A 52,969-nucleotide genomic window follows, 5' to 3' on the forward strand; every position below is an offset into this window, starting at 1 on the left:
ATTTTGGTACAGTAATTCGTGGTAAGTACATGGAGAGCCAATTTTTGTTGTTTGTTGACGGTGCTTGTTGACGGTGATGGTCTTTTGACTCACTGTTTTATGAATCGAATACAGCGTGCATCTTTTGTGACACGTATCCCATTCGGTTTGCCATTTTGAGGCGATTTGTTTTGGGATATCATGCTGTGTAATTCTGTGAAGCTGTAATCGATTTGGACCGGTTTTGGTATGTTGAGTTGGTTCTTTGCTGCTAAGTCGGTCCTGTCATTGCTTGGGATGTTGATATGGGACAGTACCCACATGAATTTTACAATTTGGTCTTGTTTTTTCCTATTGTTAAACAACAAGATTGTTTCTTTTAGGAGGTTTTCGCGCTCCTTTGTATTGCCAGTTTCCAAGGTTTGTAGTACACTAAGTAAATCACTGATTATTAATGTTTACCGGAATTTTTGTTGGTATGCTATCTTCAAAGCTTCAAATATGGCCCAAAATTATACTGTATATATTGAACAATTATCCGGGAGTATGCTTCCTATTTCCTTTTTCGATTCCGGGATAGCATGGGCTTCAACAGTTCTGTCTGGGTTGTTTGATTTTTATCCGTCTGTGTATATTTTGACGAATTCCTTATAAGAATAGTCTAGTATAGTCAGGTTCTTTGATCTTATTTCTAATGGTTGTTCTTCTTTGGAGCCGAAAGTTGTTGCTAAGGTGCTGATGCTAGGTTTTTTGCTTGTCCATGGTATGGGGTCTGGGTATCGTGCGGGTTCTGCATGAAGACAGTCGATTTACAATTCTTTACATAGTGTATGGATCTTTTTTCCGGATGGTGAATAGAGGACGAGTCACTGGCTAAATGGGATGTTGCATTTGTTAATGATGTCCCTTGTGGGATGGCTGGGGTTGTGTATGTAGATTTTGGCTGCATATCTTAGTTTTAATTCTTCTCTTCTCATTGCTAAAGATGTTTTGCCTGTAAGGATCTGAAGTTCTTCTTTGGAGGTGTTTTTAAGCGTGCCTGTAGATATACGCAACGCTTTAGCTTGGATTATGTCGAGGCGTATGAGGAGGGATGGTTTGGCTGAGGCGTAGATCTGGCATCCATAATCCAGGCTTGGACCTAATTAAGGCCTTGTAGAGCGTTACGAGCGTGTCTTGGTCTGCACCCCACTTCAGACCTTTGAATGTTTTTCAGGAGGTTTAGGTTTCCATTACATTTGCGTATTAGTTCAGTGATGTGATGTTTCCATGACAGGTGCTGGTCGTACTACATACCTAAAATTTGTACTACTTTTGCGTGGGTTGCCTGCTGTCCATATGCCACTATCGTCAGAAAATTGCGATAGATCGATTTTACTGAGGTCGACAGATCGTTCTAGGTCATTGATCTTGATATTAAATAGGGTCGGGCTTAATACACTTCCTGGGGGAAGGCATTTTCTAATACGTATTCTCCTGAATACTGATCACCTAATTTAGATCTATTATGTCTATCTTTTAAGAAGTTTTTGATCCATTTAAGCATGTGGCCGTTGATTCCATTGTGGTTCATTTTGGCGATGAGACCATCAGTCCAAGCTGGATCAAAGGCTCTCTCAAGATCAAGAAAGATCGCCATGAGATGTCGATCGCATTTTCGTTTAGCGTTGAAAGCTAGTTTAATGCGTGACTCAGTTACTTCTATTGACACCTCTCCAGTTAGTTCTGCTATCTTCTTTACATATTAGCAAGAGCGTAGTATGCGTTGCTTGAGCGCGAAGGCTCCATCGTGGCGATTTGGAGGTTTAACCCCCTTTATCGCATTTAACGCTTGTTGTGGAAAAAATCCTTCCATCTCTGACTGTCTTAATACTGTACATGCTTCTCGCTGCTGTGTTAGTCGACGACTATAGTCAGACTAACTCAATCAGTCAATAAGAATTAAAGTCACTTACTAAGTGTTTTTAATTGGTCGGGGCTGTAGGAATTGTGCCAACACCATTCCGATTTTATATGCGAATGTCGCATTTTTAATTGCTATTGAGTCTGGTCAAGGGGAGGGAGGAAAGATACTCTCGGGGTGCGACAATCGCCACCTGAAAGCTTGAAACGCCAAGACCACATTGATCAAATCTAGTCCAGCTATTCGATTGGACAGTAAAAGATATTCCAATAACGTTTGGGCCACTTGCCTAATTAACCAGATCCTACGAGTCTTAACATTTTCTTTATTATCATTTGTATTAGTTTGAATTTTGTGTACGCATTGTACTTGGATTTTTCAAATTGTTACCAATCAGCTAGTTGTTAGTCACCCGTGGGGTTTGGTGGGGGCACGCAGTGTTTTTCAGGTTTCTAGTTGTTAATTTTGAAGGCGGTATGGTATCTGGTCAATGTGGACAGAACTATTTCCGAAAGAGGTCTTTAATACCCAGAGGAAGAACCTCTTATATTATTCAGGCAATTATGAAAGTCGTTGTTCTTTCTTTATCCTCGATTGGTCATCTGTCTGGGGTTGTGGCATCATCCGAAGATAGGTAGATTGTTCTCGTTCGACTTCCTTGTCTCTTCAGGCCTGATGATTTACAACTTTTTGCTGACTGCTGTTGTGTTCTCGATGATGGTTGTGTGATGCCACTATGATTTTATTTCACTTGCATTGACTGCATGATGTTTATTTGAATACCATTGTGCTTTTTTCGTGCGCAATTGATTTGAGATAATTGCTGGGTGATCATTACTTAATTTTTACATGTGGTGTGTTAATAGATTATTGTCTGCTTGTAGGTAATTTATTTTAGTTCCACCTAGTGCGGGGGGGGGGGGGGGGCTGATGACTGGGCTTTGATCACCTTATAATGCTTAAACTTGGAGGGGAAGATAAAGGTGTTAAGTAGTAGTCATCCTGATGTCTTGCTCAGACCGATCTTAGTGTGAGAGTGGTTAGGGTTTGTTAGATACATCCGTGGATCTCAGGTCGGAGGGAGAAGAGAGGTGGGGAGAAGAAAAGAGAGAGATAGAGAGAAAAATTCCGTTTGTTCCCTCTCCCTCTTCCCCTCCCCTCCTCCCTGGAGACTGCTTCGCTTTATATGGCTCAAGCACAAACGCGATACGAAAGACACAATTTTTTTTTCTAACCAATATTGTATTCAAACAACTAATAATCAACAATTAACAATAAAACAAACAAATCATTTTTCAAATAATCTGTTTTTACAAGAGTGACAACGTTGTGAAGTCAAGCTAGACTTCCATTGAGGTAGGTTATCATACCATTGATGTACACTACGTTTCCTAGCTAAAGACAAAAAATAGCCATAATGGTCACAGAAGCATCGATCAACTTTGTCATCGTTACTAGAAGAATGACGATCAAAATAAGTCACTAAATGTTCTAATGGATATCCAAGACTGCGTTGATGATGAAAATACACAAAATATTGTCCACACACCATGAATCTGTGCCTTGTCAATGATGTCGTCTTTCAAAGGCGGCAATCCATACTAATTAAAAATACTCCACACAACCATCACGGGGAAAGTAGACGGTTACCCAGATGGTTCCTGGGAGATGACTTTCGTCCGTGTTGATGATAAAAGCTTGATGGTCTTGAGGTTTGCGATGAGGCAGTTCATCTTTAGCACACACGACCGGATTCCATGAAGTGGTATACGAACTGTTGTTCAAAAGGTTCCAGGGTATCCATTTTTTGTGTTGTTGTTTTGTGGGTTTTTTTCCTCTTTTTTACACAGGTAGTGATAAGTAATCAATTCAATCCTGACATTTTGTTTGAATATCTAGGCCAAGAGAGCCACAGTGCGATCGATCTCTAGAGCAATCAATGGAGGAGAGGAATGATCACGCAAGTCTTTATACCACTGATGCAACACTGCTTCTTCTGAGACGAGACCCCAAGCGTCCTCCAGATATTAGTCCAGTTTTTCTTGTTGACTCAGCATCAGACATTTATCATGTTGAATTTGACTGGAATGATCGTTTTGACATCCACAGCAATCTTTCTTGATCAATTCCGTAATTTTATCCGCCAGGTGTTTGGCAAAACAGGAGACTACATTTTGTTCTTGTTCTGGCCATCTGGACTCTATCACTATGTCCTCTTCGTCTTTGTCTTGGGTTTCTGCTTCCACGATATCCTCCCATTCCATTTCTATAGATTCTTCACCATTCGAAGACGGAATAGTGACTTCCATAGTTTCTAATAATCTAGAATGAGTTTTCTCAAATTGTTGATTTCTATCATACTGTTGAATTCGGTATGCAAGATGACGTTCACCGTGTTGTTCACGGGTACTGTATTGGCTTTGCAAACCGAAGTTCCATACGAATTTGGCCGGATTTTATAAGGTGGAAATGTCCCTCGTCGCTGCTTTGGTCTGGAGTGAAAGCAAAGACCCACAAAGTGTAACCTTTTGCATAATCCTCGTACGTAATGCCGTGACTGGAGTTGGTTCCTAACTGTCCGGTGGCTTCGTACAGGGACAAGTACGATCTTAAGTAATTCTTCTTCTCGTCACTAAAGTCAGGTTCGAAAGACCTAGTACACACGATGTTGCCATCTTGACTGACTTGGATCTTGGACGCGTTGTAGTGCTGACTCTCAAAATGATTTTCCTCGAAGGTTCCATTGAAGGCTGTAATTTTTGACGATACCAGTGATCAAACCTTTGGGTAACTGTCCTTGGAACAGATGATCTTCGATCATCTATTGATGTCCAGCGTGAATGGTAATAGTTTTCACTTCCACATTTCGTATCGGATACTTTGCGGTCGTTCTGCTCCAAGTGTAACTGATGTCGTTTCCCACTTTAGGTAACAGTTCCACACGTCGTATGTAGAGTCTGGCTTCTTGTATGACTGTTTTGTAATAGGCAGACTCAGCTATCAAATAGAAAGCGGCACTGCTACGATTCAGTTTCATGCGGACATCCACTCCGTTCAGCAAATACTTCTCTTGCGACCACATATCTAAATGCAAACGATACATCAGTTCTAAATTTTTGTTGGATCATTGATTTTGTTTCATCGGCCGTTGAATCCCACATTGTGGTTTGGTTCTTTATCTGTAATCAAATCGGTATCGTTGAATTTTTCTGCGGTGTCAGGTTTCCATACCACACAAGCATTAAGATGGGTGTTCTTTGCATCTTTTCTATACGTCAAGAGATTTTCCAGGTACGCTTGTTAAGGGTAGGTGTCCTTGCTGCTACTGACCAGTTTCTTATTCATGTACAAAATCACTCCAATGAACAAGAAATGCATAAAATATTTGACGGGGGCCTATTGTATCTTCGTCCTTTATATCAGGACCGTCCGTAGATGTGTCGATCACTTTCACTTTCAAGTACAAGTAACTACTATTCAGACCATTGTAATCTTCGGGCTGTCCTTTGATTTCAAACTCGATGGGAGCTGACCCTGAGTACTTCACAGAGGAGACGGGATGAAATTCGACCCAATGGTTTTGTTGCATCGTCATCATGGTGGGTGGCATGGCAAACAGATCCAGTTCCGTCTTGGAACAGGCACAAGACTCTCGGTGCATCATTTTCTTTCTTTCTTTTTTCTCTATGTTTCTTAATAATCAAAAACGTCTAAGTCTAAGACGGTTCTTCTTTTCTTGGTCTTTATAGCTCTAAGGGTGTGAAGGCCTCTTGAAGGGTGACTTCGTCATCTCTTTCTGCATTGGCCTTGCTGTGGCATCATGGAAGCAGGAATACCTGACTCAGCAGCGTCAAGGGCATTTATAGGAGTTTTTCTCGTCGGCCCAAAGTGTCTTTGCCCGCCTTGAAGCAAGACAATTTTGTCTGCTCTCAAGAATGCTTCTTTGGGGTTTTGTTTGTCGATGATGACATTTTTGAGAAATTCTTTGCCGTGCGTCAATGCGGCATCTTTTAAAGCGTGCAATCCTCGTGTCACCTCGGTTTCAAAACCGGGGCCATCGAACGAAAGGCCAATTTCAGCACATCTACTAAACCATGTCCTCGCTGTCGAGCGACGCCTCGGTACACTAGATACATGACTTAAAACTCGTTAGAGAATCGTTTTCGAAAATGGAGTTTCTTTGGAGAATAGAATAGTTTGTCCCAGATCTCCTTTTTAGCAAAGTTGACAGTGTAAACATATGATTTACTGACGGATAAATAGTGAGGATGTACGAATTCGCGGTGAACGTGATAGGTGTTTCTACCATCCTGGTCACTGGTCGTGGTAGAATCCACTTTGAAAGGAATGACGCGTAGTAACGATATTGAGGTGTATACGTTGTATTCTACCACATCGCAACACACAAAGATCAAATTGAATCCTTTGTTCAGTTCTACAGGGGATCCCAAAACCCTGTAAAAATCCATTTTAATGTTGATCTTCGGGCTCAGATTCTGTGCTACCATCTCTGGATGTCCACCCAAATTTCAAACAAACTACCATTAAACCTGATGGACAGTGTTTTGTATCCTGAAATTTCATCAGTAGGCAACGACCCACTTTATCGTACACAATCTCAACACTTTTTTGGCTCTGTTCAGGGCTTTGCCAACCGCTGCCTCGAACCTATCAATTGTGTACACCAAATGTTCACCGCTAAAATAATAACATGCCGCAATTTTGAACGTGTAGATGCTGAATGACGAATTGCTTTCTAACTTTGTGTCACCTGAAAACCCGATTTTATTCATGTCTTCTTGCAATTAGACGTTCAGGATTTCGACCTAGAAAGTGTTTTGAGTTTCAGTGCTTTTTTGATTTGTGTAGGGTAAATCATTTCCACCAAAGCCACTTCCCAATGGGCTTCGTGATCTAATTGGATGGCCTGAGGTAATTTGGCCATGTAACAACACAAGGTATTAGTGGAAAACACCTCCATCGAACTGTCACTGGGTAACGTTAAGTAAAATTGGTTGTTGTTGGTCATAATTCCAGAGTTCTGCACCTGTCCGAGGGGTCACTCGAAGTCAGAGGAGTGTCTAAAAGAGGACTGATGTTATGGTTATTGTTGGAGTGGTGACTGACATTGGACACAAGACTCCCGTTGTTCCCGTTTGAGGAGTATTTCAGGGAAAGATTGGGAAGAAGGTAACCGATGCAGCTGCTCAGTAAAATGGTCCACAATTGTTTGCTCCTTGTTGCAAACTCAACTTGCAATGGAAGCACCGACAACACCACAAAGATTTGGCAGAAAAAGACGATTTGACCTTTAGTCACACGTTTTCCACACCACACACACAAAGTTTGCTTTTGTAGATCTTGCAGAAAAGAACTGGGTCAAGGAGTAGTCACTGCGGTGGTAGCGGTTGAGGCTGTATTGGACGACATGATGGTCACTTCTTTTTATAGCCACAGATCGCTCTCTTCGGCTTGGAAGACAGACTCCGCACTGTAACTGAATTTTGTAATGCGTGTTAGGATTGGTTAGAGAATAAAAAAACTCAATCCGTTTCGATCCGCTCTTCCACTATACATAACAGCGGTTCATTTCATTCCCTTCACAAGTTCTCACGAAAACTAACGACAGGATGTGGACTAACATAGAATCATCTACCCTCGTATCGTCGATGCTATTCCACACAGACTTACCCATGTATGTCAGATCATCATGGACAATCATCCTGGTCACCGATACGAGCTTTTAGAAAAGAAGAATTTATGTGGAGAGACAAGGCTGTCTGAAGCGAGTCCTCATCTACGGTCCAGAAGTCAGAAAAAGTTTGAGGAAGAGAAGACGACCTATGCAATACCCTCTGTGTTAACGAAACGATGTTAATATAAAAACCAACGGCCCTTATCAGGGTCACTCCATTGCCTCAAAAATATTTGCTTTCTTGCCCAAAAACAGTACCGTGACGTCACCCACCTTTTCCATTCCTATTGTCCCTATACAGTCCCAATAATTTTTGTCCCTCTATAGTCCCACCAATGTTAAAATTCCCCATGTTAAATTCTCATTGTCCCTACGGTAGCATGTTAAAATTCTCCATGTTAAATCCCCATTGTCTCTACGGTACAACCCTTCTAGTTTAACATTAAAGGCTCATTGTCTCTATACTATCCCCTTTAACTACTTACGTTTTTTGTATGAAAAATCGGTTATACTATTTGGGTTTAATTCTTAGGAATGACATTTACCTACCCACAAACTTGCTGTTATTTGTAACACACATTTCATGACACAGCAGTAAGCTGAAAATGAGTTTATGTCTTTTGAAAAATTCCTCCTAGACCCTTCTAGTCACATACCAGCAGTCGTACTGTCGAACCGAACATTGCTGAAAAACTGAAAATAATAACTTTATAATCTCCTTTTTATATTATTCAATAATTAAAAAAACATATGTATATGTTTTGTTGTGCGTTTACATGCTGAAAATTTCATACCGTGCAATTTCTACACGTGTAAAAAAATTGCGCTACCCCGGGAGATGTTTCAAATTTGCACACCATGCAGTTCATATATTTGCAAATCTGTTCTCATGGCAACATTTAAATACGTATGTCAATATGAACATGCATGTAAGTTGAAACATTTAGGTAAACTGGTGTGTGTTTCTTTCTAGCAGTTTTTCTCGAGCACTTTTGTATCAAATATTTAAACTATTAGGACTTCGGAACCCCGAAATGCAGAAAACCAAATTGCTAAGTGATGTGGAATTCTCACGGGATACTTTGTTAAATAATGAAACTATGGAATTCTGTGAAATGAAAATTTTCAAGGATTTCACTGACTCGGACTATCGCAATAGTTCGCCAAAAGTGTTACCTATTGTATCAAATTTACTGGGATGAAATAAAACAATACATATTACTAACAGTTTTAACGAAGGCGAAAATTCGAAATGAAGCCATACTGTCTCCATTTAATTGCATTTACTGCTGGTGATTGAAAAAGTGCCAGTTTCATTCAATTAAAGTTAAAGATTTAGATCATTTTGAATACTAATGCTTGACGACGTGCAGTTTCTGAGCCTTTTTATTAAAACAGGCAAGATTCAAACGTTAAAAGCAAATCGAACTCCTAAAATAGAATTTCATGACTAGAAATTATGGTAAACTAGTGGATAATTTAAAAATTGTAAAAATTTTGCTCGTGTGACTAAAATAGTAAAGACAGTATTTATAACTTTAAAATTGGACACACATTTTTCGCAAGTAGAATATTCCAATGCAGTATGCAGTGATGTTAAATTCGATATCAGAAGCTACTTAGTGCTCTTGAGAACACGTGATATCCGTGCAATCATTAAAGTGTTTCTGCTTAACAGAGGTAAAGTGTCACTTGATGTGTTAGACAGGAAACCACTTTTCCCTTCAAGATTCGGTTACCATCTGCAGGAAACTCCAATGATTTGTAAAACATCCGAATGTGATATATTGCCAACTCTAATAATGAATTTATTCATAGTGATTTGTGCGAAACAGGGAGTTCTTATTATTCCATAAGATTCCGGCCGAGGTGTACTTGATTTTTAAGTGTGTACTTAGGTGTACGGACACAAATTTCACATGAAAACAAGACGCTCAGGAATATGTACATGGTCCAATATTTGATGTTTTGAACACTACATTAAATTGAATTGATTTGAATCATCATACTAGAAAACCAGAAGGCTTTAATCGAAATCTAAGATACGTAAAGGGTTAGAACACTGTAAATAAATATTTTTTGCTGAACTGTTATTGATTCCAGTTTTAGAATACATTTTAGGCAGCGTACCCCTTTTCGAAATCTTCACAGTCTATTGAAATGCAACTAGATATTTTCTGTTAAGCATCCAACACACAACCTCAGTATAAATAAAAAGAGCGTATCATCGGAACTTTTTTGTTTTTAGTTGGATGGCTTCATCAGGGACAAAGTGTTCGTAAAATGAATTGGCTGTCATGAACCTTTATATTCGCAGTATTTCCAAATGTATAAGGGCGACTATCGCCATCAGTCTGCCAGGTTTCAGTGACCCTTGATTTCAAAAAGATAGAAAACGGCAATCTTTTCTTACAGTTTACAGTAGACAAGGAGTCCGAATATTATGAGAATTCAGTTGACAAAAAAAAAAAATTTTAAAAGATGGTTTTAAATAGTGTGATAGCTAGTCCTCGACATAATCTATATAAACAACTCATACTAATTCCAGAAGATTATCATATTTCTTTAGTTATCATTTCAGTAGATTTCACAGCAGATGATGTTTATTGTTTACTTTATGCTGTTTTGCTTTTCCATGAATGGGCATGTCATGTGCTGAAACACTTGATCATTTGTACTGGTTGTAACATTTTTTCAGAAATAAGATTGAAACTGTCATTTTTATAACCTGCATTTTCTGAGAGGAAAAGTAAAATACAGTCTATATTACATGAGAGTAGATCCCATTTGTCTGGGTTGGATTCGAATAATTCTGATGAAGGTTAAATGGAAATAAACTCGTGATGACAAGCTATTAAGCTAGACAGACCGATATTTCAGATTTTCACAGTTCATAATTTTACATTAGACAGAGTGAAAATCGGATTTTCGGAGTTTGGATTATTAATTCTATATTATCACAAATAGCTTCAATTTAATCCATCACAAATATTTTGACTAAGTTTTACTGGATTCTTTTTTTATGTCCCGCCACACAACCCCACCCACACCACCCCAACCCCGACACAAACGCACACATGCACAACACCCTTCTAGCTTAGAAAAACCTCCACTTTACTTGATTATTTGATTCCAGTTGTGTTATTTTTATATCGAAAACAATGTTTACCATGTGGATGAAAGTCCATTTACACACACAGGTTAAAGAGGAGATAATGTTATAGATGGATGAACGTAGTGAAGAAATGGAGAGTATCATTACTGATGTTACATATACACATAAACCTGTAATACTTACAACTAAGTTGTATGATGTTTGAGTGCTAACTGAAAATCTTTCCAAGGGTACATATTGTTGTACACACTTTTATATCAAAGAGATACAGGAGTCTGTCTGGGTCTCCCTGTGGACCTGACCCTTACGGTAGCTGACTTGTGTTGGTGCTTTGCCTTCATCACTAACCCCATACTGTGACTGCAATAACACTTTTGTAAAGGTCTGATCCACACTCTCCATATGGGTGACATCAGCTGTAATCTCAGCCAAGATCTGATTAGGAAAAAAATAAAAATAAAAATTGTTAATTTTTTTCCACTACTCTTCATATTTGGTTGACACAAAACAATTTCAATGGACAGAGGAACATTGAATAAATTAAGTCCCTTTAATTATAAATTCAATCTTAAAATAAATGGAATCATTCCTGCCATTGATATGACGTTAACCTTGAAACTAAAGTACATTAGCTGCCGTCAATGACTTTATTTTGAACTCTGTCGACTACCACAGACCCTACTGTTTTCATTGCAAGACACATTGTTTTAATATTGATATTTTTCAATATTGATATTTATTGCCATATTGCCGTTTGGTCATTGCTAACATCAGCATAGATGTGGGCAGACCGTTTTTTTTTTATCTGCCAGATAAGCAATTAAAAAAAAAAGCTTATTACCTCAAGCTTTCTCCTCTTCTGTATAGCTCTACTCCCTGACCTATGTCGACTACGACTCGCCGGCTTGCTTCCCATCTTCTGTCTTGTTGTCGGAGTAGAAAAAATCAAAAAGAGTCAGCACTGCATCAGGTTTCAAGCGCAAACTTTTTGGTTCAAACCCAATACTTAGCGCGAGTCTCGGATCTTTTGAGAAACAATCGAGCTCGAAATATCTCTGGCACAACCTGGTGTGTTGAGTTGACATAAAGCCTTCTCTGTTTAATTTGATCGCCCATACAGATCTCATTTTAGGGTCTTTGGAAATGTTAAAAAAAAACTAATCTTCTGTCCGGAACTCCTATTATTCACACAATTTAGAGCTGCGCATTGAACCATCTTGTTTCTACTTGACACTTCGCTGCACAAACTGAATATGACTTTTGTACGTTAATCGTCTCAACTGACGTCACATCCTGTTTGTATGGAAGGGAGTTAACAAATTCGACGCAGATTCTTTCCTTTCGATCTCGGAATACAGGACAGTATTTTTTTAATGAAATCTTTGTGCAAATACAGCAGATGCAAAGAATAAAATAGTCGGGATAGATTATATACACAAACTACTAAATATCCTTCTATTTACAATAAAATATTTCAAGTCGGGGTTTTTGGCCCCTTTAAGTTGACTCTATTAGTTTCATGACATGTACATGTTTTCTTGTTGTAAGATTTCGCTCATCCTCTGGTTTGAAGCTGAATCCAGACAAACCTAATAGAAAAAGTGCATAGCAATAACTTTTCTTTCAGCTTGGGCGTGCCGCAGATACCTCTAAGAATTTGTTTCTGTTTGGTAGAGCTAAACATATATAGCTGCCATTATAGACAGCACTGATATTGATAAATAGCAATATTAAATAGTTTGGGATACAATGTCCATCCTTTACACGAGTAAAAACAAAATTGTTACCCATTTCGATTACATAATCTTTTTGCTTTATATTGCTCATTGTATGCATGGATATGTTAAGCGACACAAAAAGGTGGACATCACCAGAAGCGATGTGTAATCTCATAGGAGTTATTAGGTTCGTTGTCAGACTTAATCCATACAAAATCGTTCTACATTTAAGTAGTCTGCACTTCAGTGCACAAATACATCATTTCAGAAAACTAATATTTTTTCTACACGAAAGCCATTAATTTTTCCTGTACATTATTCATAGCTTCGGGACCAGGACCTGTTTGGGCAACTTTAGCGCATTGACTATAATCTGTTATTGTAAAATCGCGCATTTGGCTGTGAACAGGTCGACGTTACAATGCTGATGGAGATGCTGTTTAACTATTGTTTAACTATTACACCACACATTGTTGTGTTGCTCATAATCTGAGGTGTAGTTTATCTAAGATAAGTCAAGTCTGTTAATGCAGTTAAATTCTTTTCTTGTAGCAATATATGTTGGACGTTACATTCCTTCCCTTTGAAAGATATATTATCTCTGTTATTCAAAAAGCTGAAATGAAAATCGGGGGGAAAATCTAATTAGTTGAAAACTACTGATTTCAATTATGAACTTAATGATATTTAGTACCTTGAAGGTGCAAAGTGATTCTTAATAACTGTTCACATAACTCATCGTTCGAATAACTACCCATGAAAACGCTGTTCTTTGCATCTGATTATGGAATCGTCTACTTGTAAAAAATTAATGAGTTTAAATAGAAAATGAGTCATTAGTTACAGTAATTATCAGACCCAATCACAATTAGTCCTACTAATTAAATATCTAACTTCGCTAAGATGATTTAGAGGGTTTAATCAAGGTTATCTCTCGGATAATGTGATCTGAAATGGTCTTGCTGTGGTTTCTTAGTGGTTTTCTTCACGACAGTTGTTTTTTCTTTCTTTGTTTTTGTCTCTTCATGGGTATGTGGTCAACGTCGTCTAAAACAGTCTCCCTTCTATCTAGAATCGTTGTTAGCTGTTGAAAGCAATTTTTTTTCTACGATCCTTTTATTCTAGCTCTGAATTTTCATTTAGTACTGCTCTTTTTCTTGATTTTGCACAACTGTACCATCAAGTTTGAACTGACTTAATGTCAGGGCGCACATCTCTTGCATCTGCAGTTCTTCTGGCTGCGATTGTCGATTCATTAATTTTTTCACGAAATGCAGAATGCTGATTCATGTACGGTTGTATATTTATTTTCTGGCCTAGTGTAGTAGTTCATAGCTTCCATGTAAAATAATATCTGTCTTTTTGTATACCTCTTTCCGGTACTCGATTTTATTTCTTGGTCCTTTCGTTGATTTGGTTGGGGTTATATTTCCGGTAGCCGCCTTAGTATTCTGAATCTAATTTAGTTCTGAATGGCTCATTCATCATTTATGTGCACTGCGCAATGCAACTTGCATGATGTAGTGTCTGTAGCATGTGAGCATTTCCTGCCAGGTTATTGAGCTGTTCTTACTGCCCTATCATCTTACTTATCATGATCTATTGTTCTGTCATTTCTTTTCCATGTGGTAATTTGAGTGATGCTATAATGTATGAACCTTTCCTCCATGTCATATTCTGCTAAGTATTTCAGGCTGAATGGTGGTCCATTATCTTCTTTCCAATTATCGTGGAGTGCCATAGGTAGCGAGGATCGTTTTATTTTCTCTTAAATTTGTTTAAAATCTATTGTGCGGAAGGATTTTACTTATGGGTTCGTTATTCTCGTAAAAATTACAACATGAATGTAATGTCCATCCTGGCATGGTTCTCTAAACTCTACTGCTGTAATGTCACATGGTTATCTGATATTTTGCTTACTTGTATTGTTTCCTGTTCATGATCTTTCGTCGTCACTTGGTTATTCAAAACACTGGTTGATCAGCGCTTCCACCATGCTTTTCATGGCTGGGAACCAATATTTTTCTAGCAATATCTGTTTGGTAATAATTATTCCTGTGACTCCAAGGATGTGTGCAGCTTTGGTCAAATTTCACTGTAAACCTTTGGGAACAAAAACTGTTTTAATCTGAAGATCAGTTCCTCCACTCTGCTGAAATCTTATCTAAAAGTGTAATGTCAGAGTCGGTCTTATGGAGCTCCCAGTCATCTATGACAATCTCTTCTTTTAGCTTTTAAACACAGTCAGTCTGTCTCCATTTTTATTATGTCGAGAACGATGGTTTGCACTGCTACTACAATATACCTTATTTGTACAAAATACTGAATGACTACAATATGCGTTATGAGTGCAATATGCTTTATGACTTCAGTATAATTTATGAGCACAATATACTTTATGACTGCAATAAACTTTATGACTACAATATACTTTATCACGACAATATACTTTATCACGACAATATACTTTATGAGTACAATATACTTTATCACGACAATATACTTTATGAGTACAATATAATTCATCACTGCTATATACTTTATGAGTACAATATACTTTATCAATACAATATACTTTATGAGTACAATATAATTCATCACTGCTATATACTTTATGAGTACAATATACTTTATCAATACAATATACTTTATGAGTACAATATAATTCATCACTGCCATATACTTTATGAGTAAAATATACTTTATGACGATAGCATACTTTATGACTTCAATATATTTTATGAGTCCAGTACCCTTATGAGTACAATATACTTTATCACCACAATATACTTTTTCACCACAATATACTTTATGAGTACAATATAATTCATCACTGCCATATACTTTATGAGTACAATATACTTTATCACTACAGTATACTTTATGACTACAATATATTTTATGAGTCCAATACCCTTATGAGTACAATATACTTTATCACTACAGTATACTTTATGACTTCAATATATTTTATGAGTCCAGTACCCTTATGAGTACAATATACTTTATCACCACAATATACTTTTTCACCACAATATACTTTATGAGTACAATATAATTCATCACTGCCATATACTTTATGAGTACAATATACTTTATCACTACAATATACTTTATGACCACAATATACTTTATGACTACAATATACTTTATGACTACAGTATACTTTATCACCACAATATACTTTATGACTACGGTAGACTTTATCACCACACTATACTTTATCACCACAATATACCTTATGACTACAATATACTTTATGACTACAATATACTTTATGACTACAATATACTTTATGACTACAGTATACTTTATCACCACAATATACTTTATCACCACAGTATACTTTATGACTACAGTATACTTTATCACCACAATATACTTTATTACTACAATATACTTTATGACTACAGTATACTTTATCACCACAGTATACTTTATCACCACAGAATACTTTATAACTACAAGATACGTTATCACTACAATATACTTTATCACTACAGTATACTTTATGACTACAGTATACTTTATCACCACAATATACTTTATCACCACAATATACTTTATGACTGCAATATGCTTTATGACTACAATATACTTTATGAGTACAATATACTTTATGACTACAATATACTTTATGAGTACAATATACGTTATCACTGCAATATACTTTATCATTACCATATCCTTTATGTCTACAGTATAGTTTATCACTACAATATACTTTATCACTGCAATATACTTTATGTCTACAATATACTTTATGACTACAGTATACTTTATCACTACAATACACTTTATCACTACAATATACTTTATCACTGCAATATACTTTATGACTACAATATACTTTATGACTACAGTATACTTTATCACTACAATATACTTTATCACTACTAAATACTTTATCACTACAATATACTTTATTACTGCATTATACTTTATGACTACAATATACTTTATGACTACAGTATACTTTATCACTACAATATACTTTATGACTACAATATATTTTATGAGTGCAATACCCTTTATGAGTACAATATACTTTATCACTGCAATATACTTTATGACTACATTATACTTTATGACTACAGTATAATTTATCACTACAATATACTTTATCACTACAATATAACTTATCACCACAATATACTTTATCACTACAGTATACTTTATGACTACAATTTGCGTTATCACTGCAATATACTTTATCACTACACTATACTTTATGACTACAATATACTTTATCACCACAATATACTTTATGAGTGCAACATGCTTTATGACTACAATATACATTTTGAGTACAATATACTTTATGACTACAATATACTTTATGAGTACAATATACTTTATGACTACAATATACTTTATTAGTATAATATACTTTATCACTGCAATATACTTTATCACTAAAATATACTTTATGACTACAGTATACTTTATCACTACAATATACTTTATGACTACAATACACTTTATCACTGCAATATACTTTATGAGTACAATATACTTTATGACTAAAAGATACTTTATGAGTACAATATACGTTATAACTGCAATATACTTTATCACTAAAATATACTTTATGACTACAGTACACTTTATCACTACAATATACTTTATGACTACAATATACTTTAAGACTACAGTATACTTTATCACTGCAATATACTTTATGACTACAATATACTTTATCACGACAATATACTTTATCACTACAATATACTTTATCAATGCAATATACTTTATGAGTCCAATATACGTCATAACTGCAATATACTTTATCACTAAAATAAACTTTATGACTACAGTATACTTTATCACTGCAATATACTTTATAACTACAATATACTTTATCACTACAGTATACTTTATTACTACAATATACTTTATCACTACAATATACTTTATGACTACAATATACTTTATTTCGGCCAGAGCATCTTCCCTGTCTGGTTGTATCTCTTGTATGTATTTGTCCTGTTCCAATTGATGAAATGTACAGGTTGAAGTATTTTCTTTGTTTGTTTTTTTTTTGTAACAGTTCAGCAGTTCCTCTTTAAAATTTAAAATTCACATCCATTCTCACTATTATAGGTCGACCGGGATTAAAATAGGTTACTGTGCTTTCATTTGTAATGCAGCCATTCAACTTTCAAATATTTTGTCTGCTTCCTATTCCCGTTGGAACTTTATTTCTCTTTTTATTAGTTGTATGAGTAGTTCTGTGGCTGCTGCATTCATGGGTATCTCAGTCCATTCTCCGTGATGTGGCATCGATAAAATTAAATTTCTTTCACTCCGAATTAGCATTTGTCGAACTGAAGGTACGCTCTATGCAGAAGAGCTCTTACTGTTTGTTGCGCTCTTCTAGGTTACTTTCTCCCATAAGTATGTCATCCCACTGATTTGTCGTTTCGGAATATATCAAAATGGCATGTATATTATTTAATCTTGTATACACGTGTTCAAAGAGATGTAAATCCAATACTTACGGATTTACTGAGATTTTCAAAGATGGTGAACTACATCACACGTGTTGTTTGAAAACAGACCGGCCCAAGCAAATATGGCGACCGAGTTGATAAGGAAATTCCCTTTTTGATTCGAAAACCTAACAAGTTTACAGTGTTTGGGACCCCCTGGCGATAAATAGGTTAGAACTAAAATGAATGAATGAAATGACTAAGTTCTGTCATTTTATATCCTTGGTGGTTTCTGTTTTTAAAATAGGTAGGATGGTACAAACAAATCGGATGGTGAGAGTATACTATAGGCTGATATCGTGTTTCTTCAGATTTAAAAAAAAAATCTCAATTTGTACTTAGCCATCATTTATCGTGATAATGTTGTTGGACACTTACCAAACTCACTGGTGTAGCTTGGATTTGATACTCTAGAGTCTCTTTATGTTCTACTGTTCTTTTGCTTAATTCTTCTTCGCAGAATAATATCGATAATTTCACAAGGGTACCGTCTGGTTAAATCTATAGCATGCCTAGTTTTAGGTGTCATTGCGGGATCAAACCCTGTGGAGGCCCTTAGGCAGTCGAAATCTTGCCCCCTTACCCCCCGCAAATTATCTCCTAATACGTTTTATCAATATTATTTTGATCCGTTGTCGCGGGGCCCCTAGGCCGGTGCCAACTCTGCCTCATTGGTTATCCGGTACTGCTGGATGTTCTTGCATATCAGCGACGGTTAGTCGCTTCTCCCTCTCACGAATTTGCGTTGAATTTTATCTCGGTTCACAGTGCTGTGTTTCTAATAGCTGCAAGAAAATTGCCTTTTACAGGTACTTCACGTTAAGCTAAATTTTTCTGGGCCTGAAATTATTTTCGTTGCTATCTGTGTATGACACCTTACAATTATAACTTATTTGTGATTTTCACATTTTCTTTACCGTCGGTTCGATTCTGACATCAGCATCATCTATTCTGACTTTCACTGTCTTCCATGTACATTCTGGGGATTTTGTGGCTTTTTTTACTTGTCTGTTGCCTTGGGCGCTTGATAGTTTGTTCAAAAATGTCATCATCAGAATTTCTTTAACTTTCTTCTTCTATATATCAGTGTCTGAACATCAGATACAGTGTCAAAATTTGTTAATTGAAATAAGAAAAATATCTGTTGATTTTGGGGCCAAATTTATTAAAGGTCAAGGTCATATCAACTATATGAAGAAAATAATGTTCTCACAATATCACCTTTATTATTCAAATATTGTGGATGGTTTGCACTTGAAGCATGGGCCTTGACTATCAGTTTGAGGGTCAATATCCCAAAGGTTAAGGTCACCGAGACTGGAAGTAGATTGCTAACCATAATTTTTGTATCCACACACAAATATATAATCTTCTATTGAGCGAATACGCGTGCACACAGATGTGCAGTTTGCCTACGATTGGCTAGATCTACTTAATACAGTTCACTTCTTTCATCAGTATCTGTTGGATATCATTTACTGAATTGTTTCCAGTAGATCAGGCAGAAAACAAAACCTATATAACGTATATCTCAGCCATGAAATGGGAATAATTACACTAGTCTACAATGTATAAAATATTCTTAAATCACTATACGTAACACGTGTTCAAATACCAATGTTTGCATGTGTGTAGATACCTATCCCGCGATGCACAACAGGTTGAGCACGGTCAGTAACGCATTGATGTGCACAATAAGGAATCCATGCAAAGTTATTTGGTTCGCATATTTTTTTAAAACATTATTTATTTATTTATTTATTTATATGTATATTGCTGAATCAAAAGGTCGTTATAAGAATGGGGAAAAAATGAATGTCTTCCTATTTCTAGTCACTGGTTAATAAAGATCATCGTTTCTCAAATGACTCATGGAAACGAGTCGTGTGAACCACGAAAGTTAATGTCAGTGATTTAAATGTGTCGAAGTATGAATTTAAAATATGATGAGTCTATGGAGATATGCGTTGCATATAAGCATGCAATTTTTTGTTAAAGTTGTAGACATTGTGCTTAACGTTTCAATTGCAAAATAATCACAATTTATTATTTCTTGTTATAAAGCCGCCACAAAATTTAAGCATTAGATTGCAGAAGTTTGAATTAGCGTAGATCGACGGAATTAGATTTGCCCTGTACAGGCAACATGAATGCGACCTAGTTACTGGTTCGAGGCATAAAGGGTTGTCGCTTAGAACCGGACTAAATTGGATTAGGCCTATATATGGATGAAAGTAAACATTTCCGAATTATAAGGTTATTTCTGTCTTTCTGTGGCAACTTGTGGGGATTAGATGTATTTGAATAAAAGACTTCTCTTTAGAACGGTTTGGCAGCTTTGGAAGAGGTTAATGACAAATTATATCACTTGTAATTTTACGTCTGGGCGTTGTGGATTTCTAAAATGTTATTTTACAAAGAATTTCCGGTGGTGATTTGCAGCCAGTCGAACTTGAAACATGCTTTGTAATGATGGACTTACCAACCTTGTCTTTCTGATAGCAGACAAGGTAAGTGCGCCATTTTCACAGATAATCTCTGGGAAGAAAATACTGCCTTTGCATGATCAAAATTATTGGGAACAAAAATTTACGAATTAGTTACTTTTGTGATTGAGGGAGGATGCGGAGCACGTGTACATCATAGGTCGTTCTGATGTCTGCCTTACTTACAGTAGACAGCTCAGAGTAGTACTGGACCAGACAAGGGAAACTGAATAAATTATTGCGCATTGTCCGATATTTAGGTTAACCGTTGGGAAAGCATACTAGCTCTAATTAAATGGATTGGACGATTTTTGAGCAGTCTAGGAGAATGGTGTTCATCGGTATGTGAAATGATACTGTATCATGAACCTCCCTATAGTCTCCTAATTCAGAGTGTTCCAAACTTATGACAATTCTGTGTAAAAAGGGTATGATATCTGAATAAACCACAAATATGCAGCCATTTTCACAACTTAATAATGTCTCACAAGGAGGATAAATTACAAAAAGAATAAAAACTACCAGTACTTTTGCAACGGCATCCAGATATCGTTGCGATGGCCATTTATTGTGTAAACCCTAAATTCGGTCAATGCATTGTGCCATAATTGCCACGGTACAGGTGCTCCTGACCCTTAAAGTTCATCATACAAGATACTTCCATATTGAATTACAACTGTAAATAGATAGGTGGCACTTTCTGAGTCTCATTTTATAGTTAAAGAGAAATGAGCAGTATACGTGCTAAAGCTGATATATAGTTTTTGCTAAAATTCGGAGGTATTTACATAGTAATCATATTAAGATGCATTGTTATTCTACCGCAACCCCGCATTACAAGTATACACCATACCATTGATGATTAAAGGCGTAATTTATATTGAAAATGCATGTAGCCAGACCCATTATGCTTCCTATCACATTACAGGCCATCGTGGGAGGTACGACTGGTACGGCCATGGTTAAACAAGATTTTAGACTTTAAACGTACACATTCAGATATGTGGAAAATTTTGTATATTTAAATCAGGGTGATTAGAGATTACCAGGAAACACAACACGCAATTCGGCATAAAGTTCCAACTTATGGTTCTTGACCGCATTGCCCATTCAACAGCGTAGGCATGGAATAGTTGCTCAAACAGAAATTTTGGCGGATACACCCCGGACCTTTAAAGCTAATAGCACACACACACACACACAGATAGATATATATATATATATATATATATATATATATATATATATATATATATATATATATATATATATATATATATATATATATATATACATATGTATATACATATATATATACATATGTATATATACATATATATATATATATATATATATATATATATATATATATATATATATATATATATATATATATATATATATATATATATATATACATATGTATATATATATGTATATATATATACATATGTATATATATATATGTATATATATATATATATATATATATATATATATATATATATATATATATATATATATATATATATATATATATATATATATATGTATATAGTGTTTATATTTACTTGTAATTATATTATTGATTATAGTCAAAAAACAACGTTCGCTACCAACGTCATACTTAGTAATTGTTAATTCAGAAATAAAATACTCTTTAAAAAATAGAGCTTAATATGTTGACATTTTAGATTAAATTCAGTAAAGTATATTTCTATTAAATGATTGCTGTATTAGTCTGAAATATTGAATTTTAGATTCTTTAGCTATCGTGATTTTATTTGATATTTAATTATCTGTATTATATTCTAAAAAGCAGAAAGAATACAAATGTATGATGTTGGTAAGTGAAGGAATGTCGTAGTTTTATATGTATCTCTTATAGCCATAATTTAAGTCTATGTAGATTGATATTGGAATGTAATTTTATATGTTGAGTATTTCAGTAAAATTAGTCCGTTCGTCGGAATCTCAAACGGACTTGTATCGTTACAGAATCCCGTACCTCCACTTGCCATATTCCCCTGATGTAGCCATATCTACGCCGTCATAAGTGACACCTCTTTTAAGAGTGCTTTAACTTGTTATTTCTTCTTCTTCTTCTTCTTCTTCTCTCTCTCTCTCTCTCTCTCTCTCTCTCTCTCTCTCTCTGGTCATGGAAAACAGCATTGCTAAGAGTTTATGAGAAAACATTCTCATAAAAGTACCATTTTTATGTCTTTGGTATGACTTGGCCGGGGATTTTACCCACGACCTCACGCATCCGAGGCGGACAATCTAACCACTAGGCCATTGGACCGGTTTCCATATATGGAGCTATTTTCCTCTTTAAGATAAATACATAAATACGCAACCTAAATATTTGTCAAGTGATTTTTCCTTCTGTGATCGCACAGTATCACCACTCTTGTTACGTCAGATATTGTCTTAATCGTCTTATCGTAATTCAACAAAAACTAAGGCTGTTCGCAGCCTGACAGCTGATACACTCAACCCTATTACTAACAAATTAATGTCTCTCCCTTGTGGCTAGTCGCATTCATAATAGGACTAAGATATAACCATGACGTCATAATAAACTAGTACTACACCCCTGCTGTGGGCTATAAATCACTAACTGGTCTAAATGTTGGCTCTCAGACGTTCTTAATACCAAATATCACGGACTCTCGATTAACCGAATTCACACCTTAATTATACAATGAATTAACGAAATGTACGTCATATGTTAATTGCGATTGTATAGCATACTGTAACCTAGGGCTTACTTAATTCTTAACGTACATAATTCACATAATTTAAAAAAAAGATAAATTCACCCTATTCTCACAATTCGTATCAGAAGTAATGCTTAAAAATCTTAGAATACATGATTCTTAACTAAAGATAAACAAGTAAATTCGAACATTTTTATCAAGGGAATAATGCATGAGCAATATAACATTAACAAAATTAATACATACAGTTAACTTCCGAACTCATCAAAGGAAAATTGGAGTATTTAAAATAAATTCAACAAATAAAATTACGAACTCATATCACGACATTTGTATGCGATTAAGACAAACCATGTGCTTTCCAAGACTCGCTTTCTTCTATGCGACCGAATTCCTTTTTCGTTTAACTTGCGTATCCCTCATCTTCCAGACACCCGTTCATAGGATAAATTTGACGAGGAAAGATACTTGCTACTTTTTCTCAGAGTCAACTTCTTGCCTTCCCGCAGAAACTAATCGTTCGAGGGAGAATACTTGTGTGAAGTGTCGAATTTTGAATTGCAGTGAACTTTAAGTTGAATGCATTGAGCATTACAATTTTATCGCATTTAAGCCAGAAAAGTCTTTGTGAAGGGTCACTTCTACCTTTCTTCGTTCATCTCCCGCCATGTCAGTGTACACTTCAAAGGGGTAGCATTCAAACTCAGTGAAATTGACCGAGGTATCTTAATACGGTCCTTAGAAAGTAAACATTTGAGCTACCAACTCTAACCGCTTGGTAGGAACCTATGTCAAACTGTCATTTTTTCCAAGGGAAATTGTTACGCGCCGTCGTTCACAGATTCTGTGCTGTCTAAATTTGATAAAGGAATTATTTCTTTGGGAAAGATTAGGGACCGCTTCCTACGAGTGTGCAGAATAAATTAAGGCGTACACTTGATAAACAATCAGAATTTAAAATGACGACCTTAGTCGAAATTCTTTAGTCTGGAATTTCCTGAAAGAGGAAAAGTAGCATTGACTCCGTGGAAGCCTGACAAGAAAAGTGCTTTCCTCGTTAAATAAGAAAGGGACCAGATGGCCGTCTTGTAAAAAGAAAGACAGCTTTTAGTGCTAGGACGCACAAGTTCTGAAAGAGAACAGCAACAAGGTACGCAATTTTAGTTTCCCATAATATTCTATTATTTGATTGTTTGTTTTATGCAAATGTGTTTGCTATGACTAGGTTTCCACATTATGTATCGTTTATTCAATTTCATGGAAATGTGTTGATGCTAGAGTTATTATACAATTTATTTTATTCAATTTCATGGAAAGTGTTGATGCTAGAATTGTTATGCAATTTACTTTTTAATTTTATAGTTATTAGTTCACTGGTAGAATTGATTGCATGCGATTCAAGTGTTCATATGTGTAGGATTTCATACTGTTATATGAAATAACTTCCATTGTTTGTTAGGACGATACAAATTATCGTGAGTTAACGATACTTACCTGATTATATATGATTTTTTAATGTTTTAATAATCTTGTAGGTTAAGGATTGCTGTGAGTTACAATTTATGAACTTCAAGCAATAGTAATCGAACATTTAGTAGCATATGTAAAAGAATACGGTAATATTCGATAGACTCTCGCGTGGTAATTTAAGACCTGCCTCTGGAAGCAAGGTCAATGTCCTACCGTACTAAGTCAGAATTTACGCAGTGTGTGGATAGCCAAAATGCACCGAGTAACGTGAGTGAATTTTATGCACGTCGAGAGAGTGAGGTATATAGAAATTTAGGGGTAATTTTGTCCTTTAAGGAACAGCTTTCTGGGAGAGAGACGGGACAGTCTGAAGACAGAAGTCCGAGAAAAAGAAGGACGATGTCAGAATAAAAGGACTAGGAAGTCCATGAAGGGGCAAAGCATAGAGCTTCGGAAGTTGATGAACTAGGATGACGTTTATATACGGTCAAGGAAAAAAGGTTACGCAAATCGGTCGTGGACATTGCGCTCTTTTCACCTCTCGTTATGATGATGAAATAAAATCCAAATTGGACACTCCTGTTAAATTATATTGACATAATCTAACTTGAATTGGAATTGCCGTCATTAATTTGTTCTGATTAAATTTGTTATTTTCTTGTCGAAGGGGGCTCGTATTGCTTTATTTCTTCCCAGTATTCTTGCTCAGTTCTCTGTTGAAATTCTATTCTTCGCTCACTCCCGCTGGGCTATAATATCGAGGGAGTTCATCCTCTAGATAACGCCAGCCAAATCCAATTAGCCACCCCTCTTACAAACACTAACAGGAGAACTACCCTTAAAATTACGTAGGCAAGAACTGCTCCTCCGATACTCCATTCGATTAGATACCCACCCAGACAACCATCCCACCAAAATAGCTATAAATAAGTGTAAAGTTGTCTTCAAACCCAAAATCATACCCATCACACCGAGTGGCAAAGTAATCCTCGAACTAAGAGAAAAGATACCTCTACTAAAAAACAGGTAACAAACAATACAGACCAGAACAAATCACCATGGTTACAAAAACCACCAAGGATTAACATTGAAGCTACCAAATTAGGCAATAAAGAAGGACAAGAAATCTTACTAAAACCTGTACTGGTAAACGAAATCAACCAAAAATACCCGGACTATGTTAAAATATATACCGATGGATCAAAAACAAACAACCCACCAAGAACAGCAGCAGCAATAGTCATCCCTGAATTCAATATACAAACGGGATCCAGATTACCTGACTATTGCTCCATTTACACCACTGAATTCTGGGCTATACTTGAATCACTATAATGGATCAAAGACAACCAAATACATAAAGCAGTCATTATAAGCGATTCCCTAAGCGTTATCAAATCGATCCAAAATCGCAATTGACACTCTAGGGAACAATTCCTCGACCGAGCATGCCAATTAATTGACGATATCACCACAGCACATCAATTAGTCGAGCTCATGTGGATTCCGTCGCACACTGGAATCTCTGGCAACGAAACAGCAGACAAAGTTGCAAAAACCAAACTAGGAGATCAAAACTCTATCAAGCTTAACTATAGCTCTACAGAAGCAATAAGCTTCGCACAAACATATATAGACCAAACATGGCAAGATTTTTGGAACTCCTCCACAAAAGGTAAAAAGCACAATGAAACCAAAAAAACGTAGATAGGAACATACAGCTACCTAAGGGTACCTATTTAGAACAGAAAACCATAAACAGGATAATAATTGGAAAAACTAAACTAGCAAGCAGTTTTGGAAGGTTTATGGACCCAAACCAGCAACCATTAACTGCTTTATCTGCCACACCACCGAAGATCTACACCACGTATTCAATATATGCCCAAAATATCAACCCGCTCGGAAAATATGTATCAAAAACCAAAAAGAGATTGGATCACCACACACATATCCAGAGTTACTTATGGACTCTAATAAAAATAAACAATCAGCATATAAAAATATAAATCAATTCATAGACTCAGCAGGACTTAGGAACAAAATATAATTACTATCCTCACAAAACCAAAAGACCCAGTAACTAGCTAAATAAATTTAGAAGCCACCACATAAAACCCCTTAACATATCATTTAATTTTATAAAAGTATTAATAAATAATTCACTTACGGAGCACCTTTAAAAAACTATGGAAACCGCAAAATCGGATGCCCTAGATGTCCTTAACGAACCGAGTAATCAGCTAGGATTCCGGTCCTAGATGTCCTTAACGAACCGTGTAATCGGCTAGGACTCCGGTCTCTTGCTAAATAAAATATAAATAACATTCAATCTCTAAAAACATTAATTAATAAATAACTTAAAGAGGTAATATCTAAAAACTTATAAAGAACATAACGTAGGAAACACACCCTAAACACTTCGACTAGTAATACCATAATAACCTTGAGAATCTCTCTTCATACAGGATTTCTACTAAGAACCTCTATAAACAGCATAAAACATCCCCCCTCCTTTTAGAACATTTTGAAGAAAAAAAGAAAGAAGAAAAAAAATTGAAAAAAAAAATCGCAAGAAACACCAGGAAAATGCAACAAGAAACCAGTGATGTAAAGCAAGCAGGACCGTTCCAGAGCTCTCCTTCCCACTAATGACAGCCAACCATTCAACTGTAAGGGACCTTTATGAACACACAGATTGAGGCCAAACTATCAGGGTTCCTTGAATCCATAAAAGCCTGGGGGAGGTGGCACCATCCCCTTCCCCAGGAACAACTAGCAGGCTGCGGTGCAGTCAGAAAAAAGTGGCACATGCACAATTATGCGCACGCCACTATAATTAAACTCAACAACAACAACACTCTTCTTATTAAGAGGGCGACGTTACAACTCGAAACACTGAATTTCGTCTGGGAAACACACACCCTATATTTACATTCAAAGTACATGAATATATTTACACACACATACACACACACAGACACACGCATACATACAAACAAACAAAAAGCATGGATACATGCATACATACATACATACATACATACATACATACATACATACATTACTAATAAGTTATATTTATACATGGAGATAATAAACGATAAATTTAACCAAATTGTACCAATAGTCTTGATGTACAACACTCCAAGATGCCTTTAAATGAATTCACAATAATCCAAAGTCCAAAAAGTAAATGAGCACTTTGTAATTTTAACTAATAATTTAAATAATTTCTCTCAAAATATGTCAGAACACAACTATAAACTCTGATCTTTGATTCTCAAAGACTGATATTTAAAACAGGAATGAAGACTTTGTTTGCAATTCCTATATATACTGTTTCACTTGACTTATGATGCAATGGAATTTCTAAGTAAAAACAACAGGTCTTGATCTCAAATCGAAGTAAACAGCTTTTACAAAAATGACAAAAGACAGCTACGACAAAACTCGACTCTCAAGTACAGACAAAGGTAAAGCGATTACTATAAATTAAAGGTACATAACAAAATAAAACTTGAAGAGCTTGAAACTTTCACCTTTAAGTAATAATTGCAAAACTACTTTCAGACAGTGGATGGAATAATATTCAACTATTTGAATGGTATTTATAGTTCCTTTATAAGAAAGAAGTATCTGGCAATGAAGGTCGTTCGTATGACGTACCTGGCTATGAAAGGCAGGAAAGAAAAGGGCAGTTATTATGATTATGTAAAGAGTTGGCAGAAAGGGAACAAGAACTCAATCGGTTGTTTGAAGATCTATTATCGAAATATTACCAATATGTATGCAGTAAATGGAACTGAGATTAATCTGGAAAGTATCCATCAACCGAAAAGAGAAATGAACATACACAGAAAATACTATTAAGGATATACCGGATCTTCAGTTTCAAAATACATATTTTGAGTATCAAAATATGTCTGCAAATGATGAAGCAGGAATACATTTTGGCACCAAAGCGCGGAAATACAACATAATGTTTTATATCTCTGCTTGTTCGTATCTCACTAAAGAAAAGCCACAATTTCCCCGTCAGGCGTTTCTTTCCTCAAGTCTGTCTTCTGCCTGGTGAGCGTTTCTTTGCAAGAAATCTTGTGAAATATGAAAAACTCGTACCCGATTATGCGTCCCTTTCATCTTGTCGGGATGATCAAGATCTTCCAAAGGAATGCATAATTCATGGCTCCTTTCGTTTTCAATATTTTCAAGAGCGAAAACATTGGCTTGTTGACCCTTTAGCTGTGAATCATTTTAAAACAACAATAGATTGGTGCCTTACACGTTCCTTTATTATTCTAGTGTTTTTTTTAACAAACGCTAAGGAACCAAGACAGCCTCAGGTGTTTATCACTATATGATTTCTGCACCTCAAAACTGTCCTCTTTATATTGTCATTTTGAGTCACAACTGAACAAAGCAGAAATCAAAATGGTCTCATAAAAGATATTATCACAGATCGATTGATCATCAAATACCATTCCATAGCATCAGCTGCCAATATCTACGAAATGAACACAAATGTCTCATGAAAGCAGCTGATCCAAAACTTTGTCAGTTTAAAACGGATTTATAAACCATACCCACTATGCGCAAAGAGTGAGATAACTGTAGCATGTGGAATAATTTGTTAGTTATTTAAAATCAAAATACATACTTATGGAATGTCTTCAATTTCAGTGTGTAATTCCTGACACTTTGTGTATAATTGTATGTCCCCCTTCTGATAGTACAAATTCTGATATATTGTTTCTTTGAAATCAACCACATATCAAACACGTGTATATGTAAAAGGCATAGTAAATCAGATCTATATAGCAAGAAAATTATTAAAATAAAGATGTCCCCCTTTTAATGGTAAAAAGCATATGTCCCTGTTTTGTACGTTTGACAAGAATGTGTGCTTGTATGTAATCAGCTTAATTTGAGTGTGATTTGGATTAATTAAATACGAAATGTACTTTTTATGTTAACTTGGAAAATTCTTCAAATTTACGTTTCATAAAAATGAAGACCAATATCAAGCGTTTTTTTAAATATATATATATATATATATATATATATATATATATATATATATATATATATATATATATATATATATATATATATATATATATATATATATATATATATATATATATATATATATATATATATATATATATATATATATATATAACAAATTTGTCTTTAATTGTCAGTTTCGTCTGCACTATATAATAAAACGTCTTTGGTATACAGGTCTACCGTTATAACAGCTGCAAAAATGATGACATAGAAAACTTTTTTTATTTCTTCATAAGTTTATGTGTCTACTGTGTTAGAGTTACTAAAATGTATTATTTTGGTTTCAAAATGCACATCCTGTAAAATTACAAACAAGTACAGGTACATCATTGTATGGGACCAGCAAATTAGAAACCGTAGAAACTGTTCATAAAGCTATTTAAAATGTTCATTTGTGGTTGGAAAATATATGAGGTAACAAGGTCTTTTTTAGTAACTTCATGTGCATAAAACAGCAATCATTATTAAGTCACAGACGCCTGCATCAATCTTGTGTGGTAATGGCACTATATGGACTGATTGATAAACGGAGTTATAAAGTAGTTTAATACCAGAATCCATCAGGCTCACAGTCATGTTGATAACAGATGGCCATTCAGGTGGGATGGTACCATGGACAGAAACTATCCACATTCTTGGGGCCTGTCATAAGAGTAGGTGGCAGACTCCCGATATGTAAATACGAAACTTTAAACCTGAGATACAAATAAAATTGGCTAGTAAATCGCCAGATAACAGAATCACTTATTTAGCGGCTATGGTACAGTGATATTATCTATCATAAGAAAGTATATGAACTGAGTCCTCTGTCCCGACTCTGTTTGGCATCTTTTCCCGAGCTGTCAACAGATGCTGAGACATAAATGCAAAATCTAACGAAGAAAGAACAAACAAGCAAATACATGTCCTTATAATCACGACGGTCATTATTATATCTGCCAACTACATTCGGCAGACACTCGAAATTCTGCTATTTAATATTTTGCTTTGCCAATCAAGATTAACTTGATCTAACCACCAATATTTAACCAACGCCTGTCCTGGTTTGAGTAACACCTCATATTTTCGCACTTTCGTAATAACTATTTCTGGAAAATATCATTTTATGACGCTTATTTCCAATGACGCAAATTTGTCGCAGAATTATTTCAACTTTGAAATTTTTCCGCTACTTAATCCACATTAACCTGGCCTCATATATGTCTCTAACCGTTATCTCAATTGAAACTCAATCATGCCCTCGCTGGAGCATTAAATCCATCGTAGGCTAGCGATTTATTAGGAGCCTAGCCCGTACGTCAATATTAAATGTTATGTTTCACGCTGAGTGCGACAACATTCCTCAGTATGTGTTGCCATCTGTCAAAATTCACACTTTTATAACGAACATTATATTCAAGATCATTACTATGATCCTGAAAGTATTGTTTCTTACATAAATATCAGCTAAATGTTGTGGGAACAAATTTAACAGGCCCTCCAAAAATAAAGGCTAATCCCATTTATCCAACGAATTTCGTTTCACAAAAAATCCTCCGATGATTTCGACTGTCGGATAAATAAACTGCCGTAAGACAGAGTTCATCGTTTGACAATTTTGCTTTGTTAAGCTATTGCGCCCTCAGGCTTAATTAGATAAAAGATAATCACGATACTCCTTAACCACTGACCCGGAGACAAATCAAAGCAACTCATCAGACATCAGATTGTTGAAACAATTAGGCAAATATATAGTGTGGATCAAATTGCCCTCTGTAAAAAGAATACAGATAGGTTTGCTTTATTCTGACTGCTTTACATTATGCATGTTGTCATTGGATATAAATAAAACGAGACACGTGGTTTTGTTCTCATATATCTGAACCAATAATGACGGCATCTACAGATCTCAGTCAAGATTGTGCATTCACATGTTATAGACATCCTTCACTAAGAAAAGCAGGAACGATATAAAATTGTGTATTTTTTGACAGAATTGATTAACAACAAATGTTTCTTTTTTAAATGTATCACCGGTATCTACACGTAATCTAAAAATAATACAAAGACCCGTAACTAGTCAGAACTATAGAGTCTGCAAGACTACACAAATATTTATTTTACTGCATATGTAACATAAATTACGATGATCTAACTAAAGTAGAGCACATTGGTAGCAACTTGACATAAGCTTTATTTTGGAGTTAGTTTGCCCTTCCCTAATTGGTGGCTTTAAGTCATAATTGGTATTCTAAGACGTGTCTTCCTCCTTGTTACGGCCATTTTACTTTTGGCTCCGTCTACTTTCCCTTGCAGATCACCGATTCCGGGAAAATGGGCACGGCATCTTTATGTAGATAACCGGCAAAGTGTTCATTATAAGATGATTGAGTTTACGCTAAGATATCAGGATACCGGATTTTACAATATATAGGATAATAAAACCATGAGTCCTGAGAAGCAAGACCCTTTTAATCAAATTATCATTGGGTAGAGAAAACATCAAAGTTTGCTGCTTCTTAAGGATCCCAGCATCAGCGCAACAGATCTCGGTCATCAAATTATTCATATTTATAACACTAAGAAAATGTGGGATAAATGTGACGGCACAGAGTTTTCGTACATGAAAATTCTTTTTAGTGGTTGCAGGAAAGTCAGTTTATTTTCTCGCAGCGATTCCTATGATAGGCACATTAAACTTCCTACGGTGTTCATGCTTTTAACGTAGATAAAACCTATATTGACTTTCGTAACGTAGTTTACACGTCTGATGTGCACACTTCCAACTTGTACATAATTTACAACTCAGACCCGTAGTATTGGTATTTGATCACACACATCTCATGACCAGAATGCTTTTCTTTCCTCTCATTTATTTAAAACTTTCAATATTTTGTTTATTTCTACAATCCCACTCTGTCATATGATACTACTACTACTAATAATAATAATAACAATAATAATAAAAATAATAAGCCTATTCTTATTAATCTGAGAACGTTTTAGCAATAACTTTTAATGCGAGCCTAAGCAGAAACGCACTGTATGCTCTTGTACATGTGAAAAACTTAAAATATTTTGCATTTACTTTCTTAAAGTAAGTCTGGGGTTTGATAATAACTCTCCTAACCCGTGAAACAATGTATCCATGACAATCTTTTCCTTTTCTTTACCCAAACATTAGCATTCGCACACCCTCCAGTTTGTCCGTAAACCCCTCCCCATTTAAAAACGAAAAACATCAAGGATATAAACAATGCAGAGAAAATAGTCATTTCATTCATCAATTTATAACTTCTAGCCTCTTTTCGCCAGGGGGAGAACTTCAGTAAAGGTCATATGCTCCGGAGTTAAAGAAGAGGAATGGTGATGATGATAATAAAGCAAAACACAAGAACAGCATTCTCTTAGCTGACACATGAATGGCAGCAAGTAACGCAAGAAGTTTATGCATTTTTATCTTCAGAAGGTCATTTTTTATACATACAGTGATATTCACGGTGTAAATACAAGCCCTTTCCTTCTATGAAAGTTTTGAAAGACAGTGTTTACTACACAGCTTTGATGCAGTTCAACAAAGTTGCCATCAATGATATTCCTGAGATATTCAATTTGCCTTGAATCCACGTGTCTTCTGCTCCTGTTGGCTAACTCTACTTCCTAGTCGACTAAAGGTATTTCACCTTCTAGATACTGTGAAGTAAACTTAATAATTTAAGTGTTTTTTCAAAACTGATCACTTTTATTTAGGCACTTTGGGATTGCACAATACATGCACGATATCTGGGAAAGTGATGAGCTTAACATCGGACAAAAATATGTCTGCAAAACTGAAGATTGGGCAACGGAAGTGCTCCAGTAAAAACGGCCAATTTTACGATTTGGAAAAATACATGCTAGCAAATCTATTTTTATGAAGAGTTGTGCTTAGTTTCAATTACAGTCAATTAGATTGACCTTAGCAAGTCATGAAAGTAATGGGGACACGTGTTTGGAATTAATTTGTTGATGTTAACATACAGACGTGTCCTCCAACTGCATAAGCGTAGGGATAATATTCAAAACTGGATAGCATATCACTAGATGAAATCGGATCACAATTATTTTTCCTCTATGGTCTCTACATTTGTGGTCAGGACTGAACATTCTAGTGTGTCCAAAATTCTAATTAGCATATGTTTATCTAAAGTATTTTCGAAGGTGAACTGACGGTATAGTTCTTGTTGTAGCTTAACCAGCATTTTTATCAGAGGTTGGAATGTAAACAATACAACATGCAGTGGGTCAGTGTTTTCACTTCCGGACCTACAACAATGTTTGGTGGCGATGCTAAAAATTAGATTTAGACATTCTTGGTGTTGATTTAAATGAAATATTTTATTCTGTAGAATATGAGAATTATGGTTTGATTGTCTGTGTGTAATTTGGCGACAGTGCACAGCGAATAATAAAGCATTGTTGTTTGTCCGGTCATTAATCGATGTACACCGTCACCATACTAAGTGGGTTTGATGCAACGTTAATAGGATTTTGTGTAACATCTTTAAGGAAAAACTGATCTTTACCAATGAATTTTGAACCTTTATGAAATATTAACAGCTTCCATTAGCACGTGAACAGCATCGACTACATGATAAGCAAATCAATACGTAATAATGAAATTAACAACGGAGAGTTTATTGTAATCATGAGCATGTACAAGAGATACAAATATATTTTTTAAAAATGCAATAAGAAAATATGTAAACTATACAGAAAGTCATGGCAACAGAGAAGCAACTTAAAACTGTACATAGAGAAATTGAAACAAATCTTTCTAGAGGAAAAGAAGACATTTAAAAAAAAGATATTTGCGAAATATTAATTAATCAAAGTTTCATTAGGGAAACTCACATCATGCACGGAAAGAAATTGAACGGAAATTTTTTAACTCCATTCTCTTTCAATTTTTTCGATACAAATACCTTTACCGAATGGAGAGATATATTAGTCTATGAGACATCGATTTGTTATATGCTAGGCCGTGAATTACTAGATTTTCCAAGATAAATAATTATGATAACTGAATGGGATAGAATACCAATAATATTTGTTTTCCTATTCGGTCCATGGACATCCATAATATTATGGTCAAGACAGCGGAGCTCATTTGATCTAGTGGTAAGTATGTCCACTTTGCATGTAGTCGAACCAAGTTCAAATCCCGAAATGTGCATATATTTCTCGTCATCGTTTGTTATGTGCTGTACAACCTTGAATTAGGAAGGATACTTGTTTTAATACTTATATTTTCTGTGCAAACATTCACTAATGACAGCAGAACATCAAAGGAAAACCGCTGACATTTTCGTGTTGGATACAGTAACAAATCTGCTACTTCGATCTGGTATACAAATTGATAGCCAAGACGTTAGAGAATGAAAGAAAAAGGAAATGTGTTTACTCCGAGGAAATAACAGATATGTGTCATCTCGTGGGATTCCACTTATGGAGATAATAAGTTTTTACACCCTTCGTTGAAATAAATCAGTTATTCACTCGTTTCAGGTAAGTATATTCTATTGTTTTCCAGCCAATTGACAGCAAAAATGGTAAACTATTTTTTCCACCGTTAACATAAAAAACAACGCATTTAACTATATAAACGACAAGAATGAAACAATTATTATTTCAGTTTCTGCTGTATTTTACAGCTTGAAATATAAATGTGTGAAAGACAAATTGGAATGACTGCAAACTGTGAGGACGAAGAAAATATGATATTTAAATGTTTTATAACATCATTCGAAACATACAATTTAACAATTATACGGCCAGCGTATATCACCAAATAAAATTCAAAATTGTTAGCAAAAGAGATATACAGACACCCGCTGAATCGGATAAAGTTTATGGGGTTTTAAAACTTAAAAATCCAAAAGTTACTTTTGCCATCATTCGTCATTCCTAGATCATATGTATAGTATAAAACTGGTATCTGTGACTTAATTTAATGCACTTTAAATGATTTTTACAAACATTGCTAACGTGGTATAACAAACATATTCTATATTAGCATAAAACGTGAAGATGGAAAACAAAATAGATTATTGAAATGTGTTTGTATGTTATGTTTCCACGTCAGATAAATGATGACATAATTACCTGAGTGGTTCCTCTAACTTCGCCTTGCCTTCAAAGCAAACTGAGCCAAAATATCTTAGAATGATATAATATAAGATAAAATAGTTATCACTGATGTGTACCTAAATAATAACCGTATCACAAATGTATGTGATCCTGTTAAATTAAATGATGCTGCTACTAGTCGGTTTTTACGGAGACGTTCTGACATTCAGAACGTAAGGTTTGAGTCGTAATAATTTGACAGATTTAAAAAAACAAGTTGAAATAAATTAACTATTGAACATACAGTACTGAAAGAGCTAACAAAATCTGGAATAAACAAAAAAAAACGTGATGAGAAGAAAAAAGACTTCAGATGACCGGGATTTGTTTGCGTGGAGATACAACGATTATTTAATGCTATAAAAACATTGCAAACAGAAAAAGAGGTAGCCGATTAGGAATCAGTGACTAATATTCAACGATATTTACAACCAGCTAAACAGAGGATAAAAAGCAGTAAGAAATGTTTTAGAAAGCGATATGGAGAAAATACAAAGACATCTTTTGAAGACCTGTGCACATTGCAGACTCGGCTAAAGACACGAGCAAAGCACAAGTCTTTTCTTCAGAGTGTGAAGAAAAGATATATATAATCTAGAACAAGCAATATTTTAATGTTTAGGAATCAGAAACGTTTCCACTCTGTCAGGGTATATGCAAAACTACAGCATTGTCGAGCAAGACCACGCTTAAGTATACCGAATCTTCGTTCAATAAATAACTTATCTCGGCAACAGGAGTATTTAATGGAGTATATATTACGTCTAGCATTTAGAGGATGCAATTATCTGTTCAAACTATTTATTCCCAACGGAGCCGAAATATGAAAGAAAAGAACATGAGAATACACAAACATCGGATAGCTGAATACAGAGCCAAGACAATTGACAACCAGACTGAAAGATGTTTGGTTAATAAGTAATTGAATAACCATATGATGGGGATGATTCATACGAACCTATCATTCGAGTAGTATAACAATGGTGCTTTTAGAGTTCTGTCGCTGAGAAAGCCCAACGTCTTCTGTACACCAAGATTTTATCACATTTATCACGATACTCCTACCCGAATATATGGAATATTGGATTCTGAAAGATAATTCTAACGCTGGCTTCAAAGATTTTGCCTAGCAGAATCGGCTTTCGTAAACTATGTAAGTGTTATTCATTTATGGGGAAAATAATAGTTAATTTTAGAACTACAAGTAGTACAAAGACGGCAACACTATCAAACCGGAAAATTCCGTCTTTGTTTATGCGGTGTCGTTGATGTCGCCGTTTACTTTTGGAAAGGGGGTACTGTAACGTAATCGAGATATCACCCTCTGAGATTGAATGAGATTTAAGAAATAACAAACACGTATGTGAGTGACAATGGAAACAAAAAGTTGTATCCTCTCGTACTAATGATAATAAAATAAAGAAACAGGACACTGAAATAAATACAAGAATAAATAGTATGGACCGAATGGAAAACAACGAAGAAGAACAAATAAATAATTATTTGGAATATTCACTGACTCTGAGACATTATCTGAGATAGTCAAACACTACCGTGCCTCTTGTCTCTTCAGTAAACCACTATACTAACATTTCTCTATATAGTCAACCACTATACTGACATTTCTCTTTGTATTCAAACAATGTACTGACATTTCTCTTTATAGTCAAACAATATACTGACATTTCTCTTTATAGTCAAACAATGTACTGACATTTCTCTTTGTAGTCAAACAATGTACTGACATTTCTCTTTATAGTCAAACAATGTACTGACATTTCTCTTTATAGTCAAACAATATACTGACATTTCTCTTTATAGTCAAACAATGTACTGACATTTCTCTTTGTAGTCAAACAATGTACTGACATTTCTCTTTATAGTCAAACAATGTACTGACATTTCTCTTTATAGTCAAACAATATACTGACATTTCTCTTTATAGTCAAACAATGTACTGACATTTCTCTTTGTAGTCAAACAATGTACTGACATTTCTCTTTATAGTCAAACAATATACTGACATTTCTCTTTATAGTCAAACAATGTACTGACATTTCTCTTTATAGTCAAACAATATACTGACATTTCTCTTTATAGTCAAACAATGTACTGACATTTCTCTTTGTAGTCAAACAATGTACTGACATTTCTCATATATATGGCCAATGTTTACTTGACATGTCATATGATGCTCTTGGCCCACTTTCTCTGTTCGGTCACTTTAACCAACCAGGACTTTTATGTGCACACACGTTGGCACTTCTCCTGGCGGTCCTTAATCTCTCCTTACTACAGCGGTCTCTAGCTACATCTAGTTAGCCCGCACTCTGTTATCCACACCTAGTCAGCCAACTTGTTGACTCGAACTAGGCAAAACATAATGGCAATTCCGCCCCGACAGCTAAACGTACAAAGAGCTATGTCTGTCCCCATCAAGATCCTAAAGTAATGTGTGTGTGTGTGTGTGTGTGTGTGTGTGTGTAGGCGTAAACGTAAAAAAAAGTGCCCTTACAAAAATAATATGGTGCGCCACACACGTCACCTTAATAATGCTGGAATATATGGTGGTCTTGCCAAGCCATGTCAAGTATTATGTAACACACCTCCCCCTTCCAAAAAAAGTATACCTACTTTTTAAGACTATGACATCACATGATATGGTTAATAAAAATGGTTTAAACTATGCTGAGATACTCTGCACCTACATTTTCCTTGCCTTTTATAGCTTCAATCCGGAATGTGAGAGTCTGATGGTCAGTTTCCAGATTAAATTCTCAGCCATGAGGGTAGGTTTGGAATTTATATATTCCCCAGACGGTTGCCAAGCACTCTTTTTCTATCACCGAGAAATTATTTTTCCTCGGATGCAATTTCCCGCTGAAATAGGCGACTGGGAATCTTGTTTCTATAATAGCACAGCCCCTAGTCCTATCTCTGAAGCATCGGTTCTTAGAATAAACACTTTGTTTAGTTCCGGCAATTTCAGTATGGTGGTGTCTGTTAGCAGCTCCTGCCAAGTGCTAAAAGCCCTATCCTGATTTTCACCTCCATTGAATCTCGTTTGGTTGTCCATTTTTAGTCAGGTCTGTTAAAGGACTTGCAATGGCCGCGAAATTAGGGATGAATTTGCGATAATATCCCGCTAACCCAATGAATGACCTGATTTGTTCTTTTTTTATTCGGGTGGTAATGCATTCCTGATTGATGCAAGTTTCTTGGGATCGGGTCTCAACTCATTTACCGTCCCGACTACGTGTCCTAAACATTCTAAACTGCTATACGCTATGTTGCACTTGACAGGTTTTATAGTCAATTTAGCCTTGCGTAATCTATCTAGAATCCTAGCAACATCACACAGATGCTCTTCCGGTGTATTGCTGTATATAAAGATATCGTCGATATAAGTTTCTACATGCTGAAGCCTTTGTACCACTTTTCGCATTAGCCTTATGCATCTATCCCCGGCGAATGGCAAAACTCGAAACTGGTAGAATCCACTCTCAGTGGCGAACGACGTCATTTCTTTTGTTTCCACCGACAGTGGTATCTGCCAATATCCCATTGTCAGATCCAGCTTCGTGATGTATGTGTGCCCTGCCATACGTATGAAGATGCTCTTTACATCTGGTATGGGATCGGCGTCAAATACCGTCTGCTTATTCAACTGGCCAAAATTGATGCAGAACTGGTTCGTGCCTTCTTTCTTTTTAACTAGGATGACAGGTGACACATAAGGGAACCAGACTTCTCTATGACCCCAACTTTATCATTTCCTCCATTTCCTTTTCGACCCTTGACTCGAAATGGCTCACGTGACGTGTTTAATCTGTTTGACCGGGTTTGCCCGAAAATACGTCCGGCTATTTCTTAATGAGATCACAGACTTCATTTCTTTGACATTCCGTCAAGTCGGGACTCACACTGACTTTGGTCTTCCCCATTTCATACTCGAGCAATCCATTACAATTAAGCCCTGTATCGGACTCTTGTCCCTCATCATTATCCTCGATGATGGCTACAATGACCAGATTTAAAGCTCTTGTTCTATTTGCGCATTTGGTCGATCGTAATAGCGTTTTAACAATTTTGCATGGAACATGCGGGACTTCACACACACACACACACACGCACAGACACACACACACACATACACACACACACACACACACACACACAATCGAGTAATCCGTCCCTCCCTTTTCATCTTCGACGGTATACGGACCCTTCCTCTGCAACACTATCTTGTTTTTATCAGTTGGGAAGAAAAACTCTGTCCCCCTTTTTGAATCTTCTATCGCGAGCTTTGGAATCATAATACCGCGCAGCGCGACCACTAGCCTGCTTCAACGTTTCGTGGACTATTGCGTAAGTCTCTCTCAGCTTGTCCTTCAAAGCGCATATGTACTGGTATGTGGTTCAAGTTTCGTCGTCTGCGACATCATCCGACCATAGCTGTCTTAAAATCTTCATCGGCCCTCGTACCGCAGTCCCATATAAGAGTTCGAATGGAGAGAATCCTAGGCTCTCTTGAGGCAAGCAATATAGGCGTCATGCGATGCAAGGAAAAAGTACACTTGCAAATATACTATGGTGCGTCAAACACGTAACCTTAATAATACTTGAATCTATGGTGGTCTAGCCAAGCCATATCAGGTATTTTGTAACAGGTATTCTTTACGAATACACTAGATAATATTCGCTCGCGTGAACGATGTTTTTTGAATGAAAACTCCGCTACCGTAAATGATTTTACTCTTTGGTAAAGGCTTTTGCGATGCAAAATCTTCTATCAGGAAGATCAGTAAACTATTATTAATATGCGACTAAAAATAATATTTCCGGAATATGATTATTGATCGCCATTAAACTGTATAAAATATTCTGCCGATATTATTTTCTGTGCCGCTATATCTTTTCTTCGTTGTGTAGCTATAATTTATAATGAATGTGGCTGAGATTGTATGAGAATTATACCAGCAAATTTTGTGGTATATATAATGGCGATGTGCATACTATTTTGAATGAATTTATGAGTATATCCAATTAATTGATCAGATTACTAGTACAGCGGAGTTTATGTAATGTTACAGAAAAGATTAAATCGTTGTTTCGTTTAAATATGCCATAGGCATGTTAAATATTCTCAAAAGATGTTGCACGATTGCTTAAATGCATACCTGGAGAATCTTGATAAACTAATCGACGTCGGAATTATCTAGGAACAGCAACGATGTAAATGTGGTCACCTTATGCGAATAAACGTGAAAAGTTATTACATGAAATTGTGCAAAAAACAAAGAAGTCGGTAATGTTTACGAGATCACCCAATACAGATAATGAAAGGATTAGTGAATGCTCTAATTTTAATACTGAACTGATTACTAAATATAGTCGAGGATACAATAGTTGGAGAAATTACCTCAGCATTACAATATATTGGACACTTTTTCCAACATGATAAATATCTACCTGATGAAGAGTATATGCGATGGACTCAATGTCTGGAGTCTTGCGAAAATAAGTTCATATGAAATACACTGAAACTATGGAGTCAATGCACACGTAGTGCAAGATATTTTATGTCATTGGATGTCTTTGTACAAGCAGCGTTCATTTACGAGTTGGTATAATAATTTGTACTGATTAGCGTGTAGTGATCTGACCAAATACCTAATTGAAGAAAATCATATTTAAAAATATATCCTCAGTTGGTTGAGCCTGGTGAAAAGGATTGTTTACAAAGCACTGCCCAGAAGTCGGAAATTACCATCACGGGTGACATATGTTTTATCGCAAATGGCCGTAAAATTAAAAATTATCCAAAAGTGAGTATTTCGATATCTCTATATGAAGAACATATATGATTATTTCTATTAGCGAATACAATTTGTAAATGTATAAGAAGCTGACTGGCAGTATGACGAAATCTCTACAAAGGTGTATGTCTTGGATAATATGAACTCTGCGGCAGAATATGTAATGGTGCTCGACCATGTCTTAGATGTGGTATGGGAGCAGAGTTTTGTAATCGGCTTTGCCGACCATGCAGATCTGTTCGCCAGTATTATTTTACGCGCAGTCGAAGATTTCGCTCAAGAAACAAATATTGAACCTATGATTGTAGAGACACCCGTCGACGTAAACGCTGTTGAGGAAGATACAGGAGTCAGTGAAACAATAACCAGGATCGAAGCGATTGTAGTTCTGGTTCTGATATAGAAAAACTGCTTTAAAAATGCATTGATGGAAGTAGAAATTAAACGATGATTTCCCTTATGTACCAGTAGGAATACCGTCAATCAACTGAGGCAACTCGCGAGATAGCGTAGGATATATAATATATAATTTCCAAGAGGCATAAGAAAAGCCGACATGCTTGTGTTATTAGGTATCACAGTTGAACCGTGTCATATTGTGAAACGGTCTCGTGAAACTGCAGCACGATTAAATATTAAAATTCCTCTACCAGCCAAGCGGACGAAAATCGTACGTTTGCTAGAGGATGAACAAGCCAACGACTCGTTGTTGTCAATATAGCCGCTGCAGCAGTCGAGTATGTTGATCAACTAGCCAAATATCCTGAATTTTCAGTTACATAAACCTCATGGTGATTATTAAGACTATCATACGATTATTCCAAACGCGTACGCGTCAAGCAAAGGCGTTAGAAAAGTTTTATCAAAGATGTATCTAGGAATCGTATTGTTGCTACAGCGCTCTGGCACCTTCGGAGTTAAAGCATATATCTTTCTTTGTGTACATTAGACTATGCCGCTTAATCTTAAAGTATCTGGCAAAGATACGTTACAATTTGAAATCACATTGTGTTCCACTTATTATCTTGAACAGTAAAGACGCCGACGCAATCAGTGATGAAATCAGCAAAGGCTTTGAAAATATTCTCGAGATTGTAGGAAAAATAAACCAATGCATAATCAGGATGGACTCTTGATAGATACACGAAAGTTCAACTATACCTATCCCCAAATATCTCATTCCGCAGATCGAGCTGGATAACAACGCCAAAGTATGTTCCGCCACGGTCGGTAATAAACGTGAAAACGGTGGCAATAAATGTTTCAAATGGGTGCTCGAGTGAGCGAAGCATCTTGCGAGTGACAAAATAAACCAGCCGTGATAATACAAGCAATATCTGAATGAACTCAATGTTGGTGACATAATTTCCGGTGCAGATTACTAAGGTCATACTCGAAACGTTTTGAAGAACTTAACCTACTATCGCTGCTGATGCGTTCGCTTGGAACAAAGGTTTATATGTCCTTTGCACTAACCCCACATGTACAAAACAAAACTTCCTATAGGCGAATCAAGACTGATCTGCTGTTGCTGAGTGATATGAATGGTTCAGGGTTGCCATCTCACTGGCTATGAATAAGGAATTTCTTCCGGTTACTTAAACGACACAGCATGTGCAAAGGGAAATAAAATAAAATAATCGAGGCGGAAAAAGCTGCACCGATGAAATCACCAAAATAACAGATTTGCTAATGAAATGCAAGCGTAAATGCAACTTTGTGGATACCAGCTGTAGTATCGCCGCCTTTACAACTGCAGGCCTAGTTGTAGCTGGAATTCAATAAAAGCAACTGTCGTAGCCATGAAAATTGGATTTGTTATCGGAGGTGGATTGGTAGTAATCGGTGTGGCTGGTAATATAATTTTGTTTAGATTATATTCAAGAATACGTTTTTATTTGAAAGATCTCGCTGCAGCACCAAATAGTCTCAGTACGATTAATAAACTATTCGATGGCTATTGATGATAAAACAGTTAGCCCGGCTGGGTTCGAAATCGTGCTGGTAAAAATATAAAACCAACGACGTCTTCGCGCACTGATTACTGAATATTGTTGTAGTTTTTAACGCCATTTTTCAGCACAAGATAGGATATACATGGCGGCCAGTATACATGGTGGAGGAAGAACCTGGGAAAACCTCGAAAAGAACCACATGCCCACGAGAAGCTACTGGCAAGCATTCTCACATACCACACTGGCCGAATCCGAGACTCGAACCCACGCAGACAGAGGTGAGATGGCAGTGATCAGTAACGGAGAGCGCTTTAGACCACTCGGCCATTCGAGGCCCTCGCGCACAGATACGAAACAGAAGCGTTAATGATCTACAATGATTTACACAAAAAAAATCGACTAACTGTTAGCTAGCAGGTTTTGCTTCGCAGAAGCATTTACGTAATTAAATTAATAAAATCATTTAAGCTAGCAGATTTATGCTGAGCAAACATCGTTCACGTGTGCGAATCGTGTCCAATGTATTCTTATCGAGCATCCTCTCTGTAAGGGGCGACAACAAAGACAGATGTGGTTGCACCTGCAGTAGCAGCGTTTTTGCGGTGTCGCTGTTATTGTAGTAATTGTATTTCCAAACATTATTAATTATATCTGAAGAAATTAGTAACAGTTACATAGTTTTACTATAGATGATTTTGATAAGCAAAATATTTTTCGCTAGCGTTAGAACTAACTTTTATAATCCTACATCGCATAAACTCGCGTGTGACCACCGGGGTAAAAATAATAAAGTCATAGGGCATAGAAGTGGTTGACCTATCTTAGCTAAAGAAATCTAACAAACGATTTGAACGTTCTTTATAAATGTACTCACCTATCTCACCGATGAAAATTAAATCCTGAAAGCCCACAGCAACCAAAGCTGAATGATTTTTAGTAACCTTCTTTACAAGAGGAAATATGCTAGTTTATATTCTTGCACGTCTGATTGTATTAGTGTATTTATTTCTTAAGTGTTGTCTTGAAAAGAAATTAAACTTTTGATATTAAAATAACAAGATGGTAACTTATTATTATTATTATTATTATAATAATAATATATATATATATATATATATATATATATATATATATATATATATATATATATATATATATATATATATATATATATATATATATATATATATATTATTTTTCTTTAATTTAATTGCTCTTGTTTGTTCGTTTATTTTTTTTAAATTTTATTACATACTATTGTAATGTAACACTGTATGCTGGACTTGACCTTTTCCAAAATTGAATTAATTTCTGCTTGTCCTGACTTACTTTTTATATAAAAAAAAATATTTAATTTATGTCAACAACTAATACATAGCTAAATCACTCTCTGTGTGTATGAACTTAATATCAGGATTATTAGGTAAATAAGAAGGAGTAAATATGTTTATTTGGTTCGGGTTTTCGCAATTTCCTAAATGAATTTTACAGGTTATTGCGTTGTAAGTAAACAAAGCTCAAGAGATCATTCTAGAAGGTTATTTTCCATTAGGTAATGTATTTTTTTAGAAAATGCTAATTGTGACCTGAGGTCAAGTAGAGTCTATATAATCTTGTAATTGTTAAGACTTGGTCATTTGTGCTTTAACACATAGCACTTTCAAGTTGTATTATGCTATGATCAATTTGGGCTGAATTACATTTTTCTCAAATTATTTAATTCAAGTGCTTATTTTCTCTGGAAATACAAAAGTGCTCTGATAAAATTCTTGGATAAAACATTCACTGAAATTATACTGAATTCAAACCTGGAATTATATTTCTGTGATTTAACAAAAGATTGTTGAGACATAAGCACTTCAATAACTACCACAGACACGTCATTGACTTCAGTTTTAAGATATTTTTCTGGACTTTTACTGAATTTTATTCAGGACTTTAAATTGATAGGACTTGTGTGTCTGTAATTCTTGGATTATTTTGGGATTTAATTCATACCGTAAGTTGTTTTTCCCTCATATTCATTTTGTATTCTAGGGAAATAAATATATTTGTTAAATTATAGAAAAGGTTGTGGTCTTTCCTTTCACTCTTTTCTGTTACTTATTTTAAGAGCATAGACTCGTAACTATATATATATATATATATATATATATATATATATATATATATATATATATATATATATATATATATATATATATATATATATATATATATCCTTACAAGGAAGAATGTACAACAATGAGTTAAATACCTCAATCAAACACTCCAATACATTGTTGTATAACATACACTCCGACTTTATTACACCTGTACAAGACGTGCCGGTAGTAATTGCAAAGCTCAAGACATGTCTATTGACTGTACAAATAGATTACTTCGTTTGATGAAGTGGTAAAAAAAGATGCTAACAATAATGTAGTGGTTTACAATTTGGGTAGAATGCTTGCCAAAGATGTGTATATATTTTATGGAAGCGATAAGCTTTTCAAGTTGAAACACTACAACATGCTCAGGATAAACCTTTTTGTTCTTAGCTCGTGCATTCCATCTATGTGTGATCTTTATTCTTAGCTCATGCAGTTAGATCTATTTGTGATCATCACGTGTAATTTTAATTACTCTGTTCCGTCAAACATCGATTTGTACTTTCGTTAGTTTCTATTAGCGTGAATTGTTCTGTGCTGAATATTTATGTACAGAGATTGTATCCATATTGAATTAGAAGTTTCAATGGTCTAATCGTTACGTCTAGTTGTACTTTTCGAATCATTATCTTTTCCCAAAAATGTTCAGTGTCAATGTATTTTGTTACTTTATCGCGAGCAATACATTAGCATATAGTAGCATGAATGTGGCATTACACTGCCAAATTTCTCTGCATTGACTTATTTACAGCGAGTAGATCTCAAATATATTATTTATTATAGATCTCACACAAGAGGAAGAACGCCGTTATTATTTCGCGGGCAGAATACAGAAACTATGACTAAGATTCTGGAACCTGAATAAAACAGGAAAGAGTTCATCCGAAAAGCTCACCAATCATTAAAATTATGGAATTTCGCAAAGGCTTTATATGTATTCATTGAGAACACAAGCAAAGTACTTTTTCACTGTACCGGTACGTCGGGAGTTTCCGTCAGCAAGGAATGTACGTAAATTGCCGAGTGAGCTTGTTATGAATTTAATGGTATTTTAAGTACCTTCTCATTTTTCATTATAAAAAAAAATATATTATTCATGTTAATAGTTGCATTCATCACAAATTAATTTCGACTATAGTGCATACATTTATATTTATGGATCTTGAATCACATGTATTGCAACTTTTTCAACCTTTTAAAAAAATTGCATTAAAATGTCACTTTTAAAGTTATTTGTTAGTGTATATTAATGAGTTAAGGAGGCACATTATAACGTAAGACCGAGAATCATCCTTCGATGTTCAGGAGAGAAGCTGTTTAATATCTGACTTTTAGATAACTTCTCTAGTTCACTCAATATTTTCTCGTTTGTTGAATCCGTGTGGTACTCGCCCTCTCTAATAAATGTCGTAACCGGGTGTTGACATCCCACTCAAGTTTCCCTTTCTATTACATTAATACCTAGTAAATTACAGGTTTCATTGTCCATACTTCCTACTAATATCAACGAACTCTCTAATGTCAATATGTTTTAGAGGGTGTCAGCTATAGCGTACACATAATCATCCCACTCTAGTGACATGTTTTAGAAGAAAACGTTTACAGCAAGTAACATACACATGACAAATTCGTCTACTTATAAGGAACTCAGCATTTAATTTTCGGGGACAGGGGCTATTTTCTTTCGAGCTGAGATATTTTGTACTCTTTCATCTCAAAATAATTTGTTTTCTTCAAATAATGTAATGAACATAGCATGATGTTATCTTACTATAAATCAGAGTAAGACATTTTGTCATCTATGTAGCCGGACATTTTTAAAAAGTCACAGGCTCATACCACAGAAAATTAAAGTTTTTTTGTCCCTATTATAATTGCGGTATGCCGTGGTATGTTTCTTGGTATTTTCGGAGTATATTTGTCAACACTGCACAATTTCTGTGTTTAAGAAAATGCAGATTGCATGCCACAAACTTGGCACTGCTGCAAGAACCCATGGAATGCAATACAGCAACGCTTTTTATCCACTTTGTCTGAAAGAAAAATGTCTCGTCTGTATCAAAATAAGAACTATATTTATCCCTGTATAATGTGCACGCATGTACGAACAGTGCTGACCTGCGTTATCCATATCGTCTTTGCGCAGACGGAAGGAAACTGTCACTGCTATTGCGCCATATTGATACAAAAATTCCTGAGACCTCCGCCTATGTAAGTTTTGGTAAAATGCGTTATTAGTTGTTAACGTTAAAAGCCGCCTAGGGCAATTTGTTCACACATGAGACTACAAGGCGATTCCCTCTTTATCTCAAAACGTACACGTTCTGAAATTATTCAAGCCAAAATTGTAACAAGGATATGATTAAACATCATTCTTGAAGCAGACGTCGATGCATGAGCCAAATAAACTGTCAATATTTACGTGGAACATGACGTCATCATCGCAATGATGTATTACGTCACCTCATCTCATCAGCCAATGAAATATTTTTTTTTTAAATTTGAGAAAGCTTTGTTTTGGTGTGTACACAAGAAAAATAAAATCAGTATTTTGTCAGACCCTCGTTTGGTGGAGATCTCAGAGCCACGAGAGAGGGCTGGTTGAATGATATTATAATACAATTCATATGGGTCATGTATCCGCATTTACTCATTTTAAATTAATATAAATTGTTCTTTTCAAATTTAACACTAATTTTCATTAACCAAAGTCTATTCAATCATGTTTATTGAATGCTCTGCACCTTAACTGTCACCAAGAAACTTCCAGACAAAAATTATCTAACGACATGGACTTTTACAATGGTGGCCATATACTAAAATTAAGTCTAAATAAGAGGGCGTTGAGTTGAATCGTCACAATCGAGGTTAGCACGAATTTGTTTATCTATGTACGTAGCTTTCATTGTGACATCACAGTGCGCGACATTCAATCCGTATTGAAACTAGATCACACATTTAGGTTCATTTCGTCCAAAAATGTCTACGTACTTTAACATTGATTTTGCCGTATGCATATGTTGTTGTTGTTGTAGGGTTTAACGCCATTCTTCAGCACAAGATAGGCTATATATGGCGGCCAGTATAAATGGTGGAGGAAGAATCCGGAGGAAAAAAAAAACAGAAAGAACCACCGACCCACGAGAAGCTACTGGCAAGCTTTCTCGCATACCCACATTGGCCGAATCCGAGACTCGAACCCACACAGACACAGGTGAGATGGCTTTAGACCACTCGGCCACTCGGAGTCCCCTCCGTATGCACAAATCAAGGCGTCTAAATAATGAACTTCCAGAGGAATATGGATGTATACGAAATCCAAATAAGTGAATAATTGCCACTTAAAGGTATGTATAATCAAATTCTAAAAAATTACACCCATTATTGAAATAGTCGGTGTTGAACGCCTACATGACCCATGTGACTTGTACTATAGATGATTCATATAAATTTACTTGCCTTGGCTAATCTCATAAAAAGAAGAATATCAACAGATTGCTATACCTTTTTTATTTGTTATTGTTGTTCATTGATTTATTTTAAATTGTTTAACTTTGAAATTAGGGATTTAATATATTTCCTTTTAGATTAATTTTAATGACAACCGATGTTTGCAAAAATGCTGTTAGTTGCTGAGCCTTTCCTAGTCTACTTAAAGCTCTGTGTATAACGTTTGGGTAAACATTATGGCATCACATGCGGAAACGTTTTTGTATGCATCCAATCATAGCAACAGTTACATTTCAACATAACGGAGGTAATGGGTTCTCTCATTTCTCCTGTACACACTGGTGTAGATCCAGATATTGGTACAAATAAATCAGAACACACTTGTGTAGACCGACATTGGTTAAAAAAAATTCAAGCTGTACACTATTTTGCATGAAAACATACCTAGCCTGATTCAGTTCTACCGACGCATTTTGTGATGGCAGATATTCTACGTTATTAGCTTGTGGGAGTAGGCTGTATATATGCAAATACGGTCAGGCCCGGCCCAAGGGCAAGGCGAAAGAGGCAACCGTCTTGTGCCCCGCGCTTACTTGCAATGCAATTTTTTTTCTTGGGGCCCCGCGCTCATCGCTTGGAAAGGATGAATTACAGCAGTTCTCTTTTGTGACGTTTGCTTCATAGGTTGTCCCGGAAACAATTATCTCTTAGCATACCTTCTGCTTATAGCTGCACACATTATATAATGTGGGATATACATGTTCTCGCCATCACATGTATGTAGCATCTTCGCTAGCCAAATTTCCGATATGATAATCATATCCACACATTGGCGTATGGAGTAGTTATTTATGTTTTCGGTCTGTGGATTTCATTGGACGCGATCCAATCAAACTTAAGTTGTTCAGATTTGAACATTGTTCCTATATGATCGAGATAAAGGGAGCACACAACTTGAAAGGACTGATAAAGAATCAATTTTCCAGTGCCGGTCCGTGTTTGCACAAATACTTTTCACTAAAATACACCTGTAATGGTTTCCCTCTAGCACATAGTCATACTTTCGTTGTTAAACTTATAAAGTATCCCTTTTAGGTCGATTGCCTCCACCATTTTCGGCCGATGTACAATGCACCACTTGACTGGTTAGTTGTCATTACATATTAAGAGAGACAACTCATGAAATCCAATAGATGTCGCTAGGACAAAGCACCAATATATCTGTTCTATCCGCCAAGGTGTAAATAGGGTTATCACATCTGAACCTTGGCTAGCGAAGATGAGATATGTAGTTGTATGTCCATATCTTAAATAATACGGGATATAAATGTTCCTTAGAGGTCAAATATGTAGTTTTCTGTGTAAATTTATTTTGAACCTTTAATACATTAGGCCTTATAACCACTGCTTGTACTGTATGTCTCAAGCAAACTAAATGAAACAACCTGTTTGCCGTGGGATACATTTTGTAGTGATGTTCCAAATGACAAGGTTTTAGACTTTTTATGAGAGCTCAATTTATGCCGAAACATTTTGACCATAAGTCAAAGTGTTTACCCTGTTTTGCTTTTGTATTTGTTGTGCATGCCTCTTGGAGAGCTTTTGTAACATGTTTACCTTAAACAATGTATTTACGTTTGGTCCGAGGGTTTGCATTTCTAAATACCTGGCATGTATAGTCAGCATTGTGCTGATATGCCCCTTCACGAATATATAAATACATATACAGCATCCATCTATGTCTTTCTTGGAAAGAAAGAAAAAAAATCTTAAATGATAACCATTGTTGGGTAGAATTAAGTTAACATTTTCGATAATCCTTTTTAACAAACGTTAACATTACGTTTAAGTGCACGCAGACCTTCCGCTTTCTAATCTTATGTATACTTACTCACAGGTATCTCTGTCATAGAAAAGATGGAATTTTGAAGAAGCTGGTGAAAACTATTAAGCTTTATTTTCGATGATTTTACATAAGTATTACAGGGGTGGAACTGACCTTCATACCAAACAAAAATAATTTTATTTCTAAACTTTGAACTTCCAAGCAACAAGAATATATTGTGAAGAAAATCTAACGCTTAATGTTTCTGACCCAAAAACAACCTTATAAAAAATCAACCTTATAAAAATTGGCCTTATAAAAAAAACTTTTAAAAGAAAACTTATAAAGATCAACCTTATAAAAAACAACCTTATAAACAAACCTTATTAAAAAAAAAACTTATAAAAAAGACCTTATATAAAAACAACCTTATAAAAAATAAAAGTTGGAAAATGGAACAATTTCATCATCAAGATTCGACTTCATCCAATTGTAACAGGATAGACCTGAATACGGTGATTCTTTCACGCTCTAAACATACCTCTCATTCAATTACTTTATCCAAACATTCACAAGTAGGGACAAAAATGATTCATATATTCAAATGTATGATGGTAAGATTCATATAATCTCAAGTAATGAAAGCAAGATTCAAATAATCTCATGTAATGAAAGTGAGATTCAAATAATCTCATGGAATGTAAATAAGATTCAAATAATCTCATGTAATGTCAAGTAATGAAAGCAAGATTCAAATAATCTCATGTAATGAAAGTGAGATTCGAATAATCTCATGGAATGAAAATAAGGTTCAAATAATCTTATGGAATAAAAAAAAGGATTCAAATAATCTCTAGGAATGAAAAAAGATTCAAATAATCTCATGTAATCAAAATAACTCACATTGTACTCAATTGAAACAATAATCAATTGAAACAAACATATGACTCGGTCATTTGTACAGCCGTATGATTCATAAATATTTGTAAAATCTTGCAAATGTGTCCACTGACAAACCACACAGTTCTCCCGAATTCTTGGGTTGGCCCACACTTGTATCGGCCGCACACACCCCTTCATGGATCCACCATGCGCACAAGTTTACAAATTAGCGGTTTCGTCTTTGTATGACCTTGATGGTTACATCATTTTCCATATCCATATAGACACACAGACGGCCAGACATACAGCCTAATATACCCGCACACACACATATGTACAGAGAGCACACAGTTCTCCTGAACTGTGTTGGCCCACTCTTGTATTGACCACACCCACCCTTCATTTGATCTACCATACGCACAGACATACGTATAGACATCCGTACAGACAGCTGCAATAAAACCAACTGGTCATAATAAGATGTAGGGAATTAAAATATATAGATACATACTACTAAATTAAACCCATAATAGCAAATTGTAGTTCAAACGTTCACAACGTTTCAAATCCGCGTAGTATTAAAGGCATCATTTCACGATGCGACATTAAAAACTGAATATGATTCACATATCAAATAAAATACAAATGTAACACTCGATTTTTGTTCGTACTTTTATTTACTTTTTTTATATCTTTCAAAGATTTATAAAACGTTTACCTTTATATTGTCATCTTGCGGCCCATAGTTCTACATTTTTGGAAGGCTTTATTTTACTAAAGTGTTTCCAGTTTTTACATTTATATACATATATGCATACATACATACATACATACATACATACATACATACATACATACATACATGTATGTGTGTACGTATGTATGCGTTACGAACATTTATTTCTTTTTTTTTTAAGTGTACTCGATTTAATATGAAAACTGATCTAACGCAAAGAAATTTATTTTCGAGCAAAAAGAGAACCAGAGAAATGGGATGTATTTTTTAAACATGAATCAGACAAAAATATAACATGTTCAAAATCTACATAATAAAAAAGAAACGGTTCTGTTTAAATATAGGAATTTTCTG

The 52,969-nt window shown here is 35.5% G+C and overlaps 1 long non-coding RNA gene across 1 annotated transcript; it reads right to left on the reverse strand.

Moving 5' to 3' along the window:
* Positions 1-10,650: 10,650 nt before the first annotated feature.
* LOC149808280 (uncharacterized) lies at positions 10,651-11,891 on the reverse strand. Its single transcript, XR_016419783.1, has 2 exons — positions 11,534-11,891; positions 10,651-11,127 (listed from the first exon to the last, which is right to left on the reverse strand). It is a non-coding gene; the product is annotated as an uncharacterized LOC149808280 (long non-coding RNA).
* Positions 11,892-52,969: the final 41,078 nt, after the last annotated feature.

Source organism: Sinohyriopsis cumingii, chromosome 1 (assembly GCF_028554795.1).
Source record: "Sinohyriopsis cumingii isolate HCF-2022 chromosome 1, ASM2855479v2, whole genome shotgun sequence".
Lineage (NCBI taxonomy): Eukaryota > Metazoa > Mollusca > Bivalvia > Unionida > Unionidae > Sinohyriopsis > Sinohyriopsis cumingii.